This window comes from Vitis vinifera, chromosome 18, assembly GCF_030704535.1.
Source record: "Vitis vinifera cultivar Pinot Noir 40024 chromosome 18, ASM3070453v1".
Classification (NCBI taxonomy): Eukaryota; Viridiplantae; Streptophyta; class Magnoliopsida; order Vitales; family Vitaceae; genus Vitis; species Vitis vinifera.
The window spans coordinates 33,370,185-33,440,916 of record NC_081822.1 but is presented as its reverse complement, the minus strand read 5'-3'; the positions used below and the strand labels follow the sequence as shown (position 1 = coordinate 33,440,916).

The window sequence follows — 70,732 nt, the reverse complement described above, 5'->3', positions numbered from 1 at the left end:
GGGTGCTACTAACAGTGAGATATCCTGTAAGAGGGAGGATTGAAAATTTATGAATAAGGCTATATAGAATAGGCAATAACAGTCAAAATGTACAGAATAGACTATAAAAGAAAAAAATAAATATGAGAATACTACATGATATATAAAAGAAAGAAATCAAATCAATTTATGGAAATAAATTGACTAATTATATTAGAGAAAGAAACCATCAACAAATCAATGAATAATCCTATTTAACCTGCTCCTTTTGATACTTCTGACATACACAAAATCTAGAGGAACTGCTAGAGCAAGCACTTTGCTACTGCCATTGAACATGGACAAGGTTTGGAATCCAAGTTTCTGTTGAGAGTATTCCCACATGGTACTAACTATCAGTGAAGAATTGTACACTATCATTTGATACCACAAATCATGTGTTTGACCAAAGTTCATTCATACCTAAGTTGTTAGCTGAGTGAGGATTCATGGGAAAATAAATGTAACCTAGGACTATTAATCTAAACTTGTGAAAGTTTTGAGGCTTGAATCTGATTCAATGGCCATAATAATCTAAAATTTGCAGAAAAGAGGAAGTGGGCATTTAAAATAAGGTAATGATACACTATGAAATGCTACTACATACTTTTTTGTAGAATAGTAAACAAAGAGTATGTTTACGCTTGAAAACAAGAATAAATAAGATGAATCCATGAGTGTTGGAGAATTAAATGAATGAAGAGGAGTTTGGAAACCATACTTTATGTTGGAGAATAAAAGTTATGTGCTATGACTTTATGTTTTTTTTTTCTGTTAACTTATAGAAGTATTTTCATTGTTGTAAGGATTCTGCAAGAAGATATACATGAGCAATTTTAAATGTCTGTACTGCTCCTGGCAAAAGCCACATTGGGTACAAGTTTGCCACATCAGTTTGCTTGGTCAGTGCGTGAATCACCGTAAATGAATTTATGTAACTGGTTCAAAATACTGGTATATGAAGTGTCTAGAGAGCTATGCACCTTGCTTAAGTCAATTGTTTGAATCTTAGAGACAAAAAATAATACAGAATTTGCCACCCGAAAATAAGGTATGTCCAGAGTCCAAGGCACTGAGAAATTGGCAAGGCATGGCTCTCCACCTTCATATTTAAATCACTTAGAAAGTGAAGCAAAAAGAAGCCTAATGTCTCAATACCATTGAGGTCCCCATAAATAATTGTGATCATTTAACCCTGGAGACCTGGCTAAAGTGGCTACAGAGGTAAGGGTTACCTATAACTCAAGTGGCTAAAGAGTTAATCCCATCCCCATCACCATTCCTACCAGAACACCTCTCTTTATCCCTTCCTCTACCCTCCTCCCTCATCCTAGAGGACATGGTTTTTGCCTATCCCCACAGCTGTATAACGAAGACCATTAGATCCCTAAAGCATAATTGTATATGGTGTTAGTGAACCACATTTTCTATATTACCAAATTGAACACAAATATTACCCGACAACTTACAAAGCTGATATAATAGTATTTAATAAATAAACGTTGAATTGTTAAAACTTCAATATTAGAGAACTTTCCAACATAACTGATACATGGTAACTATAATAAGGGACATGAAGAAATCACTTAAATTTCATGCATAATATATATATATACTAACTTAAAAGGTATCTGAAAATGAAAATTTCATAAAAGGATTTCAGATTATATATAAACAAGGGAGTAATTTGTTCACACCAATTCAAATATGTAAAATATCATAAAATGAAATTTCACCCATTTTGAGACCAACATGCATTCTGATTTATGTTCTGACAATACATTAAAATTGCATGACTATAGATTATAAGTTCTTGTGGCACTGTACTACAGAAGCGAAAACCTCTCAAATAGTATGTTGGCAACGGAAGAATGCAAAAAACAACAAAGATAAGCAAGTATGATGAACCATACCGAGAGTGGGAGTGAACTGGCAGCAGAACCATCTAAGCCATTACCAACCATTGTTAATATTAGAACTGCATCATTGGGCATAGAAAAGTAGAATGTAATGCACAGATAAACTGACCAACTGAATAACTAGACAGCAAGTATAGTACAATACTATGAAAGTTCAGCTAAGTGATAAGAAAAATGCACGCATCCAATGATGTGAGTAGGACATACTTAAAATAGGGAAGTGAAAGTATACATCAAGTTAAAGGATACCACATTGAAAGTGCAATTTCAAATTAAATCAGTAATGAAAGCAACTCCAAATCATGAAAATTAAAAAGTAGTCTTATAAAAAATAAAATCAAAAGGTAGTGCATCGTGTCTATAATAAGGACAATACATAACATCCAAAAGCAACAACCTTATGACCATAAAGCAAATAATGGAACAATGAGGGATCGTACACAAAATGAAAACCTTACAAGCAAAGAAATGAACATGTCACGGCAATGGATTATTACATTTAGACCGATTGTGACCTATGCCATTGCATCGAGAGCAATGAATAGCTCTCTTATGGCTAAATTGTGACTCAATACGCCTTTGTCGGGGTCTTCCTGGAGGACGTCTCACTTGCGGGGGTTGGAGACTAGGAAATACGTTGCCTTGCCCATCTTGCAAAGTCCCAACCTCACAAACTTTAGGCATGTTGTGTGTTGGTAATGGTTGAAACTGACCCGAGTAAATCAACTGTTGGGTGGAGACTTTAAAACATGGGTCGATATAGTCATACACATCGTGTCTCAATGTACGGATCACAGCACATACATGTGGACATGGCAACCGGACATTTGCCATGTTAGACATGTACACTTATGTTGCTGCATATCCACAACCAAATAAACTTCTCTAGTAAAAACCTTGAACGTCCCACCCAAATAAGGCATCACAGTAATCGGAGCAGATCTCGTGATATTTGACATTAGGTTTTCCTCTGTTTTGGGTCCAACCACGCTCTTCCACTTATCTGTACCACGCATATGGGTGTCCAACATGGCTACAAGCTTATCCATGTGCATCATCAGCAACGTATAAATTGTTTGGTGGCGTTCCTCTCTTAACCACGCATTAAAGGACTCTGCAATATTAGTTGTCATTTTATCCCAACGTTTTTTAAGGAACTTTGACATCGCCCAATGCTCCAGACTATTCTCCACAACCCACCTTGCTAGGTCGCCATTAAAACACACAAGTTTTTCAAACGCCTCATTGTAGTCTATATCCAACCGAGCATATGCAATGTTGTCTAAAAGCAACAAAGCATCTTCTTTCCCTTTCTTTCCCCTAATGTTTTGCCTGTTGAAGAAGCTTGAAAAGTTCTCTTTCACATGTCGATAACAATAGGCGTGATTTTTTACCTGATTACTACCAAAAAGTGCTTTTTTGTAGACCTAATTATAATGGTTTTAAGCACCTTTGAGTAGTAATCATATTCATTTAACCCAATTAATTCATTAAGGTCCTTAGTGATTGGTTTTAACCTTTTTGTGGCAAGTTGACATGTTTTTATCAGCTTATGAATCGATTCAAGCATGCCAATTGATGGAGGAGCTATTTGGGCGAGTTAAGCAAGGATTTTGGACGATTACAGGCTTGAATTTCAAGTGGAAACACGAGCACAAGCAATGGAGAAGAGGAAAACAGAGTGAAGAAAACAGAATGAAGAAACACCTTGCGAAAATTTCGCAAGGTAGATTTAGGCACATTGCGAAATTCCTTTGAATCTCCTGTTTTGAGACGTTGTTGATGTTATTCCACTACCGGTTCTCCAAGATATTTTGCTTGATTTTTAGCTTTGTAAATACCTATTTTACCCTTGTAATCAACCAATGAATAGGTTGCTTTTGTAATAGCTCTTGTAATTTAGCTTGTTATTGTCTTTAAATAGAGGTGAAGAGCCTCAGACAATCATCATCTAATCTTGTAACCTGTAACTTTATAAGTTATAAGATCACTTTTGTTCATACGTTTCTTTTCTCTTTTCTTTCTCATTTTCTTAGTAGCCAAACATCCTTGGAGGATGAAATCCCCAAGGATGAGAGGCTAAAACCTTTTAGTTTCTTGAAGTAATGGATGCCATGTGAAGCTCCCGTGTTAGGATGGAGATTTCCAAGCCATGAATGTAAGTAGCTGAGCGTCATAAATGTTTTCATTCAAAGTAAAGCTTTTAATCCCTCTGACTTGCTTTGAATGGCCAATACTTGATAACCTTTTGGTCTCAGTGGATTCTTATTGTTAGATCCACTGACGTTCATTAGTTATCTCCTACGAGCCATTGTATTGCAAGTCGAGGAGATGACCTATATCATTAAAAGGGCATTTATGAGGTTCAGCTACCCTTTTTGTAAGTTTTCAAGGACTAAAACTCAGTTGTTAAACTCATACCGGTTCGGGAAGTAAGCATCACCTTAGTTGCTTCCCCAACTCGAGGTGAAAAGTCCCAAAATCTCCATTTTTACACAGTGAGTTAAGCATGGCTATCCAAAGCTTTGAGAAACTTCTTTTTCCATCTTTTAACCTATTTTCATGTTAGTTTAGTTTACAACACCTTCATCTTTTTATGTTTTCATCTTAACCTACTTTTTATTAAGAAAAGTTCACTCCATCCTCCGAACTTCACCAGTTAAAGTAAAAACCCTTCCCAGTGTTCGATCCTAGAGCCACTATGCTATAGTAGCTTTGCTACTTTAGTGTAAGGACCTTAGGTATAAATTTTGTTGATACCCTTACATGCCAAGCTACCAAGAGTCGGGTTATCAAATGGCGCCGCTGCCGGGGAGGGTGCTACTTCACTGTGAATAAATCAGCCGGAGGTAACTTGTGAGACTTCTCATGAGTAAGGTGAATTCTATCTCATTTTTCATTTACTAACTTTTTATTTTAGTTTTAGAACATTTTTAACTTAGTTTAGATAAGTTTCTTTTAGCTTTTAACTTTCATTTTTAGTTTATTTTTCATACTCTGTTTTTCCTTCCGCATGCTCTGTTTTTTTCTTCTTTTTCTTTGTTTTGTTTATTTGTTTTGTTCCAGCTGAATCCGTGCATGCCCTATTGGATTAGAGACCAAGAGGGAAGGTTAGTGTGGATAGAGACTCCACGAGCTACTGAATTAGAAATTATTTTGGAAGTCATGGAGAATCAGCCAGAGGATCAACATTCACAACACGGGCAGGGGAATGATCCGAACTTGTATAGGTCCATGAGGGACAGGATGCACCCTCCGAGGATGAGTGCACCATCTTGCATCATTCCTCCTACAGAGCAATTGATTATCAGGCCACACATCGTGCCTCTGCTTCCTACTTTCCATGGGATGGAAAGTGAAAATCCATATGCGCACATAAAGGAGTTCGAAGATGTGTGCAATACTTTTCAAGAAGGAGGAACAGCTATTGAGCTTATGAGGTTGAAGCTCTTTCCATTCACATTAAAGGACAAGGCCAAGATATGGCTCAATTCCTTGAGGCCGAGAAGCATAAGAACATGGACAGAACTTCAAGCTGATTTTTTGAAGAAGTTTTTCCCTACTCACAGAACAAATGGATTGAAGAGACAAATCTCCAACTTCTCAGCACGTGAGAATGAAAAATTTTATGAATGCTGGGAGAGGTATATGGAGGCCATCAATGCATGTCCTCACCACGGCTTTGATACATGGCTTTTGGTGAGCTATTTTTATGATGGCATGTCATCTTCAATGAAGCAGATATTGGAGACAATGTGTGGGGGCGATTTCATGAGCAAGAACCCTGAGGAGGCTATGGATTTCCTAAGTTATGTCTCAGAGGTTTCCCGTGGATGGGATGAGCCCACTAACAGAGAAATGGGGAAGAGGCCAGTTCAGCAAATGTCAAGAGTCGGGTTATCAAATGATGGAGGTTCCACCGAGATGTACAGTCTGAGTGAAGACATGGAGATGAAAGCCAAGGTAGCTGCCATGGCTAGAAAAATAGAGGAAATGGAGTTGAGAAAAGTTCACGAAGTCCAAGCTATTTCAGAACCTCAACAACCAGCCAATCCTTGCTCCATATGTCAGTCATTTGAACATATGGTGGAAGAATGTCCCACCATTCCGGCAGCAAGAGAAATGTTTGGGGAACAAGCTAACCTGATTGGCCAATGGAAGCCAAATTCAAATGCTCCCTATGGCAACACGTACAACTCTAACTGGAGGAATCACCCAAACTTTGCATGGAAGCCAAGGCCAAACTCATATCAGTCACCAGCCCAATCAAGCCAACAGAGTCAAGGTCAATCCTCAGTTGAGCAAGCACTCATAAGCCTTAGCAAGGTTATGGGTGACTTTGTGAGTGAGCAAAAATCCATCAACTCTCAACTAAATCAAAAGATTGACAACGTAGAGAGTACATTGAACAAGAAGATAGATGGGATGCATAATGAGTTGTCTCAGAAAATTGATAACATCCAATATTCCATCTCAAGGCTCACAAATTTGAACACTGTCAATGAGAAAGGGAAGTTTCCCTCTCAGCCTCACCAAAATCCTAAGGGGATACATGAAGTGGAATCCAAAGACGAGGATTCTTCAAAGGTGAGAGACGTGCAAGCTATTATCACTTTGAGAAGTGGTAAGGAAGTGCATCAGCCGGAGCATGATCAGAGGAAAGCCAAAGAAGACAAGGCTGATAGAAATGAAGAAAAGAAGAATGAACAAAAGGGAAAGGAAGTTCAGATGAAAGAAAGCATCATTCCTAGCATGGATGAGGAACCTCAAATTCTTTTAAAGGAAGGCATGATGAAGAAGCACATGCCTCCTCCATTTCCTCAAGCCTTGCGTGGGAAGAAACCGATCAAGAATGCTTCTGAGATTCTTGATGTGCTAAGACAAGTGAAGGTGAATATTCCTTTACTTGATATGATCAAGCAAGTACCCACATATGCAAAGTTTTTGAAGGACTTGTGCACTGTGAAAAGAGGACTCAATGTTACAAAGCAAGCCTTCCTAACTGAGCAAGTGAGTGCTATAATCCAATGCAAGTCTCCAATCAAATACAAAGATCCTGGGTGTCCTACAATCTCAGTCAATATTGGAGGAACCCAAGTGGAGAAGGCATTGCTTGATTTGGGGGCAAGTGTTAACTTGCTTCCATACTCTGTATACAAGGAGCTGGGGTTGGGAGAACTCAAGCCAACATCGATCACCCTATCCTTAGCTGACCGATCAGTGAAAATCCCCAGGGGGGTAATAAAGGATGTATTGGTTCAAGTTGACAAATTCTACTATCCAGTAGATTTTGTGGTGCTTGATACGGATCCCATTGTCAAAGGGATCAACTATGTTCCAATCATCCTTGGAAGACCATTCCTTGCAACATCCAATGCAATCATCAATTGTAGGAATGGGGTCATGCAACTCACTTTTGGGAATATGACATTGGAACTCAACATCTTCCATCTATGTCAAAAGCACATCCATCCTGAAGAAGATGAGGGCCCGGAAGAAGTGTGTATGATAGATACCCTGGTGGAGGAGCATTGTAATCAGAGTATCCTTGATCAGTTTGAAGAGAATTCAGATGAAAGCCATGAAGATCTTGATGATGGGTTAGCTGAACCCATGGGAATGAATGCCATTATGTCAAACTGGAGACAAAAGCCAGTGATCCTCCCTTTGTTCAAGGATGAGGAAGAGATGAAAGAAGCTAAGGATGCAATCTTTAAGCTTGAATTGAAGACCCTTCCTGCCGAGTTGAAGTATGCTTACTTGGAGGAAGGCAATAAAGCCCCGGTGGTAATTTCTTCTTCTTTAACCGTTTCACAAGAGGACAATCTTCTGAGAATCCTTAGAAAGCATAAGAAGGCCATCGGATGGCAAATTTCTGATTTGAAGGGGATAAGCCCATTGATTTGCACGCACCATATTTATATGGAGGAGGAAGCTAAGCCAACTCGTCAGCCACAGAGGAGATTGAATCCTCATATGCAAGAGGTAGTAAGGGCTGAAGTGTTGAAGCTTCTTCAAGCGGGCATCATTTACCCCATTTCGGATAGCACTTGGGTGAGTCCAACCCAAGTTGTTCCAAAGAAGTCCGGGATAACCGTAGTCAAGGGGGAAAATGGAGATGAAGTGTCCACACGCCTCACAACTGGTTGGAGGGTGTGCATTGACTATAGGAAGCTGAACGCAGTAACGAGAAAGGATCACTTCCCTTTACCTTTCATGGATCAAGTCCTTGAGAGAGTATCTGGGCATCCTTTTTATTGCTTCTTGGATGGGTATTCTGGGTATTTTCAAATAGAGATTGATGTGGAGGACCAGGAGAAGACTACCTTCACTTGTCCATTCGGCACCTATGCTTATAGGCGGATGCCTTTTGGATTATGCAACACTCCTGCTACCTTCCAAAGATGCATGCTTAGCATCTTCAGTGACATGGTTGAATGAATCATGGAAGTCTTCATGGATGACATAACTGTGTATGGGACTTCTTTTGAGGATTGTTTGTCACATCTTGAAGATGTTTTGAAAAGATGCATAGAGAAAGACCTCGTACTCAATTGGGAGAAGTGCCATTTTATGGTAAATCAAGGTATTGTTCTTGGGCACGTAATCTCAAAGAAGGGTATAGAGGTAGATAGAGCTAAGGTGGAACTAATTGTGAAGTTGCCACCTCCCACCAATGTAAAAGGAATAAGGCAATTCCTTGGGCATGTCGGGTTCTATAGGAGGTTTATAAAGGATTTTTCCAAGATTGCCAAACCTCTTTGTGAGTTATTGGTGAAGGATGCCAAGTTTGAGTGGGATGATAAATGTCAAAGGAGTTTTGAGCTTCTTAAGCAATTCTTGACATCAGCGCCCATTGTGAGAGCACCAAATTGGGAGTTGCCATTTGAAGTGATGTGTGACTCAAGTGATTATGCTATTGGGGCTGTTTTGGGACAAAAAGAAGATGGCAAACCTTATGTGATCTACTATGCAAGCAAGTCTTTGAATGATGCTCAAAAGAATTACACCACCACTGAGAAGGAATTACTTGTTGTGGTGTATGCTTTGGATAAGTTCAGAGCTTATTTGATAGGGTCTTCCATTGTGGTATTCACGGATCATTCAGCTTTGAAGTATTTGCTAACCAAGCAAGATGCCAAGGCTAGGTTGATTAGGTGGATACTTTTGCTTCAAGAGTTCAACCTCCAGATCAGAGATAAGAAAGGTGTTGAGAATGTGGTAGCTGACCACTTGTCAAGGCTCAACATTGCTCATGACACCCATGGACTTCCCATAAATGATGATTTCCCTGAGGAATCCTTGATGCTTGTGGAGGAAGTGCCATGGTTTGCACACATTGCCAATTACTTGGTCACAGGAGAAATACCAAGTGAATGGAGCTCTCAGGACAAGAAGAATTTCTTTGCCAAGGTCCATGCATATTATTGGGAGGAGCCTTTTCTCTTCAAGTATTGTGCGGACCAAATTATAAGGAAGTGTGTGCCTGAACAAGAGAAGCATGGGATCCTATCTCATTGCCATGGGAATGCATGTGGAGGCCACTTTGCCTCTCAAAAGACGGCAATGAGAGTTCTTCAATCGGGCTTTTGGTGGCCCTCACTTTTTAAGGATGCCCATGAGGTAAGTAAAGGATGTGATAAGTGCCAAAGACTAGGCAAGCTTTCAAGGAGAAACATGATGCCTTTGAACCCCATCTTGATAGTGGATCTTTTTTATGTTTGGGGCATAGACTTCATGGGACCTTTCCCTATGTCTTTTGGCCACTCCTACATCTTGGTAGGAGTTGATTATGTTTCAAAGTGGGTTGAAGCTATACCCTGTAGAACCAATGATCACAAAGTGGTTCTCAAATTCCTAAAAGAAAACATCTTCTCGAGGTTTGGAGTGCCTAAAGCAATCATCAGTGATGGAGGCACTCACTTTTGCAACAAGCCCTTTGAAGCTCTTTTGGCCAAGTACGGAGTTAAGCATAAGGTAGCTACACCTTATCATCCTCAGACGAGTGGCCAAGTAGAGCTAGCCAACCGGGAAATTAAGAACATCTTGATGAAGGTGGTGAACACCAATAGGAAAGATTGGTCTATTAGGCTCCTTGATTCCCTATGGGCGTATAGGACGGCTTATAAGACTATCCTTGGGATGTCACCATACCGTCTTGTTTATGGCAAAGCTTGCCATCTTCCCGTTGAGATCGAGTTCAAGGCATGGTGGGCCATTAAAAAACTCAACATGGATTTAACTAAGGCTGGGCTAAAGAGGAGTTTGGATTTAAATGAGCTTGAGGAATTGAGAAATGATGCCTATCTCAACTCAAAAATAGCTAAGGAAAAGCTAAAGAGATGGCATGATCAGTTGGTGACCAAGAAAGAATTTTTCAAGGGACAAAGAGTCTTGCTATATGACTCTAAGCTTCACCTATTTCCGGGAAAGCTCAAATCAAGGTGGGTAGGGCCTTTTGTCATCCACCAAGTACACTCACATGGAGTAATTGAGTTACTCAACTCAAATAGTGCAAAGACCTTCAAGGTAAATGGGCAAAGACTCAAGCCCTACATCGAGCCATTTTCCCGTGACAAGGAGGTACTCATCCTCCATGACCCATCACATCCTTGAGAAAGTGTGGTAAGTTGATGAGCTTAGCATGAAAAGCTAAGTGCTCATCTCTTTTTGTTTTAATTTTAGTAGTACATTCTTGTTTACTTTGCATTTTTAGTACTTTTGCACATATTTTGTTTAGGTTTCTTAGTTTTGATTTTGTTTTTTTTATGTTTTTAATGGAGCTTTGATGTCCAATAGCAGGTACGAAAGCTCACAAGCTCACAAATGTGGAGAGAAAGGTGAAATAAGGGAGAAATATATCTAAGTCCAAGCTTAAAAGCCCATTTCGCAACTCAAAAAGTGAGTTGCGAAATGCACATTTTGGCAAGATGCAAAATGCAACCTCTCGGGATTGCACTTTCGCAAGGAGTAACCAGTGCGAAAATTTTCGCAAGTCATTTTTCACCTTGCGAAATTGTTTTCAAAGCAAATATCAAAATGCAACCTCTCGGGATTGGTTTTTAAGGGGAGTAGCCAGTGCGAAAATTTGGCAAGGTGAATTTTCACCTTGCGAAATTTCCAGCACTCCGCCATGCTCTCTCAAATCCACCATCACCTGGACATATCACCTCCTCCACCTCAGGAGCCACATCCATGATTGGATATTTCTATCTCCATTTTGTATATGTTTTTCTGTATATGTACATGTTTTATATTCTGAGATTGTATGTACCTCATGCTTATATCTTGTACTCAACTCTCTCAGTTTATATAAGCATCATTTTTTGTATCTTATTTCCTCTCTCACGTTTCTTATGGTTTTTGAATCATGTGGATGCACTCACACGCTTTGAATACCACATCACCATAAGGTATATCATTCCTTCCTCGTATTTTTCGATAGAAACATTGGGGACAATGTTCATCTCGGTTGGGAGGAGAGTTGAGGAAGTAAGTATTTCCTATTCTAGTTAGTTATTTTGTTGATTTAGTAGTTTTTGCCCTTTTTCAAAATTTTTTGTTTCATTCTCTATGGTTGTTAAAGATAATTTCTCAAAATAAAATAGGATAAGTCGAGTTTTAACTTAATTACTTAAGTCTTAGAGTTTGTTTTATGCTTTCAAAGTTGATAATCTATTGAAGCCCTCTTTGATTTCGAACTTATTTCTTCCATTTCAAGCTTTACACACACCATGCACATTAGATCCCGGATTTATGATGTAAAACTTTCTCACCCTCTAAGCTTAGGAAAATTTTGACTTGGTTTATTACTTAACCTCTTTTTAATAGTGTTGGGACACCTCAAAAAGACCAATAAGTCTTAGAAAAAGAAAAAGAGAAAAAGAAAAAGGAAAAGAGAAAAAGAAAAAGAAAAAGAGAATAAGCTTCTATTCTTTCCTTGAAACCTAAGCATGATCCGAAGGGGTGGCGAAAGCCTTTAAAACCCGATGCCCTAAACCTTGATTGGTTGGGAGTCATCGATCCTCTGCTTGCTACATAGGTGAATTGGTTAAGTTTAGTGAGTAAAAAGAATTGTGAATAAGAAGGTGCGTTCCTAACCTATTAAGAGTTGGTTAATTTTGCCAATGTCCGAGAAAAGCTTAGGTTGGGGGGAGAGGATAGTTGTGCATACTATATCCGGAAGCTAATCTCATTAACACTTAGCTCATTATGGAAGAGTTTGATCCGGAACCTTGAGAGTAGAGATTCTTTTGATACTTAATTGCATAATCTCCACTCTTTGTACTTTTTGTTTAAGTTTTAGCTTTGACAACTCCTATTGCATTTTGAATCTTCGTATCTTTAGTTCACCATGTGAGATGTGTTTTGATTTCAGTCATCCCACTCAATTATTTTTTGGAGTGATTTTCATGATCCCTTTTATGTATATTATTATAGTTTACTTAGTTTTTATCTCCTCCATTGCTAAGGGACTAGCAATGAGTCGGTTGGGGGGTGTGATTACTACCAAAAAGTGCTTTTTTGTAGACCTAATTATAATGGTTTTAAGCACCTTTGAGTAGTAATCATATTCATTTAACCCAATTAATTCATTAAGGTCCTTAGTAATTGGTTTTAACCTTTTTGTGGCAAGTTGACATGTTTTTATCAGCTTATGAATCGATTCAAGCATGCCAATTGATGGAGGAGCTATTTGGGCGAGTTAAGCAAGGATTTTGGACGATTACAGGCTTGAATTTCAAGTGGAAACACGAGCACAAGCAATGGAGAAGAGGAAAACAGAGTGAAGAAAACAGAATGAAGAAACACCTTGCGAAAATTTCGCAAGGTAGATTTAGGCACATTGCGAAATTCCTTTGAATCTCCTGTTTTGAGACGTTGTTGATGTTATTCCACTACCGGTTCTCCAAGATATTTTGCTTGATTTTTAGCTTTGTAAATACCTATTTTACCCTTGTAATCAACCAATGAATAGGTTGCTTTTGTAATAGCTCTTGTAATTTAGCTTGTTATTGTCTTTAAATAGAGGTGAAGAGCCTCAGACAATCATCATCTAATCTTGTAACCTGTAACTTTATAAGTTATAAGATCACTTTTGTTCATACGTTTCTTTTCTCTTTTCTTTCTCATTTTCTTAGTAGCCAAACATCCTTGGAGGATGAAATCCCCAAGGATGAGAGGCTAAAACCTTTTAGTTTCTTGAAGTAATGGATGCCATGTGAAGCTCCCGTGTCAGGATGGAGATTTCCAAGCCATGAATGTAAGTAGTTGAGCGTCATAAATGTTTTCATTCAAAGTAAAGCTTTTAATCCCTCTAACTTGCTTTGAATGGCCAATACTTGATAACCTTTTGGTCTCAGTGGATTCTTATTGTTAGATCCACTGACGTTCATTAGTTATCCCCTACGAGCCATTGTATTGCAAGTCGAGGAGATGACCTATATCATTAAAAGGGCATTTATGAGGTTCAGCTACCCTTTTTGTAAGTTTTCAAGGACTAAAACTCAGTTGTTAAACTCATACCGGTTCGAGAAGTAAGCATCACCTTAGTTGCTTCCCCAACTCGAGGTGAAAAGTCCCAAAATCTCCATTTTTACACAGTGAGTTAAGCATGGCTATCCAAAGCTTTGAGAAACTTCTTTTTCCATCTTTTAACCTATTTTCATGTTAGTTTAGTTTACAACACCTTCATCTTTTTATGTTTTCATCTTAACCTACTTTTTATTAAGAAAAGTTCACTCCATCCTCCGAACTTCACCAGTTAAAGTAAAAACCCTTCCCAGTGTTCGATCCTAGAGCCACTATGCTATAGTAGCTTTGCTACTTTAGTGAAAGGACCTTAGGTATAAATTTTGTTGATACCCTTACATGCCAAGCTACCAAGAGTCGGGTTATCACTACCCCAAACAACTCCGAAACACTACGCAATATCCCTTGATGTCTATCTGATATAATAATTACTTCTTGACCATCTAGGATCCCCTTCAATTTCTCCAAGAACCAATACCAATCCTCATAATTTTCTGAACCAACCACACCCAAGGCTAGAGGGAACATTCCATCATCTGCATCATATGCAATGGCAGACAAAAGAGCTCCTTTGTATGGACCACTTAGGTGGCAAGAATCAATAGCCAATATCGGTCGACACCCCATGGTGAACCCTTGAATTGAAAATGCGTGGGCAATGAACAATTGCTTGAAGTGACCTTCATGAGAAGTGTACTCGGCAATAGTTCCAGGGTTAATTTCCCTTAGCCTATGGCATAACCAAGGCAAATACGCGTAGGACGCACGTGGAGATCCATATACACGCTCTTTTGCCTTCTCTTTAAGATGCCATGCTTGGTTATAAGTCAATTGAACTCCATGATCACGTTCAAAATCCTTGCAAATTTGTCGAGGAAGGTATTCTAGAGTTGTTCTAAACACGTCTTCAACAACAACAGCACCTCTCTTGGAAGAAACCCGTACCTTAGATGAACACTCATCTTGAGCTATATGATTATGATTAACTTGGTAAGTATAAACTCGCAATATTTCATTTCCTTCAACAGCATGAGTTGTTATCTTCCAAGGACAATCCTCAACCGAACACTTTACTGACATATGTGTAGGTGAATTTTTCTTGTACTTGTATTGAAACCTTCCAGCTAATGACATTTGGTATATTGCATTCCGAAACTCATCTGCATTCTTAAATGTATGTCCGGAACCTAATATTGCCTCACGAAACCGATTCGATTCCAAAAGGGTGTACTCAGTATCTGCACAACGCGATGCAAAACCTCTTAATAACATCATAGTATTAGGATTTGCATCGCATGATGCATTAGACGAAGGAAACGTAGGATGTGGACCTCTGCATTTACATTCATAACCAAAATTAGACTACATAATGCGTAAAATTGATATTCATCACATTTTAAATAGACATCCAAGTGAAAACGCATTACCCAAGTGCCAACTGTGTATTCGGTATATTTGCCTCTATGGCTTCCACACCGGGTGACTCGACTATGTACACATTTGCAAAGTCATCACTGTGGGAAACCACGTTATCCAAGTCATCCTCATCTTCTAAATCTTGGATGACTCTAGGGTTAAACTTGAGGGTGTAGTGCATCCTCATCACATGAAGGGAAATGTCGAATTTTTCTAAGACCTTCTGAGTGAATTCTTCAAATGTCATTCCTTTATAAATGTGAATACCTTTGCTTCTTCCACCAACATATTCCCAAAGGCCATCATTTTTTTGGACAAGTTTGCCTCCCACGAAAATATAACAGTATATTCTATTTGTGGCATCCATCAACCTATTGAAATAAAGCACAAATTTATATTGTTGAACAAACAATAATGCATATTCAATGTGATCTTAAAAGTTTTTTCATCTCACAATATACTATGTTCCCATACAAAAAAGTTATATTTTAAAAAATGTATATACAAAAAAATGTAACTTTAAAGTCTTAAAAAATAATTTTTGTTGCTCCTTTTGATTATTCTAACCATTGTCAACGGTAAGATTATTTTAAGATAGGCACTAATAAACAAACGGTGAGTTGAACTAAGATATGAAGACCGAGCTTCTCTCTTCTCTTGGACTGATAAATACTACATAACCTAAACAAAACTAAAAATAATAATAAAAATAAAAAACAAAAATGAGAAATGTAAAACTGAAATGGAAATTAAAAGATTCAAATTAATAGATTAAAAAAATCATTAAATTAAAAACTAAGAAAGGCTTTAAAAGGAAAAAAAAAAACGAATCTCTAACTTATTTTCCCTATCATTCCCCTTTACTTATATATTCATAGTTCACATTTTTATAAGCAAAAACCTCTCTTTCCAACTACTTTAGTGCTACCCAATTTGACACTACTACTTACCTATGCTAATAATCTAATCGTGTCAATACTTGGAACTTTAAGACAGAACATCACAACAATATCTAGTAAAGTAGGAGGATTTTGTGTCCGATTCGACATAATACTGCAGAACATATATATATATATATATATATATATATATATATATATATATACACCAAAAACATTAGAATTATGGAACTATAAGACATTCAATAGGAAATAATCCCCCACGTTTTATTAAGCTCTGACCTATACTTACACTAGGTAGAAAACAAATTCTCATTCTCACTCAAACCCTTAGACAATTTCTGTTGGTACTACTATATCAGACATGCCTACAAACTTATTCAAAGAGAATGGAGATATTTAAATATTAATTATAAAGCGTTGCTTTTCAAAATAATATGAAGAGATAATAGCCTAAAAAATGTAACAAATACAGAATTCTCTTCTAAACTATCATGTCCTACTTTAGATGATTCATACAAAACCATAAGCAATAGTTTAACACATTTAAGGTTTAAGGGTAAAAAAAACTAATAGATAAAAAGAGATAAATCTGTTACTTGTGCCTACATCTCAAGCCAATGCACCATAAGAAAACTTTAGGGTTTTTAGGTTATTCATTTCCCCTTTCCATTTTTCCTCTCCTGGTTTTCTAGCAACCAATTAAACAATTATAAATTATTTTCAAGTATATATGACAATTTTTCACAAATATTTTTTTGAATTTAAAATATACAAATACCATGAAAAAAAATCTAAAAAAAATTACAAAAATATAATCAGATCGATTAAGCCATGAATCATGAGTTGCAGGTAAAGTGCATTTTCTGTATTCTCAAGGATTAAAGAAAAAATTATGGTTCAAAATTTTTCCTTTCTTTTTCTCATTACTTTCTCAGCATCCGAATAATAGTACCAAACCAAGATGTCAATTATTGAATGGGAACACTAACTTGAACTCCGGAGATCAAGTTGAACACAGTTTAGAGATTTGGACTAAGAAAATTTAGGTCGAGATTTAGGCAATCTACTAACCTCAAATATGCAACAAGAGAGACCCAACTGAAATCCATACCTTATTCAAATTCTCGAGAGAGACGGATGCGAGAAAAAATGAAAGAGTCGCAGAGATTGAGATGCAAGCGATGGAGGTGCTCGGGAGGAAGAGAAGAAAACGGCTTCTAGGCTTGAAATGCTGAAGAGACCAAAATTTAGGCAATCTACTAACCTCAAATATGCAACAAGAGATACCCAACTGAAATCCATACCTTATTCAAATTTTCGAGACAGCCGAATGTGAGAAAAAATGAAAGAGCCGCAGAGATTGAGATGCAAGCGATGGAAGTGCTCGAGAGGAAGAGAAGACAACGGCTTCTAGGCTTGAAATTGCTGAAGAGAGACCAAAATTAGGGCAAAATTCCAAAAAGCCACAGAGATTGAGATGCAAGCGATGGAGAAACTCGGGAGGAACAGAAAAAACGGCTTCTAAGCAGAGAAGAAAACGACTTCTAGGTAGAGAAGAAAACGGCTTCTAGGCAAAGAAGAAATCGGTTTCTAGACAGAGAAGAAAACGACTTCTAGGCAGAGAAGAAAACGACTTCTAGGCAGAGAAGAAAATGGCTTATAGGCTTGAAATGCTGAAGAGAGCAAAATTAGGGCAAAATTCCCAAGAGCCGCAGACAAAGAGAAGAAAACGGAGGCTTGAAATCTGAAGAGACATAGGGCAAAATTCCAACCTGGCTTTTTTTGTTTATTATATTTTTTTTTTTCATAATCAGCAAAGGTTATTTTTGGAATTAATAAAAGTGCATATCCTTCTTTTTAATTTTGACACTTCCTATGGGTTTTCAGCTTAAATGGGTCGGTTAGATGGACCATTTCTTAATTTTTGGGCCCAGCTGGGCCCAAAACACAATTCTCCCTTCATCAATTAGCGTCAAGTCACTCACATCAAAGCTTCATTCAGAATAACCACCTTGATGGGCCTTAATGTAATTAAGGAATGTGGAATTGGTCCAGTGTATGTTAATGAAGAGATGAATTACTCTATCTTCACTCCTAATGAGTCATCTGTTGTCCTTCAAGAAATCCATGAGGAGGGACCTAGTGCAAGCGGGTGCTCTAATATTGAACTCTGATTACTATTCTGCTGATGAGGGGGAACCCACTGCACCCCTACTGTAAGGATCACTCTGAATCAGAGATGTGGCTAGAGAAACACTTGCAATGCAGCCATTATCAGAGCATCCCTTGGCGAGGAGGAACCGGGCAGGCAAATGCTTGATATGCACCCAAATCTTCCGATATCAACTATTGGTGAGTTGTGTGCTTCCTTTGTTTCTTATCCTGAAACTGACTTTGAGTTATTTAGCAAAATACTTTAATTTCTAATATTTTTGATACATGCTGGGTGGTTGTTGCTGGTTTTTGCTTTAAATTTGCCTTGATACATGTTGAGTTGTTTAGCAAACTCACTCTTGACCGATTTTGGTTATTCTTTCCCACATGCTAATGTGATGTATCCTTAAGGGCATATGTTCTCTTCTAATGTTAGAACGAATATGATAGAGCTGTTAACAGTTCATGGTTACTTCGTAAGAATTGTAAATTCTTTGGTTGATTTTTATACCATATTTTGTAGTTTCATTTTGATGGATTCTAAGGTCATCCATGACTCATTTTTCTTCATTTTGTTTGTAATGATGTATAAGATACTCGCAGCCAATGTTTTGAGAATCGAACTGAACCATTATCGGCCATCTCTCAGGTCCAGTTTACCCTAGGGAACCATTTTCATATTAAACCGATGTTGAACTGCTCAAGCCGGACTGGTTTGCCCCAGGGAACTGTTTTCATATTAAATCGGTGTTGAACGCTTGAGCCGTGGTTGGATCGTTGAACCGGATGGACCATCCGGCTTCCTAAGAAGCAGTCAAGCCCAAAACTCAGTCAAACTTCCACTTGTTGTAGAAGCCCAATAGGCGCTACAGCCAATCATCTATTAAAAGCCCAAACCGGTTGAGCCCAAGAGGGTTTAAACGAGCCAAAGCCCAACCCAATCCGATGTGGGATTGATTCCAGGTGGTAAGGAAAAAAAGTTGTGCATGCTGCAGGTGGATTTGAGGTCAGCTTTAAAATCAAGGGCGAGGCCATTGAGCTATTTGCCATCCATGTACAATAGTGCTGTAAAACTAAATATATAGAAAGATTAATGGTGTTTTTTTAAATTATTTTCATGTAAATATTTACATGCATGTCTATTTTTATAATAATTATTATGAAAATAATTAATATAATAATTTTAAAGTAATAAAATACAACAACAAGGAGATAAAATTAAATACTATGATTTTATTTTCATCTTAAACACTTTATATTTAAATATTATACATATTCTACTTAATAAGGTTTAAAATATTAATATATTTATATTTATCTGTATAATTTAATTTGACCTATCTAATATAAAATCGAAATATTATTTAAAAATTTTAATTATATATTCTAAAAATTTTATAATTATTACTTCACTATTTCCATTGTGGTTCAACTATTGATCCGGCATAAACCATAAATCGATAACTTTCTCAATCCAATAATCAAATTGGTTTTTAAAGTATTGCTCGTTTCTTATTAAGTTGGGTTGTTTCTTCATTTTATACCAAGGATGTTGTCTTTTATTGTAAACAATCTATCACCAATGGAGAAAGCATAGAGAAAAGAAGATTTTCTTTTCAGAATTGACATTTGGGTTTTGATATTTTATGTATTCTCTAACATTTGATATTTTATGTTTTCTTAGAATATAGTAAGAAATTATTGAAAAAAAAAAAAAGGAAAAATCCAGTTAAGAAAACTTCTTAGAAGAAGCCTAAAATCCAAACAAAGAAGGTTTTCAAGAAAAATGATAAATAAAAAGTTACAAATACCATAGGAGAAGGGGTTGAAGGGAAATCTCTCTTCACTCGTTCCTAGTGTACAAATGGAAGTAATTTATTGCTTTGATAAGATTAAGGAAGGGAAGATAGAATAAGGCCTCCTCTATCGAAGGCCCCTTCAGGTAACAAAACCTAAGCTATCCCTTGTATATTTCATGACATAATTTTAAGCAAAGAGGTATATTTAGCAAATAATCATTCTCTTCCCCTTACTTTCATCCTGCTCACTGTCCTAAGAAAAATTTAGCATCGTCAACCTTGTACCACGTGTGCTCTCGGGTCCTATGGCTTTGTATCTAATCCCCGTTTGCAAAACGTTCAGAGTGTGAAGCCCAAGGGTCTTAACAAAAAATCATGGTATAAAATGTGAACCAACCAAAAGACTTTATCCAATTCTTGTGGCCATGCAAAGCCCTTGTCTTTCTCTGCCCCACTTTCCACCCACACCTCTCACTCCACCCCCTCACCTCTCCTCTCTCTCACCTCCCACTTCTCCACGGCCACAGCCGCTGCCGACAAGCACACGCCCCATCTCCTTTCTCTCTCCTCCCCCCTCCGTCGCCGGAAACCCCTGCTGCACCACCTCCCTCCGCCGCTGCCCCGGAATGACCGTTCTGCTGCCTTAACACTGGGACTCTCTAGCCGGAGAATTACTTGCAAGGCGACGGAAGTGTCGGTGGCGGAGGAGCCGTCGGCTGCGGGCGATGGCGAGAACTGGGTGCCAGTGGTGCCGCTGTCGGCATTGCCCAAGGGGGAGCGGCGCGTGATTATACAGGACGGAGAGACGATTCTGTTGTTGTGATTATACACGAAATTTATGTGAAGAATGAAAGGCTCTTTTGAGGCTCATGCAAGCCATGTAAGAATTTTATGTGGCCTTGGTGTATATTATTATGTGATATTCCTTTAAATATTATGGTCTAATAAATAATAAAACTAAAATTTTATTTCCTAAATTAAAGGTACTTTGATGAAAAGCATACTCCTCATTCTATATGGAAATTGATCTTCTCTCCATCCTATAAAATAAATGTTCAGAAAACCTAAGGATAAAAGGGTTTAGGGAGAACAACACAATTTCTACTTGGCTTATTGTTTGGTCTCTTCAAGACTTCTATATAGTTTAAAGGTATGTCTTTTCTCAATAATGGAATTGTGAAAATCATATTATTCTATAATTCTTGACTATTTTGATTTAAGTAAAATTAGGATTTGATTTACATAATTAAATAATTACTTATGAGTTTCATTGGTGAGCATATAATACCATTGACATATGTTGATTAAGTGACATGTATACCTTTGATGCTACTGTAATGAAGTTTATGATAATAAAAGTTTATTTTATCAATTTTCGATATGTTATATACAATGTATGTTTATGGCTAATATATAAAGTGAATGACTTTCTTGATTTATGAAATTTAGTGAATCGATTTATGCATCAACCGCTTTTGATTGAACCAAAAGTATGATTTTGTTCATGGTATTGCATCTTCATCATCAAAATAGATATCTATATGTATGTGAAATAAATTATGCTATATATATATGTCAATAGTGAATTTTGTGTCTTCAATGGTAATGTTTTAACGATATACATATACTATATATAAAAAACCAAGAAAATTCTATAAGAGTAAACACATTGAGAGGAAGTACCACATAATCTATAGATAGTACAAAAAGGTGATATGGTAGTTTAGAAGATATCTTTCGGAAAGAGCCTAATAGATTCATATACTAAGACATTGACTGGAAAAGTCTTTGATTGTAACCGGGACAACATAGGTGTCAGATATGCACCTAATTTACTTTTATTGCATTATGTTTTGAGGGCTTATGGAAGATTGTTATGATATCATCCTACAAAGCTTTACATGATATAAGACATTTGGATTTATCATTTATTTAATTATATTCTAATTGCTCTTTTATCTATGCTTGTAATAGAGAGTTCCCTACGCTCAGATCCCAACACTTATATCATATAAAATAAAGTTTCATGCTAGTAGAATATCTAAATATATTCTTGGTAGTTTTTGGTCATGCATGCATTCGCATAACTTTGGGCTATGCACAATAATTTTCCATATAATTGGCTTTTAGGTATAAATTTAATTTCTATATGAAATCGTTCAATATATAACTTTCTGCTACATGAGTCTAAAAGTTATTAACTTCCATGCATGGTGCGACTGGTGGGGTTTCCAGTCACTTGGAAACCATGTCCAGATACATATGAAGAGATCAATAAAACCAACCTTCCACTTCCTACAATAATCGTTTACCAAGTGTATCTTCAATCCTAAGCCAGTCTGGTATTCGTTGTTGCAGCTCCTGTAAACTGGCCTCTGCTTGGTCCAGCTCCAGATATAGCTGCTCTACTTCAGCTATCTTCTCATTCAAGCGCCTACGAATCACGTCCCTCTTGCCCTCTGCTTGTGCATACTCAACTAAAGGTTGCACTCCAACAAATGGGCTTCTTAACCAATCAACCTTAACCTGAGCCCTCTCCAAATCACTCAATGTTCTATCAATGAAGTAGGTGTCTGCACCAGACAGGCTACGGGCAGTATTCTTCTGCATCAGCTCCACAATCTGCAGTATGGAACCTTTGATTATCTCTACAAACTGGGGTGCTGTAAAGGAGCAATTGGCAGTTACGTCTCCATATTTGGTCAATATTTGCTGCCAAATCGACTCCCTGGTATTGGAAGTTACACCAGATCCCTCAACCATCTCAAGAAGCCCTGCAGCGGCTGTGTTAGGATCTGTGAGAGTTTTGTCTGTGTCCTCAGCTTCAGTTGGAGCGAAGGTAGTTTGGATCTCCTAAAGCCCAAAAAAGAGAAGGAAAAGTATAGAACTTGTGCTTGGAATTAACCAACAAAAAAGATTAATTTTGATGTAAAAGTGCCCAAGGAAAAATATTTTGGTAGTTTCAGTTGAAAATTTTGACAAACCTTGTCAGCTCCCGAAGCACCTTCCACTTCATCTGAAGGCCAATTAAGTGTATCTAGGCATTGCAACCTGTGATTATGCTCAAGATGAAGTTTTGTGATCACCCATTGTCCATTGTCAAGTTTGACTTGGATCTGGACATTGCAACCTGTTCTTGTTTCTGATCTCTTATACTTTGTTCCCTGGTTGGGATGCTTCTTGGTCCGGAAGCCTTCACATGAACAAAGAAAGCATCGCCCTTTCAGTGTACCATTTGCTTTCCTTTGTACCTTTCCTTTTCTTACTGTAAAACCAATTCTCTTGGCATACTTTTTACAAAATTCTTCAGCTTCTAACTCAGAAGAAAACGCCATCCCTCTCCGTGGTATCTGATCATCGTCTTCAGGATTTTTCTCATTTACATTAACCAATGTTCCAATCTCATCACCATTTACATTAATAGCCATTTCAGTCTCACCACTATAGAACGAACTCCACCAAGAATCAAAATTAAGCTCATCCTGTACAAAGTGAGATAGAGAGAGAAGTTTTCTATGAGAAAAATGAGAAGCAAAAAGCGGTACAATGCATAACAACAATTTTCTTCTGTTACACCAACTATTGATTCAAACTACATCTTATCCTGTAACTCTTGTAGAACAATGAATTAATATAAGAAGAGTGACACTGTAAGACGGCTTATAGACAAGTAGATGGAGCAACAAATTCTTGATTTGCTGGTTGCAGCTTTATTTGGGCAGAAAAGTTCATGAATTATTTATCTTTAAAATTAACCGTTGTTCTAGAAAATGGATCGAGCTTACCTGGATAGTGAGGCCCCTGAAGGAACCGCCAACTCTGTGGTGGTTTACTAAATCATCAGATTCCTGTATGGCACCCCAAACATCTGGGCGTGAACCGATGGAACTATACCTGCCAAGATGATAGGGTTCGATAGACATTCTGGTGCAGTTGATGGGTGTGGATCCAGAGGATCGGTGCTTGATTGCTTTGCTTCCGGCTGGACCTTGGGATCTCGCCTTCTCAAGACAGGACTCGTTTTATAGCTCTCGCAGCCTGCTGTGTGGGACAGCGTCCCTTTTTCCTTGTTTGCTTTGCTTCCATTTCCAAATTCCAACCCACTGCGCTTTGACCAAATGGTCCAAATCTCCATTTCTCGGCGACGTCGGTGCGTTCGGTTCTCTTTTCCCTTGTTTTATTTCCTTCAGTGCCTCTTTCCTCCCAAGAGGCTACTACTCGCCCTCTCAAAAAGTCAAAACTTTAGAAACATTAAATATATATATTTTTTTTTAAATAGAGAACTATCAAAACGGTGGGCGGAAAGTGATAATCCTTTTTAAAAGTCATCATGTTGACCAATTCTACTCTTCGAGTAATCATTTGAAAGCTTAACCATTCGAAATTTTCAATTATATCCTATTTAAACTTTATTTTTTTATTTTTTTTCTTTTGTATTATTATTATTATTAAATATTAATATTACTCTTAATATTATTATTTATGATATTAGTATTTTAAATTATTCATATTATTATTAATATCATTCTTATTAATATTATTTATTATTTTTTTATTATTATTCATATTTTTAATATTATATTAAAAATAATATTATTATATTTTTATTACTACTACTACAAAGAAACCTTAGGAGATAATTTATATTTTTTAGTTCTTAAAACTTGTAAACTTTATTAAAAAATTATTCTTTTTTTTCAATTTATACTTTATATGTTATATTAAGATTAATTAAATTATTATTATTCTTCTTATTATTACTATTAATATTTATGATATTAGTTTTATATTATTAATATTTTAATAAAATAATATTATATCCAAGTTATAGATATAATAAAAATGCATTGATGTTAATGATATAGTAGAATAAAACAATGTTTCTAATATAGATAAATACAACATTTATCTATTGAATTTATAACATAAATACATTAAAAATACAATATATTACAACATTTTTAATAGTTTTCATGTAAAAATAAAATAAAATTTTATCATTCAATGCGCTTTTTCTATTTGAGTCGTAACACCCGACTTTTTCTTTTCCTCTTTATCATTCAACGCGCTTTTTCTTTTCTTTGTTGCGTAAAATATTTGAAGTTTTGTTGTGAGACTTGCTTCGATCACAGTTGTATTCTCAATTTTGCAATTAAGCAAATTTAGCTTTATTAGTCAGTTGTGGTTGATATAAATGAACTTTTTCTACTGCAATTAAGTCAGGACTCATATCTCAGACTTGGTGTCTCTACTGCTCAGTAATGGCTGCTGCTGCTGCTTCTTCTGCGTCTTCTCAGGGGCGCTATGATGTGTTCCTGAGCTTTAGAGGGGAAGACACCCGCAATAACTTCACTGCCCATCTCTGTGAGGAGTTGCACACCAAAGGAATCAACACTTTCATAGACGAGGAGAAGCTCGAGAGAGGGCAAGCCGTATCTGCTGCACTTGTTTCTGCTATTGAAAACTCCATGTTTTCTATCATTGTTTTATCAGAAAATTATGCATCTTCTAGATGGTGTTTAGAGGAGCTGGTGAAGATAATACAGTGCATGAAAAACAGGGGGCACAGGGTTCTCCCAATTTTCTATAATGTGGCTCCCTCGGATGTGAGAAATCACAAGGGAAAATTTGGAGAAGCCTTGGCTAAACATGAAGAGAATTCCAAGGAGGGTATGGAGAGGGTGCAGATTTGGAAGGATGCTCTCACTCAAGTCACCAATTTCTCTGGTTGGGATTCAAGGAATAAGTAATTATTTAAAGCTTTTTTTCACTCTTACTTTTATTTTTTATTTTTAATATTGCCATTTTAAATGCTCTTGCTAATTCAACTATTAGTTATTACAACACAAAGGGTATGATAATATATACCATGTTAACATTATCTGATTAAAGGACTGGGTTCATAGGATTTAGAAATATTTTACTGGACTTTTTTAAATTAGATATAAGATACCAACCATATCTTGACACATATTCTCATATTCTCTTTATTTTTATTATCTTTTTGTAGATAGCTGGACTTATTATGTGTTTATGCTTTAAATATGACAGGAATGAGTCTCTACTAATCAAGCAAATTGTTAAAGATATTTTGAATAAATTGTTATCTTCATCCGGTAGTGATACCAAGAATCAAGTTGGAATAGATGCTCACATACAAGAAATGGAAACCTTATTATGCTTGGCGTCAGATGATGTTCGAATGGTAGGAATATGGGGCATGGGTGGAATAGGGAAAACAACCCTTGTCAGAGCTGTTTATAGTCGAATCTCCTATCAATTTGAAGGTTGCTCCTTTCTTGAAAATGTTGCAGAGGGTTTAAAAAAGAAGGGCTTAATTGGGTTGCAAGAGAAACTTCTTTCTCATCTATTAGAGGAAGAAAATCTAAATATGAAAGAACTCACATCTATAAAGGCAAGGCTCCACTCAAAAAAGGTCCTTATTGTTCTCGATAACGTGAATGATCCAACAATATTGGAATGCTTAATTGGAAATCGGGATTGGTTTGGTCAAGGAAGTAGAATTATTATAACGACTAGGGATAAACGTTTATTACTTTCACATAAAGTCAATCTTTATAAGGTTCATAAATTCAATGATGATGAAGCTCTTGAGTTTCTTGCACGTTATTCATTAAAACACGAACTCCTTCGAGAAGATTTCCTAGAGCTTTCAAGAGCTGTGATATGTTATGCTCAAGGCCTTCCATTGGCTCTTACGGTTTTGGGTTCTTTTTTATTTAGCATGAGCAAAGAAGAATGGAGAGATCAATTAGACAAATTAAAAAGTATTCCTAATATGAAAATTCATGAAGTTCTTAAAATAAGTTATGATGGGCTAGATTTTGAGGAGAAGAATATATTTTTGGATATTGCATGTTTCCTTAAAAGAGAGGATAAAAATTACATTAAGGAAATACTAGACTATTGTGGCTTCTTCTCAGTTAGTGGTATACGAGCTCTCGTTGATAAGTCACTCAGTAAGTTTTTTTCACAATAGGATAATGATGCATGACTTAATACAAGAAATGGGTATGGAAATTGTTCGCCAAGAATCTCATACTCCCGGCCAGCGTAGTAGATTGTGGCTCCATAAAGATATCAACGATGCATTGAAAAAAAACATGGTAAGAGCAAAAAAATGAAATTTATTTTATGCAACACAAGTTAAGATTTGAAATTATTTTGGCTTAAGTAGTTATATGCTAATAAAATTGTAGCAGACATATATTTATTCACTATGCATGTTTTTAACTTAGTCTCCTTCTTGGTATGCAGGAAAATGAAAAAATTGAAGGCATATTCCTCGACTTGTCTCATTCACAAGAGATAATAGACTTTAGCACTCAAGCCTTCCCAAGGATGTATAAACTAAGATTGCTCAAAGTCTATGAATCTAACAAAATTTCAAGAAACTTTGGAGATACCTTAAATAAGGAGAATTGTAAAGTGCATTTTTCTCCGAACTTAAGATTTTGTTACGACGAATTGAGGTACTTATATTTGTATGGATACTCTTTGAAATCATTGGACAATGATTTCAATGCAAAGAATCTTGTTCACCTCAGCATGCATTATAGTCACATTAAACGACTTTGGAAAGGAATCAAGGTATGATTATGATGTATTGATATTATTTTCTTTAAAAAGCGTTTAATGTGCATGAAAGCTAATTTTTAAGTCAACTTTCTTTCATGGTAGGTTCTTGAAAAGTTAAAAGTCATGGATCTCAGTCACTCCAAGTCCTTAATAGAAACCCTAGATTTCTCAAGAGTCCCCAATCTTGAACGATTAGTTCTCGAAGGTTGTATATCTTTGCATAAGGTACATCCGTCTCTTGGAGTTTTGAATAAACTCAATTTCTTGAGTTTGAAAAATTGTGAAAAGCTCAAAAGTCTTCCAAGCAGCATGTGTGATTTGAAATCCCTCGAAACATTTATTCTTTCTGGTTGTTCGAGACTCGAAGATTTTCCTGAGAACTTTGGGAACTTAGAAATGTTAAAGGAACTTCACGCAGATGGTATTCCTGTAAGAGTACTACCCTCCTCTTTTTCGCTCTTGAGAAACCTTGAAATATTATCCTTTAAGGGATGTAGAGGACCCCCATCTACCTCATGGTTGTTGCCAAGAAGAAGTTCAAGTTCTACTGGTTCCATACTGCATCATTTGTCTGATGTAGGACAACCCTAGGATGGTTGCCTACACTCAAGGGTAGGTGGGCTAGGGTTTTATTTTTAGGGTGTAAGGAGGGGAACAAGGAATAAACTTTATGGTAGAGAAAATTATAAGATAAGAAAAAGAGAGAAAGAAGAAACAATGAAGAAAAGATGGAAAACCTTAGAGTCTCACTAAGGCCTTCTAGGAGTCTCACCTAGAAGAAAATCAATGGAGTCTCACCATTGAGGGTTGCAACCTTGCAATGAAAGAAAGTATAATATTATTCATCAAAAATTCATTCCTTTGATTTACATTGATTAGCCTATTTATAGGCTTCTCTAAGAAATCCAAAGTCTACTAGGACTCTAATAACCTATTCTACTAGGACTCTAATAGGACTCTAATAACCTATTCTACTAGGACTCTAATAACCTATCATGACTCAAATTCTAATTATATTAATCCTACTTAAAGTTTACTTAGGTCTTCCCTTTCTTCCTTGAATAAACTTTAAAAGGCTTTCCCCCATCATTGTCAGGTCTATATTCTTTAACAAGGCTAAACCTAGGTTATTGTAATTTATCAGATGAAACAAACCTTAGCAGTCTTTGCCTCTTATCTTCATTGGAAGTGTTAGATCTATCTGGGAACAACTTTGTTACTTTGCCAAACATCAGGGGACTTTCTAGCCTAGAAGGTCTGTTGTTGGAGAAGTGTAAAAGACTGCAAGTACTGCCAGAACTTCCATCAAGCATATATAGTTTAATTGCGCAAGATTGCATATCATTGGAAAATGCCTCAAATCAAGTACTCAAGTCACTCTTTCCAACTACAAAGTCCCCGAAGAAAACTTTCAAGGTGGGTTCTATTTGTATACGATGTATCATAATTTTAATTATATATGCATATATATAATTATTTCGATTCTATCTCTCTAACATCCTAATAATTTTGATTCTACAGCGTAATTCGGGTGCACACTTGATATATGTGATGGTTTATGGGAGTAGAATACCAGATTGGATAAGGTATCAGAGCTCAGGGTGTGAAGTAGAAGCAGATCTACCTCCAAATTGGTATAATTCCAACTTGCTGGGTCTTGCTTTGAGCTTTGTCACTTATGTTTTCGCATCTAATGTGATTATTCCAGTATCGTATACCTTGCGCTATTCAACATCCAGTTACATTGCTAACCGCATTAGTATCAGATTTGATAAGGAAGGTGTAGGGTTAGATCACGTGTGGCTACTTTATATAAAACTCCCCCTCTTCAGCAATTGGCATAATGGAACTCCCATAAATTGGCATGAAGTGACTCACATCAGTGTATCATTTGGGACTCAGGTCATGGGGTGGTATCCTCCGATTAAGAGGAGTGGGTTTGATCTAGTGTACAGTAATGATCAAGACGTGAATCCCCCAGTGATCCAATTCAGTTCTATCTCCTCTCCTCCTCTTCCGAACAAGTCAACAGTAGTCCTTAAAGAAATCCATAAGAAGGAGGAACCCAGTGGAAGTGAGTTGTCGAATGTTGATGGCTCAGAATCAGACAGCTCTGATTACCATACTGCTGATGAGGAAGAACCCACAACTGCAAAAGAAACTGACCGCTCAGAGGATCACTCTGAATCAGAGATGCGGCCGCAGAAACGTTTGAAGTGCAGGCATTATGAGGGCATCCCTTGATGATCGGAGAAACAGACCTAAAACTCTTCCCATAACATCATCTCTTGGTAATGGTAGGTTGTGTGTTTCTTTTCTTTCTGCCTTTCTTTCTTAATCTGATTTTCAACATTTTTGCTTGGGTAGATGTCTTAAGATCATTTAGAACTGTTTAAAGCGGGAACTAAAAAATCCCATAACACTGTTTGAAATTAGAGTACTCTCACATATCGTCGATTTCATGCTTAATCATCCCGGGATACACATGGTTCCATATCATTAGAATCATTTGTATTAATAATGCATTCTCAGTTTACTAATTGTGGCAACTAAACAGAGTCCCAAAATCTCTCTCGGGGTTGATCATCTTCAATAGATACGCATTGTTTTAGCAGTGATAATGTATTTTGTGAATTGCAGTCGCATGATCTCCATTCCTGTGAGCATTGCAATTAACTAGGGAGATTATTTTAGTGGGGGTGATGCTACAGCACCAGCGAAGGAGCAGAAGCAGAAGCAGAAGAGAGAAAAGATCTTGTAACGGAACCCAATCTTCCATAAACTAACTATTTTTGGATTGTTTTTCATTTCTAGAAATGGAACGACTATGTAAATTAAAGGATTACTGGATTCTTCAATTCAAAGAGTCATCACAAATTTGAGTCACTACTCACCTACATTTGATTTCATTCCTTCTACTATCTCCACCTTGCTCCTTAATTCTTATAATGATAAATGTGTTATATAAAATTTTGATTATATTTCATTTAACCATTTTTGCATTAGGGTCACATCTCTTAGTCGTATAGATATTGTTTACTTTAATCCAAAGGACTCCCACGATTTTAAAACGCACCTATAAGGTTAAAAGGAATCCATGCATATATAGATATATCACATCCAATAGGGTGAAAAAGCTTTTACTCTCTTACGCCATCCCTTCCCATGAAACCCTCTATTTTGTGCCCACCTATACCTATCCTTTCCCTCTTTCTCTCATGGGCATATCCTTTGCATGATACACATTTTAATCAACAAATTATAATTAATTTGTTCACTAAAATATTTCTTTAGGTTGTATTTGGTTCCAAAAATTACTAAGAAAAAAAAAGAAAAATATAAAGAAATATTATTTTTTCATATTTGGTTATCGTATGAAAAATATATAAAAAATCAAATATAATTAAAATTAAGTAAAATTTTTTGTATGTTTAAATTATTTAATTTTTATATCGATGAGTTAAAATAAATAAAGTCAGTTTAAAGTAACAAATAAAAATAAAATTTCAAATTTTAATCTATTTTTTTATTTTTCTTTATTGTTTTTTTCTTTTACTTTTTCTTTCTATTTTCTTCCTCCCATATTTTCCCCTAATTTTCCACCTTAAAATTGTATTTTTGTGATAACTTTCGAATATATTTGACATAGTGGTTGCCTAGGGTTCATTCTAAACCATTTGTTTGGATTTCGAATATATTTGACAATTTTTTAAATCCTTCCTCCCACCTATACCTATCCTTTCCCTCTCTCTCACACACACAACCATCCCGTTCGGGCCATTCCCATGAAACCCATTTTTTCTCTCTTTTCTCATCCCTCTCACAAATCACAACCACTTTTTTCTTCCTTTCTTCTCATCATTTCATGTTCTTTATTTTTTTTCTCTCTCTCTCCCTCTCTTTCTTTTTTCCATAGCCATTTTCATCTGCCCATCACCGACGCCACCATCCATTGTCCGCCGCGACGTGCCACTACCGACGCTGGCGTCACTCTTTCATGGCTTCCTCCTCTCTCATCTCATCATTTCTCTCTTCTTCTCTCCCTCTAAAATACCAAGAGCATGGCATGGAGGGAAAATGGGAAGTTCGGGTGAGCTAAACACCAAGGCAACTTGTAGAGTCATTGCTATGGCTACTTTCATCTTGTTTTCAAGACATGCATGGGTATACTCTTTGATCTCTACACAGTAGATGTTAGTAATTTGTGGGTTTTGTTTTCATTTGATGTTTTGTTTATTGATTTATATTTTTGATGTTGGGTTTGGACTTGTTGGATTTTGTTTAATTCTTTTAGGCGTCAATTATTAATGTTAGGCTTGGTTATTCCATGCAGACTTGGGCCTGTGCGTATTGAATATTTAGGTTGGGCCTCATTCCTTGATTTGAGCCTGGTAGGGAGGTTTTGGACTTGACCTTGGGTTAATTTTATCCTTTATAGTTCATTTATGATTCATTGTCGTGTTTAGATCATTCAAAAAATTTGTTTTCAACTATGTTCTTGAAAATAATTTCACTAAAAGTATCAGAAATCAGAAGGTGTCCAATTAGTCGAGTTTTAAAAATATTGTTGACAAATTTACCAATAAATTCTTAACAGCCCAACCACCCAAAATATAATTGCCTACTTGAATGAAATAAATAATAAACTTTAATTTATACAAAATATTTATTATTATAATTAATATTTTAATATCCTTCATTTAAAAATAAAATGAATAAATAAATAAATAATCAACACAGACTCTTCTTCAATGATCGCATTTAATTTACTGCAAATTTTGCTAAGAGTATATTATTCCCAATTCTCATTTTCATACATATTCTATTATTTTTCTTTTGCAAATAATCAAATATAGTTATCTGTTTGTTTGATTTGTTCATCAATTTGGAATTATATGTATCTTTTTGTTTCCCACTGGATAATTTAGGATTCACAACTCAAAATTTCTGAATCCATCTTCTCCACTCCTCATAATGGCTGATCCTTCTTCTTCTCCCTTTCTTTACAACAGGGCTATAACGTGCTCTTGAGCTTTGGAAGAGAAGAGAAGACACCCACAATAGCTTCACTGCTCATCTCTATAATGAGCTTGAAAAGGTGTTTATACTTATGATATCTTAATCTAATTTCTAGATTTGGACTCAATTTTTCGTAATCATGTTTTTTTTATTAAAAAATGAGTTACATTAGAATTTTATTTCTTATATTATTTTTCTTTAAAAACAAATAAAAATAAGTAATGGCTCTAATTTTTAAAAATTAATATGTTTTTTAATAAAAATGAGTTTCACCATTAAATGGAAATACAAGTAAAACATACAAATCATAGTTTCATTGTTGTTTTCCTCTTATGATCTTTTATGTTTATAAAGAGAAATATGAAAAAAGTAATACAAAAGGTAAAATTAAGTCCTTATACAAATTCTAAAAACTGATGACCCCATAGACTACTTATCCTTGCCAATTCACACTGTTCCACAATTTTGCATGTTCACATTGCTCAAAATAAAACTATTATAGATCAAAAGATGCGTCTAGGTTCAAAGAGTTTAGCAGATTTTTAGGAATGCTAGTTGAAGGGTGAGATGAAGAAATCTACTTGTTGCTGAGTAAGTTGAGGAAAATGGTCGAAAGCAGGACATCTTGCAAAGGAAGGAAGAAGAAATCGGTGTCCGTTTCTCACTTTGAAATGGAGCTTAGAAGGTTGGATTGTTCGATTAGTTATGGAGATTTTGTGTTCACTTCCAAAAAGGGTGGCAAAAACTATTGGGAGCTAATTTTGGTGGATTGATGAAGATCAAATCCTCTCTTGGAATGTTAGAGGGCTCAATGACAGGGAGAAATAAAAACTGCTTAAGTCAGTGATTAGGTCTCAGAAGAAAGATTTGGTTTGTCTTATTGAGATGAACATGCAGGAGATGTTGTTAAAGGTGGTGAAAAGTCTGGATGTTGGTAGGTTTTTGGACTAGGGTGTAGTTGATGCTAGGGGAGTGTCCGGAGACATCTTGATTTTTTGGGACAATAGAGTTTTGGATCTTCTAGAGCTAAAATGTGGAGGTTTCACCATCTCGAGTAGTTTTAGGAATGTGGAAGATGGTTTTGTTTGGGTATTCACAGGTGTCTATGGTCTAGTCCTCTCAAGGAAGAGAAAAAAAAAAAGACTTTTGGGATGAGTTGGGTGTAATTAAAGGTATGTAGAACGATCCCTGGTGTGTAAGAGGGGATTTCAACTCTGTTAGATTTCCAAGGGAAATGAGGAAAGAGGTCAGTTTAACGGCAAAGATGAGAAGATTCTATTAAGTCAATGAGGAACTAAGACTAAAAGATTTACCCCTTTCTGATGGTCAGTTCACGTGATGTGGTGGCTCAAACTCTCAAGCAGCGTCAAGGTTGTATCATTTTTTAGTTTTTAATGAATGGGAGGACCACTTTTCAAGTGCCTTCCAATGCGCTCTTCCTAAGATCGTCTCTGATCACTATCCTATTACACTAGAGGGTGGAGGGGTTAAAAGAGGTAAGACTGTGGACCCACATTTTTCACGTGCGTCCCCACTCGATCGGCGAGACTCGCTTTTTATTACTAGTGAAAAAATAATTTTGGAAAAAGTCGGAATCGCCACTTATTTTATTTTTATTTTAAAGGGAAAATAAAACAAAAAAGAAAAACCTTAAAATGTGACTCCATAATTTTTGGAAAAAACATGTCTTTGAAAAACCTGAGTTTAGGTCCAGGGATCAAGTTACTTATTGGGAAGGTACCTCTAGGAGGTAGCACCCCTCTAAGCCTAAAAGAGGTCTCTACTTACTAAGTTGGGGGAAGTGTGGCAATTAATTAATTAATTGAGGATACCTAGATAGGCTAAGGTGATTTCAAAAATAACATGCCAAACATGATCAAATTACAATAAATGAGAGTTAGGGTGCATACCTGGACTGCTTCTTAAGCGCCATCTAAAGACATCAATGATTAGTTTGGAAAATAAAACGCACAACATATATTTTATCCTAGTCTCTTAATCAAACATGGCAAGCTAAACAAACAATAAAAAAGATATGTTGAAAAATTTGAGAATCGCATACGAAGCAATACATAACGATCATATATAAAGCAATACATAATTTATGGAATTAAGATACGAAGGTAAGAAGCATACCTGAATAGCATGGGTAACTCATAATGCTCTTCCACAAGACATGAGGGGTTAGATAATAAATAATGAGATAAATTCTAGCATGCTTGTTATCTAATTAGCATAGCAAAAATTATCAGAGTATACTAATTCATCAATTATCACATAGTCTTGTATATAATTCCTAAAAAAATTGATATGATTGTAACAACCAACAAAGGTGGTAGCAAAAATAAGTTTTGAATATATTTTTTTGTGTAGGGGTTTCACCAATTCCCCAATTGATATACACAAATCTAACCTAGAATTATCCCATTTATGTGGGACCACAAGCTTGGATTCGTGTTTGATTTAAAACCAAAATTTTCATTAAAAAAACCGAGAAAGATGCAAACCAATAAAAAAAAATGGTTGCATATTATTTTAAGAAAATGGGGTTTTTGATTCTAAGGACTCTAAATGAATTTTTAAAATAGGTTTTTATAAGGAACATTTTGGGAAAAGTATTTTATTTTAAAGGGAAAGACATTATTCACAAACAAACGATTCGCAAAGGTCAAATATAGGCAACCCAAAATAAAACAAAATCACAAAGTAAAATTTTCTCAATAATCAACAAAACTAATAAAGGTGAGGGTAGAGGCCAATCTTCATGATTTGCCAATGGCCTCTAAAAATTAATCTTCACAAAAAAATATCAAAGCAATAAACTAAATGATTTTAGATCAGATAAGATTAGAAGATATTAATCAGGAGTTAAAAATGGGGAATCAAACACAGAAGAATAATAAAAAAACTAACATAAGATCAATTAAGCTAATTAACTAAAATTTTAGAGAAACATATGAACTAAATTATGATTAATCCAAGAATGAAAATTTATACATTTAAGATGAAAATAATACAACTTAAGATCAATTAAAACAGTTATCTAAAGCTTTGAAAAAACATACAAACTAAAAGTGGACCAACCAAGAAATAAAATTAACAAGTTCAGAATATGAAAATGACATGGAACCAATCAACTTAAACAACCCCAAGTCTTAAAAACTCACGTACTAAAAGATGAAATAAAAAAATAAGATTAATATTGGAAAACATAAATTCAATTGCATAGGATCAATTAAACTAATAAACTAGAATTCTAAAACCACTTAAACTAGATAACATGAATCAAAACAAGGATAAACAATTTTAAAAGACATGAGATTAATTACATGGATCAGCCAAATTGATAAACTAAAATTAAAAAAAAAAAAAAAGAACCTAAACTAAATAGATAAATCAAAACAAAACTAAAGCAAGGCTAAAAACATGAACTTTATCAATAGAATTGGTTAAATTAATGAACTAAGATTATATAAAAAAAAAAATGCAAACCAAACAAATAAATTGCAATTAAACTAAAACAAGATCAGAAGCATAAATTTTATCAATAAAATTAATTAATCTAATAAACTAAACCAAGATTATAAAAATACATCAACTAAAAAGATGGGACAAAACAAAATCAAAACTCGTTTTAAAAAACATAAACCTTATCTAATAAAATTATTTAACTAATGAATTAAAATTACTATTACATTCAAACTAAAACTAAACTAATGTGGAATTAAAAAAATAAACTTTACTTTACAAATTACTTAAACTAAGGAATTAAAGTCACTAACACACTCGAATTAAATCATAAGCTAAAATTAAGTTAATCCGGAATTTTAAAAAATAAACTTTACTTCACAAATTACTTAAACTAAGGAATAAAAATCACTAACTCATTTAAATTAAATCATAAGCTAAAATTAAGTTAATCCGAAATTTAAAAAAATAAACTTTACTTCACAAATTATTTAAACTAAGGAATTAAAGTCACTAACACATTCAAATTAAATCATAAACTAAAATTAAGTTAATCCAGAATTTTTAAAAACAAATTTTATCTCTCAAATTATTTAAACTAAGGAATTAAAGTCACTAACACATTCAAATTAAATCATAAACTAAAATTAAGTTAATCCGGAATTTAAAAAAATAAACTTTACCTCTCAAATTATTTAAACTAAGGAATTAAAGTCACTAACACATTCAAATTAAATCATAAACCAAAATTAAGTTGATCCGGAATTTAAAAAAATAAACTTTACTTCACAAATTACTTAAACTGAGGAATAAAAATCACTAACTCATTTAAATTAAATCATAAACTAAAATTAAGTTTAAAAAATAAACTTTACCTCTCGAATTATTTAAACTAAGGAATAAAAATCATTAACACATTCAAATTAAATCGTAAACTAAAACTAAAAGGTGGATTAGAACTAAACTAATTGAGAATTTAAAAAACAAAATAAACTTTAACACAAAGAATTAATCAAAAACTGAAATTTGTTTTAAAAGAAATCTAGACTAAATAAGAATATTATATGGAAAACTAACCTGTGAAGTGAAAGAGAAAATCCCTTCTTGGTGACTAAGGTGATAGCCCGGTCTCTGCCTGAAGTCCCTTGCTCTCCTCTAAAGTTCCGCGTGAAAATTCTTTCTGTCTCTTCCCCTCTGAAAAAAAGTTCCTTATGCTTGGATTCTCTCCTTTATTTATAAGGCAACCCACTCCTTATGGAATATCTTATTTCCATTTTTTCTACATGCCCGTGGATATGGGAAGTCCATTATGTGTGGCTCACTTGGACATTTCCCCAAGGATGCAGCCGTATCTTGTTTGGTAAGTGATCAGATCCCTTTTAATCTTCTTTCCATATGCTCCCGGATTCCTTCTTAAAGCAAATCATATGCAGCCCGGATTGTTCTTAAAGCCGTGATCTGCCCACTTTCTATATGCAGCCCGGATTCCTTCCAAGTTTCCCTATTTGGCCGTGATCTCCTCTCCTTGATGTCTTCAATTGTTTCCTTATCTCCTAGAGCCACCTTTCCTTAAACTCTCCCAAAACGTATCTTCCAATCTCAATATGGTATCCATTCCATCTCCAATGATCAAGCATCCAAGGAAATCCCACATTCCAAATATCAATACCGTGCACATCTTCCATACATTTCCTATAAAATTTCAAATAAATAAGGACAAGTAATAAAATAATAATAATAATAATAATAACAATAACAATAATAATAATACTAAAAAAAATAAAAATAAAAATAAATAAAAATATTTACACAAAATTATTAAATTAAAATAGATAAGTAAGGACAAGCATTATGGAAAAAGTGACAAAATAATAAGGAAATAAAATAGATTAAGAAATAGACAAGATAATAAATAAAATAAATAAGAATTAAATAATAAAAAGTCAAGTCATGCAACTTTAAAATAAACAAGTCATGCAAGTCATGCAAGCCATACAAAAAATGCAATCATGCAAACATGCAAAAAATTGCCTGAAAGGTGACCTAAGTGGGCCTAAATGAGCCTAAGTAGGCCAAGTGTATCTAAATGGGCTTAGGGTGTCTAAATGGGCCTAGGGTGCCTAAATGGGCCTAGGGTGCCTAAGTGGGCCTAGGGTGCCTAAGTGGGCCTAGGGTGCCTAAGTGGGCCTAGGGTGCCTAAATGGGCCTAGGGTGCCTAAATGGGCTTAAAGTGCCTAGGTGGGTCTAGGGTGCCTAAATGGGCCTAGGGTGCCTAAATGGGCCTAAGGTGTCTAAATGGGCCAAGAGTGCCTAAACGGGCCTAGAGTGTCTAAGTGGGCCTAGAGTGCCTAAGTGGGCCTAGAGTGCCTAAGTGGGCTTAAGGTGCCTAAGTGGGCCTAGGGTGTCTAAGTGGGCCTAGGGTGCCTAAATGGGCGTAGGGTGTCTAAATAGGCCTAGGGTGCCTAAATGAGCCTCGGGTACCTAAATGGGCCTCAGGTGCTTAAATGGGCCTTATGTGCCTAAATGGGCCTAGGGTGTCTAAATGAGCCTAAGGTGCCTAAATGGGCCAAGAGTGCCTAAACGGGCCTAGAGTGCCTAAGTGGGCCTAGAGTGCCTAAGTGGACTTAGGGTGCCTAAATGGGCCAAGGGTGTCTAAGTGTGCCTAGGGTGTACTAAGTGGGCCTAGGGTGGTGCCTAATGGGCCAAGTGTATCTAAAAACTATCCTAAAAATGAATGAAAAGCCTAAGTCTAAATTAGGGCTGCCAAGGGTCACAATAAGGGGTCAGATAATCCCTAAACCAAAGTCTCCGAGGTGGCTAAAAAAAGGTAAGTAGTGTGAGTAGCTATGGGCCACCAAGGAACTACTGTAAAGTATCGAATAAGTATCTAATAGGACATGTGCTAGGAGGACAAAATTGAGGGTCTACAAAGACCCATTTCCGTTTTGAGAATATGTGGCTATTATCGAATGGTTTCAAAGTGTTAGTGAGGAAGTGGTGGACCGAGTACTTGATTACAAGGAGTAGTAGTCATTGTCTTGATGAGACATTGAAGGGCTCTTAAAAAGGATCTCATAGTGTGGAATAAATAAATTTTTGGCAACCTCTTCTTTAAAAAATCAGAAGCCTTTTCTCGAGCTCATTTTTAGGATTCCAAGAGAGAGTTAATCCCCTCTCTATTAAGGAGGCAAAGGCTAGAAAAGAGGTTGTCAAGGAGTATAAGAAATGGTTTTTATTGGAAGAAGCTTCTTGGAGACAGAAATCTAGGGAAATCTGGTTAAAGAAGGGCAACAAAAACACCAGGTTTTTTCACAAGGTGGCCAATGCTCGGGCAAGAAGGAATCTATTATCCAAGGTGAAAATTAATGGGGTTATTTTAACTAACAATGAGGATATCAAGGCTAAGGTGTGCAGGGCTTACCAAACTCTACTGACTGAAAATGGGGACTGGAGACCAAGCCTTGGGAATCTTCAATTTAGAGTGTTGGAAAAAGATAGGTCCAGAAGTTTAGAGGAGCCTTTTTGGAAGAAAAGGTGTTTAAAGCCCTTTCCAACCTTTGTGGTGATAAAAAGTCAAGTCCAGACAACTTCACCATGGCGTTCTGGCACTTCTGTTAGGATTTCACAAAAGTTGAGATTATAACCCTCTTTGAATATTTCTTCTACCTTGGCACATTCCAAAGGAGTTTAAACTCCACTTTCCTAGTTCAGAAAAATGGGTGCAGAAGAGTTGAAAGACTTCAGACCGATTAACCTGGTTGGTGGACTATACAAGTTGTTTGCCAAAGTCCTGACAAACAAGTTAAAGTCAACCATGGGGAAGTTGGTTTTAGACAGTCAACAGGCCATTATGTGGACCCGCATTTTTCACGTGCGCCCCCACTCGATCTGCGAGACTCGCTTTTTATTTGTGAAAAATTAATTTTTGGAAAAAAAGTTGGAGTCGCCACTTTTTTTATTTTTATTTTAAAGGGAAAATAAAACAAGAAAGAAAAACCCTAAATGTGACTCCATAATTTTTGGAAAAAGCATGTCTTCGAAAAACCCGAGTCTAAGTCCGGGGATCAGGTTACCTATTGGGAAGGTACCTTTAAAAGGTAGCACCCCTCTAAGCCCTAAAAAGGTCTCTATTGACAAAGTTAAGGGGAGTGTGGCAATTAATCAGTTAATTATAGATACCTAAGTAGGCTAGGTGATTCCAAAAATAGCATGCCAAACAAGATCAAATCACAATAAAGGAAGGTTAGGGTACGTACCCGGACCGCTTCTCAAGCGCTATCATAAAACATAAGAGATTAGTTTGGAAATATAACACATAATATGTATTTTATCAAAGATGATCAAACATCAAGACAATCAATTATGGCATTAGACATGGTCATGATTCATGATAACATATAGAATTTTAGAGTTGAAGGGTAGAAGGAGCGTACCCGTTTAGCGAGCATCCACACGTCTATGGGAACAAGGGTATCTCAACAATAGATATAAAGTGAATTCAAGTATTGCATCAAGAAGAAAAAAAATCAACATATCAAGCAAACAGTATTGAAGTGAGTGTTATGAATGTTGGGCCCCCACCAAAGCCCTAATTAATTTCGCATGAGTTGATCCCATAAATTCCATGACTTGAAATTATGGAGTTTGTTCGTGCTTAAGAAAATCGAGAAAAATCAAGAAGATCGGTTGAAAATCAAATAAAATAGTGAAAGCGCATGCCAGAAGAAAAATGGCAGCAAGAGTATGTTAGAATATGGATTTTATACCTAGAAAGGATCTAAGATGAATTTTTCAAAGCCAGGAATGTTTAGTTGAACAATGATTAAAAAATTCAATTTAAAAAAATAAGTTCCCAATCAAGGAAGCAAATAGAGGAGAAGATGTGTATAGCAAGGTTGCCATGAAGTGAAGCCAGGGAAATTTTGGATAGAAGGGACCAATTCACTGCAAGAGCGTTCAACTGTCAAATGCTTCAACGAGCCAAGCTATCCAGGTGGAGTGTTAATCGTTGGCCACAAATGCTATCCGAATAAGCGTTATCGAAGGATCCGGACATGTCTGTCCAGGGGAAGTTGAATCGTCCTCATCTCCCATCTGGTGGCAGGCGCCGGATGTGAAATATCTGGAGAAGGTGGAACGTCGGTCGGATAGAATTGCGGCGGTGAGATATCCGGAGAAAGCGGGGTGTCGGCCGGATAGAATGGCGGCTATGAGACATCCGGGTGGAATTGGGATGTTGGCCGGATAGAATGGCGGCTGTGAGACATCCGAAGAAAGTGGGATGTCAGCCGAATATAATGGCGGCTGTGAGATATCCGGAGAAAGTGGGATGTCTGCCGGATAGAATTGCGGCTGTGAAACATCCGGACAAGGTAGAACGTTGGCTGGGCAGAATTCCGGATGTGAGACATCCGGGTGGAATTGGGATGTCGGTCGGATAGAATTGTGGTTGTGAGATATCCGGAGAAAGTGGGATGTCGGCCAGATAGAATTGTGGCTGTGAGATATCCGGAGAAAGTGGGATGTCGGCCGGATAGAATTGTGGCTGTGAAACATCCGGACAAGGTAGAACGTTGGCCGGGCAGAATTCCGGATGTGAGACATCTGGGTGGAATTGGGATGTCTGTCGGATAGAATTGCGGCTGTGAGATATCCGGAGAAAGTGGGATGTCGGCCGGATAGAATTGCGGCTGTGAAACATCCGGACAAGGTAGAACGTTGGCCAGGCAGAATTCCGGATGTGAGACATCCGGGTGGAACTAGTGAGAATTTCCGTCCGGGTGGAATGAGCGATGCCACAAACCAAGAACCCTCAAGAACTATGGTAACCTCTGCATCTGTTTAACCCCAAGAAAAACCCGTTTTACACAGCCTTTATCAAGTTCCCATCTTTCTTGGAATGCTCATGGTCTCCATATCCAAGAATACCAAGGTAAAGAGAGGAAAGAAACGTAGATACAGAAGCACACAAAAAGACCAAGAAAGAAAAGAAAAGAAAAAACAGGGGAAAAGAAGACCACCAGTGGGTATTTTGAAGCCAGATTGGGACATAAATGGGGGCAAGACCCATAACATCAAATTCAAAGGTAAACCTATATTCAGATTACTTTCAGAGGAAACCAAAGACATTAAAAGGAATATTAAAATAGCATAAACATGCAAGTAAACCAGTCTCAACTAATCAAATTGTGGCCCTTGCGTCCACACCAAACGACGAGAATGAATCTTCAGAAAACTAAGAAGTCAGGAAAGATTGAAACCAAATGGTGATATAGCAAAAATCTGGAAACATACCTGCACGTTCTCCTCTCCAATTGCTTGGTTCCAGGCTGCTGCACCTTTTCCCGACTGAAAAATCTGCTCCCCAAACCTTTTTCCATCCACCAATCTTCTCCCTCTCTATACATGTTCCAAGTCCCTCTCTTCTATGCTTCCTCTTCCAAACCCCTCTCCTGCCCCCCAAACCTTTTTTCGTCCGCCAATCTTCTCCCTCTCTACACGCGTTCCAAGTCCCTCTCTTCTATGCTTCCTCTTCCAGACCCCTCTCCTGCTTTCTTTTCTCGCTAATGCCCCACTTGTTCTTTTTCTTTTCTCCTTATATTCGTATCAGCCTCTCAAACTCAATCTGCTCAAGAGAATCCACTTTCCTTTCTTCTATTTCCCTTCATTTTTTCAAAAATCAAAATGCTTCTCTCTTCTCATGCAGGATCTTCTCTTTCCATATGTATGCAGCCACATTAATTCCTTTTTCCTCACAAAATATTTCTCTTACCTTTTTGAGTGCACATACCTTAGTGAGAGTTGAATAGCAACCCCTATTCTCTTATCAAGTCATACAAAAAAGTGGGTCTAAAAGTGCCTACTGGGCCAAGTGTGTCTAAGTGGGCCTAGAGCGATGCCTAATGGGCCAAGTGTACCTAAAAGCTATCCTAAAAATAAACGAGAAAGCTTAAGTCTAAATTAGGGCTGCCAAGAGTCACAATAAGGGGTTAGATAATCCCTCAACCAAAATCTCCGAGGTGACTCAGAAAAAGGTAAGTTGTACGAGTAGTAATAGGCCACCAAGGAACTACCGTGGAGCACTGGAAGTGAATTTAAAGACATGTGCTAAAGGGACAAAATTGAGGGTCTACACATTATTCAAGGTAGGCATATTTTCGATGTTGCCCTTATAGCAAATGAGGTTGTGGATTCTAAGTTAAAGGTCAACATTCCTGGCCTTCTCCTAAAATTGGACATTGAAAAGGTGTTTGACCATGTCAATTGGGACTATCTTCTTTTTATTATGGCTAAAATGGGGTTTGGGGAAAGATGGATTAGCTAGATTAGTTAGTGTATTTCCATTGCTAGCTTCAGTTTTAATCAACAGAACTCCATTCGGCTTTTTCCATAACACTAGAGGCTTGAGACAAGGGGACCCGTTATCTCCCTATTTTTTCATTTTGGTCATGGAGACTCTCAATCAATTGCTATCTAGAGCCAGTTGTGGGGACTTCATTAAGGGGTTTAAGGTGGGAAGAAGTAGTGGGAAGGGAGAGACTTGCTTCATTTCCCATTTGCTAATGACACTCTAATTTTTTGTAATGTCAATAGCAACCATCTGAGATACTTGAGTTGGGTGTTTTTGTAGTTTTAGGCAATCTCGGATTTAAAAGTGAATAGAGATAAAAGTGAGGTTATTACCATAAGAAGGTTAGAGTCTTGGGAGGATGTTGCTTCGGTGATGGGGTGTAGAGTTGGGAAGCTTCCCACTTCTTATTTGGGACTCTTTTTGGGTGCCTTTTTCAAGTCTTCAAGGGTATAGGATGCAATGGATGAGAGATTTAGAAAAAAATTGTCTCTATGGAAGAGGCACTATCTCTCTAAGGGGGGAAGGCTCACCTTGATAAAAAGCACTCTATGAGGTCTTCAAATTTATTTCCTTTCTCTCTTTGTTATTCTGCGGAAGGCGTGTGTAAGACTTGAAAAGATTCAAAGGGACTTTTTGTGGGGCGGTGGTGTCTTAGAGAAAAAACCCCACTTGGTGAATTGGAGCTTGGTTTGTACTTATAAAAGGAGGGGGGCTTGGGAATTTGTAGACTTGTGGTTCTAAACAAAGCCTTACTTGGGAAGCGGAGTTAGAGATTTGCAGTAAAGAGTGATACCTTTTGGAAACAAGTCATAATCAACAAATTTGGGTTAGAGGAAAGAGAGTGGTGTTCGAGAGTAGCAGGGAGAGGCTACGGTGTGGGGGTGTGGAAAGCCATTAGAAAAGAATGGAAGAGTATTTGTTGCAGATATCGCTTTATTGTTGAGAATGGGAAGAAGGTCAAATTTTGGAAGGACTTGTGATGTGAGGACTAAACATTGAAAGAAGTTTTCCTTAACTTATACTGGTTGGCTGTTAATAAAGATGAGTGGGTGTCAAATGTTTGGGAAGGGAGTGAGGAGTTGGGTTGTTGGAATCCTCACTTCCCCAGGCATTTTAATGATTGGGAATTGGAGAAAGTGGAGGGTTTGTTCCTGAAACGGCATCCTTTGGTAGTGAGAAGAGAAGTGGGGGATGTATTGAGTTGGAAAGAAAGTAGGGATGACATTTTCTCTGTTAGATCCCTCTACCATTCCTTCACAAGGGCCTCTAGTGATCCTTTTCCTTAGGATATTATTTGGAGGTCTTGGACTCCAATGAGAGTACACTTTTTTTCTTAGGAAGCATCTTGGAACAAAATTTTAACCCCTTGATCAGTTCAAAAGAAGGGGATAGAATATGCCGAATAGGTGCTACTTGTGTAACGAGAAAGAGGACACTAACAATAATTTAATCTTATTTTGTGAAAAAATTACAATGCTTTGGAGTTTGATTTTCTCCATTTTTGGTGTGTAGTGGGTTTTGCATTCTTCAATTAAAAGGAATTTGCTTAATTTGCATGATGTCTTTGTGGGTAAGAAGAGGGAGAAGGCTTGGAAGGCTGCCCCTTTATGTTTAATGTGCACCTTATGAAAGGAAAGAAATGAAAGAGCGTTCAATGATATCGAACAATCAAACCAAGCTATAAAACATTCATTTTTGTATACTCTTGTAAATTAGGTTAGGGTATTTATAGAGGATCATACTTTGTCTATGATTGATTTTATAAATTGACTATGTCTAGTTAGGAGAAGGTTTTTTGGCTTCTTTGCCTAATTTCTTGGGCGTTCTGATTGTATACTTCATTTGTACTTTTTTTTTGCCACTTCTAGGCGTTTCTAATACAAGCTTTATTTACCTATATATATAAAAAAAAATGCTTCCACTCCTTTGCCTTGCTTTTGAAGTAAACTAGTTTTATTTTGACCAATTAATGTCACACGGCTTTTATCTTACCTTCTATCCTTCAAGCTTTTGAAGCAAATAGTTTGACCAATGTCACACGACTTTGACCATCTCTTCCAGCCTTCATTGTGCTCTCGTCCACCTAAAAATGGGAGCATTTTCTTTACCTGTTGTAGAAGCAACTTATTCCCCTCGTTTACTGCAAGTTTTGTAGTAAAAAAGCATCATCACCAAACACTTGTCACTGTTTTTAGTTATTACTATTGGTCATGATTCTCTTGTGTTTAGATTTCTTAGTCGTATTCTTCAGTTATTATTATTATTATCTGTTTGTTCATGAAATATTCATCTGTAATATCTAATATTATTTTAATAGATTGATCAAAGCACCTTTTTTCTGCAAGTTAATTATTTGAAGTTACAGTTGAAGTCTTTATAACTTACATCTCTTCGTCTCTCTGCTTCTCGATAATGACTTCTTCTGTTTTTTTTCCTTCTCCTTCTTCCTCATCTCTCTACTTATTGACAATGGCTATATAGCTCACATCTCTTCATCCCTCCACTTTTCCACGATGGTTTTTTCTTAACTCAACTCCCTTCATCTCTCTTTCTCAACAATGGCTTCTTCTTCTTCTCGACAATAACTTTATAACTCGTATCTCTCTACTTCTCAATAATGGCTTCTTCTTCTTTACTCAAATCTCTTCATCTCTCTCCTTCTTGACGATGGCTTTTTCTTCTCAATAATGGCTTTATAATTCAAATCTCTTCATTTCTCTACTAAATTCCTGATAATGGTTTTTTCTTAACTTAAAGCTTTTCATTTCTCTCCTTATCGACAATGTCTTCTTCTTCTTAACTCAAATCTCTTCATCTCTCTACTTCTCGTAATGACGTTTTCTTAACTCAAATTATCTTCATCTCTCTCTTTCTCCTAACTCAAATCTCTTCATCTCTTTCCATCTCGACAATGGCTTCTTCTTCTTCTTCTTCTTCTTCTTCTTCTTCTTCTTCTTCTTCTTCCCACTATGATGTCTTTCTCAGTTTTAGAGGTGAAGACACTCGTAATTCCTTCACTGCTCATCTCTATAGGCAGTTGTGCCAGAAGGGAATCAACGTTTTTATAGATGATGAGAAGCTTAAGGGAGGGCAAGCCATAACCCCTGCACTTGTTACAGCTATCGAGAACTCCACTGCTTATGTCGTTCTTTTATCAGAAAATTATGCGTCATCTAGCTGGTGTCTAGAGGAGCTTGTGAATGAGTGCAGGAGAACAAAGGGACAGAGGGTTCTTCCAATTTTCTATAAGATCGATCCATCAGATGTGGGGAATCAAAGGGGGAAATTTGGAGAAGCCTTGGCTAAACATGAAAAGAATTTGGAGGGTAGGGAGATAGTGCGGATTTGGAGGGATGCTCTTACTAAAGTTGCCAATTTATTTGGTTGGGATTCAAGGAATTGGTAAGTTTTTAAACCCTGCATGTATTTTTAATATGTTTCTATTATTATTATTATTATTATCATCATTATTATTAAAATGAAAATTGGTTAAGGAAATATTATGAATGTATTATGATTGTCCACTTAGACTTAAATATAGACTTTCATAATTATAGAATTACATCTATTATGTGAAACCTTTTATCTTTAAGTCCAATCTAAAATTTAAAATAGAATATGAAGATTTAGATACTTAGGTGGTGTTTGTTTTTTTACTCTAACTCTAAATAGAACTTTAATGCTTAGAGTGCATTTTGTAGTGATTTTAGGAAGTGTTTTTACTTTTTTCAACACTCAAAATTTTTTATCTTTCAAATATCAAAAATACTAAAAACATTTCTTAAAATCACGGTCAAATGCACTCTTAATAATGTTAAGTATTAGACTATTTATTTTTGTAATATTTTATATCTATTAAATATTAAAAAGTAAAGAAAAATCAATATGATACTTTTTCTATTTTTAAAAAATTAAATATATTGGTTTTTGTACCTAACAAAATGTTTATAATAAGTTATAAAAAGTAAAAAAAAAAAAAACAATTTAAAATTAGAAAGAAAATTATTTTTAGCAAAAAATTAAAAAACCAAACACTCTCTTAGAGTTGGCATAAGTCAAACTCCTTTTTGAATGTTTTATTTAAACAGTGATTAGTAAATTTCTAAACTTGTTTCCTTCCCGAAAAATAAGGAAAAGAAAAAATTACTAAAGAAAATTGCAATACTAGCGGTCACCATTTAAACCAACGGATCATGCCTATTATTCTTTGTTCTGCAATCATGGCAGGAATGAGGCTAAGCTTATTGAGAAAATTGTCCAGAGCATTTTGGAAGGCATGGACGAGCCTTTGAGAAAATCAATTGATGATGGTAGGGACCCAGTGGTACGATTTTTTTAAGAAAATGAGCGAATTTATTCTGAGAACTTTGATACAATCGACTAGTAGAATAACGGCTCGTACTCAATTAACTAGTCGCCATGGTAGTGATATCGTGAGAAATTTGATACAGTAGCTAATTCAATAAGGGCTTCTATACAATCAGCTAATCCCAATGATATCATGAAAGATTTGATAAAATTAACTGCTGAAATAAGGGCTCTTATAGAATTAATTGGTCCTGATGATGATGCTATCGTGAGAGATTTGACACAATTAGCTAGTGAAGTAAGTGCTCTTATGAAATTAATTGGTCCCCTCGATGATGCTGTCGTGAGAGATTTGATGCGATTAGCTAGTGAAGCGGAGGCTCGTATACTATCAATTATTCCCAATGATAATGGTATCATGAGACGTTTTGTAGGTGAAACTCATCAGGTACCTTCGCGAGCAGACAAAAGGCTTCAAAGGCGCATGGAGCAAGTGCGTTCCATCTCTTCTGACCATGTTGGAGAAGATTTGAAGAGACAAGGAAAACTTCTTTCAAAAGTATCAGGGTGTAAAAATCTAGGTTTGAAATTCCTATAAGGGCAAGTTTTCTGGGTTTAACACGGAGCACTACGATAAAGGCAAGACTTCGTGCCAAACAAGTCCTTATTGTTCTTCACTACGTGAATGATTCAGTAGTCAGCAACTATGCCAATGCCTCCATATTGATTTTAATACTAGATTCTTGGAATCTCCTGTATGTGCTGCTTTTGCAGTCCTGTGATGATGTGTTTCATGGCAGCCCTGCTACAATATTTTGTGAATCGAAGTTGAGTGATCTTCGTTCCTGTGAGGTGGCCGCATTGGCAATCCACTGAACTGGGGTGATGGAGGTCGTTCTAGCGGAAGTGGTAGGAGAAGAAGCAGGAAAGGGAAAAACCCTAAGAATGGAAGATTTTGAAGATAGGAGGTGATAGATAAGGACTGACTCCCACTGCTTGCCAAGGAGCTGAAGCTTTTGAATTAAAAGGCATTTTCTTGTAATATAATAGTATGTTCTTGGACTGATTTACATGCTCTATTTTGACTTCATCTGCACGGTTCTAATCAATATTAAAAACTTGAATATTGTTTTATTCTATAATTAGCTTCTTTTATTTATGATCATATTCACTTAAGTACTACTTTATTCTCTTATTCATGTTCACATATTAGTATTCATAAGATTGAAAGGATCCACTTGATAGTTTTATTAGTATAAGGAAAGTCGCATTGTTCTCCCATGTCTTGAAAAATCATTTGTATTACTTCCTAAAAAAGCACTTGATAGACGATTCTCTGAAAAATACTTTCATTAAAAGCACTTTAGATAAAAATACTATTAATTAATCGCACTTTACATGAATTTGTGGTTCTATGGAAAAATATATCCATGTATATTAGAACAAGCATAATTATGATGCATATTAAAAGAAAGGCATGTTTCCACAGTAGTGGAGAAGAAAGGAAAAGTAGTTTGTATTTTCTTAAAGGATTCGTGTGAGCAAGTTGTCCACCAAACCTTATAAAAAAATGGTTAAAATAAAAGTCATTTAAGAAAAATAGTTTATTTCTAAATATGCTTTCATGAGTAAAAGTAGTTTGTATTTTCCTAAAAGATGCATATGTGAGCAAGTTGTCCACTCAACCTTATAAAAAACGGTTAACATAAAAGTACCTTATATCAAAAGATGCCTTCACGAGGAAAAGTAGTTTGTTTTTACCTAAAAGATCCTCTCCTATTGTTAGAAGATTCTTAAAATAAAAAAATCCTCCACGAAGTTGCTTCTCACTACCGGGCAACCTCCTCTCATCTTGTTTTAGTTGTTTCAAGCTCTTGTTAGAAGATTATTAAAATTATCTTTCTTTAATATTGCTGCTCATGAATGGAACCTACCAAAAGACTTGTGTGTGGACAATATATTTGTTGTTTTAGGATTTCTTTTTAATGATGAAGCATTTTCTCAAACCTTGGAATCAATCGAGCTAGCCTAGTATGAAGTCTAAAAAAATTTGAACAAGCATAAATTCTACTTTAACCTAAGGTTGGTTAGGGAATGCTTGGGTCCTTGTTTTAACCATCTACAACCTTCAAAAAACAAATTTGATATCATTCATTTCAATTCCTAATGTCCTCATGTTTACTCACTTTTTTTTACCAATCCTACTATATATATACCCAAGTTGAAAAAGTCCAAACTAACTTGCTATTGACCTAGGTACCTTTTCAAAATATTGGTCCTTATTTCTCATTCTATAATTATTAAGGAAAATAATTAAAAATATGTACAAAATCAAAATCAATCATGACATAATAGAAATTATAAAGAACATGTACACAATCAAATGCATAATGAAAAAAAAAACTCACTCCAATTTGCATTTTAAAAAATAAGTTAATTTCATTCACCTCATCCAAAGTTTTCACTAAATACACCTAACCTCTATCGATTTGAAATTTCATCAAGTTTTCATAAATCAACACCCTCTCCATGTTCCTCAAGTTTTCTTCATGTTTAGTCAATGCTTCTCCAAAATTTCCATTTGTGATATCTTACATGTGAGGGATCCACATTGTAGAAAATAGGGAGAACCCTCTGTCCCTTGGTTCTCATGCACTCTAGAATCTTCACCAGCTCCTCCAAACACCACCTGGAAGAAGCATAATTTTCTGACAAAATGATGACAGAAAACTTGGAGTTTTCAACATGGTTTTGAAAACCGAATCGGACTGGCCGGTCATGGTTTCGGTCCAATCAGGTCATGAATTAGACCGGAAATAGGTTGAACTAGGATCGAACCTATTGAACTGGTGGTCCGACCAGTTCACCGGACAAACCGGTCTGTTCGATTAAAATTTTTTTTTTTTTCAGCATCAAAACGATGTCGTTTTGATGTTTCTGGAGTCAAAACGATGTCATTTTGGAGGACCTTCTTCCAAACCCTCCATCTCCGACAATTGCCGCCCACCCCCAACGCGCTGCAACAGGCTCCCACCATCAGCCATTTCACCTCAATGGCAACCAAAGCTCTACTTCCTCCTCCAACAATGGCAGCAAGAGCATCAAGTTCCTCAAGAAGACTCTCTCCTGCACAGACACTAGTTCAATGCTTTCTACTGAGGTCGTCCCAAAAGGGTTTCTGGCCGTGTGTGTTGGGAAGGAGCTGAAGAGGTTCATCATCCTGACAGAGTATCTGGGTCACCAAGCATTTGGGGTTCTGCTGAGGGAAGCCGAAGGAGAATTCGGGTTTCAGCAGGAGGGTGTGCTCAAGATCCCATGTGAAGTGGCTGTGTTTGAGAGGATCTTGAAGGTGGTGGAAGAGAAGAGAGATGTGTCCTTCTTGTATGAGTTTGGATTGAATGCGGAGAAGGAGATGATTGGTTGTTGTTCATCCTCAGATTGTGAGCTCACACCTTCTCACCATCCTCAAATGAGTAGGTGATCAGAAGATGAGAAGATCAGATCATATCAGATTTCCTCAAATTGTTGCTTGTCCCACCCAATTAGTGATTTAAATTTCAATTTGTAATAATAAATTGGCCGAGAAGAAAAGAAATAGGCACCGGTTGTAGATCGCACAACCCCCCTCCCCGACTAGTGGTAGTAGCTGCTCCAACGATTTATTTTTATATAATTTTTTTTTTATGTTTTATTACTTTTATATTTATTATTTAATGTGTTATTTTTATTTATTGATCATAATTTTGATAGATATCATAAAAATTTAGATAGAATTTATTTTTTTATTTTTTTTATTTTAATAATATATAAAATGATAAAATATAAATTTATGACGTCACCGATTCGACCGTCGGTCCAATCAGTGAACTGTGAACCGGGAACTTTTCCGGTTCAATGACCGGTCCGATTATAAAAACATTGATTTTCAATAGCCACAACAAGCGCAGAAGCTATGACATCACCCCTCTCAAGCTTGTCATTGTCGATGAAAGTGTCGACTCCTTTGGTGCATAGCTCCTTATAGAGATGGGCAGTGAAGCTATTGCAGGTGTCTTATCCTCTAAAGCTCCGGAAACATATCATAACTATTAGAATTTTTGGGTTGTGTATTAATGGTGTTACTGACAAGTTTTTGAAGAGTGATGGATGTTGGGTTATTGTTGCTGGTTTATGCTTCTAATTTGCTATGAATATCTATACCTACATACTTACATTCAGTTCATAAATGCAGTTTCTTCTTTTATTCTACAGAAAGGTTGCAGTCTTATATGTAGTTCTAAGTGTGGTTGTGAGTTTAAACCAGCCATGATTCAAATTATTTGATACTTTCTTTTCAGGGAACACACTATCCAAACTATTTTCGTAACTTCAAAAATATGAGTAAAATTGGGCTACAGCCAATAAAACTGAATGAATTTCTCAAATTAAATCAGAAGTAAACAAGCTTATAAAGTCATCTTCATAGAGAGTAGATGACAATTGGAGACTCTTCATTCTCAAAGTTTTTGAACATCATGAAAAATTATTCTTGGAAAATCACTAGTGGAATGCGATGACCAGGTCAAATGCTCACTACCAATCAAATAAAAAATTCAGGAACCAAAAATACAAATTCTACTTTGCCTTATTCTAAAACCTAATTCATTAGGTACGTTATAATTATCAAAGGCATTAAAATCAATACCAGCAGGGTTCGAATCATATACTCAGAAAAATGGTGACAAATAGTTTAATGATATATGCATTGTATAAAAGTTTTAATAAGTTTCTACCCAATTTATCACATAAAAGAAACCAACTAGGTTCATAAATAACATCAGACAAGTATATAAAATAATTCATAAGAAAGCAAGATTCCAAGCTCCTGGAATCGCTGCATTTGCAAAGGAGTTGCTCTGCAGAAAGCAAGAAAATTAACTCCCTCCATGGAAATTCTGATTCTGGCCTCTGCAAAAGAGGAACAGCTTGTCACATGGTGTAACTCAAGATTCTTATCATTTCCACCCAAAGAAAGTTTTGAATGTTACAATTTGCCATGATTGTCAAACTCGTGTTAAACAAAATGTAGAAGAACCGGATTTTATGACTCAAACATCATAAATGTTAGCAAATGTTCCTGCAGTTTTTATCCTAGTACTCAACATCATAAGTTTCTAATGCTTATAACACAAGCAAAACTACTACTATTAAAATTGAATCATTCACAGTCAGAAAAGAAGTATGCTGGGTGATTCATCAGGCAACTTGCATTCATCACCCAACACCAACTTTGCTTCATTTTCTTAATCAAACTCCCCATATTCGCCACCAAGTGCTAAATAAAACTCAACACTGTCAACAACTAATTTTGAAGGCTTAATAACAAATTTCAGCATAATCAAAGGTCAGATTCAAACAAAAATATCTGCCTAAAATATCAAAGAATACAAGAAAAAATGACAAAGAGAATTTCAGTTGCTTCAATCAATATATCTCAATAAGAGAAAAGTTGATGACTCACCGAAAAGTCAGACAGAGATATAATATATAGACATGATTGGAGGAGTTCGCTGAGAATTATTGACGAAAAATATCATCACTGATTTTGAGAATGCATGACCAAATCAACAGAAAAGAGAATTTTATTGGAAAAAAGACCTGGATGATGGTAGTCATTCTTGAGGACGTTTGCGCTTGAGCTTGAGCGTGGGATCATTGGTGGGTCCATCACTGCAGCCACTAGAACTAGAGTCCATTCCACTTCGATTGAGTCCTGCTCTGTCACTGCTTCTCTCAACTACATTACACCCCCTACTCTTAAGCTGTTTTCTATTTTGTGGATGGATTCCTTCAAGATCTTCTGCATATATAAGACATACGCCACACTTCTTCACCACATTGGATGCACTTGAGTTGAATCTGTGGGCTGCTTCAAAAGAAATCTCAATGTGATTCCACTCATTGGGGTCATTGAATTGAAACAACCTCAACTGGGAACACGGTTGATAACCCAGCCAGACATGTTCTGACCCAACAATGTTGCCTGTCCAATGGAAATCATGGCCGAAGTCTTTCAAGTCCCCATAATTAAAAACATCAGAATTCAAATGGCATATAATTCTCTCAGGAAGATGTTCAAGAACAGAGCAGAGAGCAAATCCCAAGAAGTCATCACTATACCAATTTGTAGGTAGCTGAATTTTTATAGAAGATCCCACATTCTGATGCCAGATCCACTCAGGAATCCCAGTGCCAGGAAAAACAATACTAAATGCAATATTTTCAAGCAATTTCTGCATCATAACAGGTGAAGTAGTCACAGAGGAATCAGAAGCAGTGGAAGACACATAAATATGTGGAAATATTTGTAATTCTGTCCTCTTATCATCACTGGATTGGTCCTCAACTGGTTTGGAGCAATTATAGAATAGGAACTGTAGCCCTTGCAATGTGCTTACACTTGATGAGCCTGGCAAAAGAGACGTGCAATTGTGTGCATCTATGTCTCGGACACTTGGTGGAAGCTCCGGAATTCCTGTGAGACTCTGGCACTGCGCCAATCGAAGGTCTTTTAGGTTTGTAAGTTCACTGATGCCAGCAGGTATGCTTAGAAAATTGTTCCGGCTTAGATCTAATTTCTTCAATGAGATTAAGGAGCAAATACCGTTGGGGATTGCTCCTTCTATTAGTTTGCAGTCACTTATGTCTAAATTTGATAAGGACCTGAAACTAGAAAAACTAGAAGGCAAGCGCAAACCAATCCCATTTGAACTGTTTCCATGCAATAACCAGAATGAAAAGAGCGAACCCAATGAGGTAGGTGCTAATATTTTACATCCAGGATAGATCAATACTTGCAGGTTTCTCAAAAGAACAATTGAGTCAGGAGGTTGTGCTATAGCAGTTCCATCTGCATGGAGCTGTGCTAGACGTTGCAGGCTCCCGAGGTTCCTCGGCAAATTGTTTAATTATGAACAACCAGAGACAATGAGTGTTTCAAGAGATGTCAAATTACACATGCCGTTTGAAAGACTCAGAAGGTTTTTGCATTTCCTCAGATTCAATAGAACGAGGCCTTTGAGACGTTCAATTGATGAGGGTAGCACTTCGATAGGTGTCCCATCTAAAAGAAGCTCTTTCAAATTGTCCATATTCTCCGTCACTTCTGGAAAACTTTCAAGTTGTGAACATCCAGAAAGAGAGAGATTTTCAAGGGATTTCAACTTACAAATACTTGTCGGAAGACTCTTAAGATTTTTGCACCATTTCAGATCCAATAAAACAAGTCCAGTGAGATGCCCAATTGAGGAGGGAAGTTCCTCAATAGCAGTTGAAGCTAAATAAAGCTCCAATAAATTTTCCATGTTACCTTGAATATTTGGAAACTTCTTGAGCCCTGAGCAGCCAGAGAAATTGAGAATTTCAAGCGCTTTCATGTCGATGATGCTTGGAAAACAAATAAGCTTTTTGCAATTTTTCAAATTCAATAAAATAAGCTTGTTCAGCTTTCCAATAGATGGGTGAACCTCAAGCAAACTTGAACAACCATCAAGAATTAGTTTCTCCAGATTGGGCGCACTCACTGTGATGTCTGGAATTTCAATGAGGTGTTGAGAGCAACTAACTCTTATAGTATTTAACTTTTCAAGAAGCTGTAACAGGAAAAAAAAAAAAAATTACTTTGATATATTTGCTTTCATGGACTTTAGAGTTTAACCAAAGAAGAAATATGAATAAATAATCAATCATCATACCAAGTCACCTTCCCAAAGTCGTTTTAAGCTGCTATAACACATGTCAAGTTCAACAAGGTCCTCTGCATAAAATCCTAATGGCAAAGATTCCAAAGGATAACCATGCCAATGGAGATATCTTAGCTCATGAGAAGGGAATTCAAAGTCTTTAGATAGCTTTACTTTATTATCCTCCCTCGTAGAAGCAGATTCTAGATCCCAATGGATTTTGAGTAGTCTAAGATTCTTCATCATTGCAAAAGCTTCAGTAGTAATATGTATCCGCGTCAATCTAGACAAGTTCAGAAGTATGCCTTCAATTGCCTTTGTTCCCTGGTAAACAAGAGTAGATGATGAGTAGAGCAAAATACATAGAAGTTAAATAAGACATGTAACTTAAACAAAAATGATATTGTTGAAGCTTAGGTATTTTGAATAACCTTAAACATGAAAGTATATTCATTTGCATTTTCTCTTACCATTTTTCTTGTCAATACACGATTTACAACCTCAGGATAGCACAATCTGCTCCATTTTCCAGGGTCTCTAGGACATTCTTGTCGAACAATTTCTCGTCCCATTTGTTGTAACAAATCATGCATCCATATCTTGTTGTCTAAAATAGTTACAAAGCACTTATCACCAAGGACTCCTATTCCACTCTCCGCATAGAAGTTGCAAGCATCTAGGATTCTAGTAACAAAATCTTTCTCCTCTCCATTAAAGAAGCAAGCAATATCTAAGAATATCTGTTGTTGTGTGTCATCTAATTCATCATAACTTCTCTTAAGCACACGTTGGATTTCTTGGTTAGGTTCCCTCTGCAGTTTTTGCAATTCACTTTCCCATTGACGTACTGTCTTGCCATATAGGAAACAACCCAAAATCTTAAGACCTAGCGGAAGACCATTAACATAATGTACAACAGAGTTTGAAAGTGTTTCATAGTCTTCTTTGGGATGGTTCTGTTTAAATGCATTCCAACAAAAGAGTTCAATAGCTTCCTTGTGATCTAATTTCTTAGCCTCATATAATGCATCCATTCCATGCAGCTCCAACAAATGCTTATCTCTAGTTGTTACAATAATTCTACTTCCTGGACCAAACCAACTATGGTCACCAGCTAAGGCTTCCAATTGGTTCAAATCGTCAACGTCATCAAGAACAAGAAGAACCTTTTTAAAGCATAGTCTGTCTTTTATCATATGGACCCCTTCATCAACATTCCTTATAAAGTTCTTCCTTCTTGGCAAGATATCATGAAGAAGTTGTTTTTGTAAATAAAGTAGACCTCGACTTTTAGAATCCTCTCTAACATTAGCAATAAAGCTAGCAATCATGAACTGGGCACCAATTCGGTTGTATAAAACTTTGGCCATGGTTGTCTTACCAATTCCTCCAAATCCATAGATCCCAACCATGCGAACATCATTTGATAATGGATCTATTATTTGTGGAAAAATTTCTTCCATTTCTTCCAAACGATAATCCATCCCGATGAGGTTCTTGTCAACCTGTAAGAGTTTCTGACTAAATTTCATCAAAATAACGCAAGTGATATCCTCAATAAAATCTGCCTCAGACTTGCTGCCAGAAAGCACATACATAGGTGAGCTAACAGAGCAACAAATGGTAGAAAACATGAAGTAAACTTGATTATGCTTGGTTTAGTACAAAACATGAATTATGGGCAATTAGAATTTGTTAAGGGGATAAGGATGAATTAATTAGATGTTTCAAGCACCATTAGAACACTATAAGAAGAAGAAAGAAAAAAACCTTCTAAATGTTGCCCTTTATTTCATCTTTGCTAACCTCTACCTATACTGGAAGATTACTCAACTCCCTTCTTAGATGATGTTGGCCTTTATTTTAAACTTTACACTCTTCCTTTCATAAGCTTTTTTTTCATTAGGTCTATCCTAAGTTAGCATTTGTATGTATCAGAAAACACTAAAAAATCAAGAATAGTTGTTTGCCCATACTAACATATTAACCTTATAAAAGAATGGAAAGAAATAGGAAATCAATTAAATTTTAGATGGGCTTTGATAGATCAATTTAATGACTTGATAACTTAATTTAAGTCATTAATAGATTAAGTATGTTTAGCAAAATAACTTAATATTATAATTTAAAGTAAAAAATAATTTTAAATATTAAGTCAAATTAGGTTCTTTATAATCTGCAATCCCTTTTACCTCATGTCCTCATGTTTAGTGAGAGTACTACACAATCATAACTCCACATTCACAACCCATCTTTTATAGTAAATATTTTTTAACCATTCTAGATATCTACAATATATGTTTAACAAATAAATTTATTATTTAAGATTAGTCAAAGTAAATAGGAGTTAAAATTAGTGAGAGTAAATATGAGTTAATTTGATGATTTAGAATAAATTTTAAATTAACTTTATCAAACAACCTTAATACTTAAAGTGAAAATTAAGTAATATATTTTAAGTTAACAACTTAAGAATAATTTAATACTAATTCCGTCTAATCTACTCTATCTATCGGAATTCTCCATATTATAAATTCACTTTATTTTTTAGGATAAGATGCATGTGCTGATTATAAATTCTAGTAGATTTCTGATTTATCATTATGTATAGAAAGATAAAAGGATACTTGCAAAAGATTATGCGGATCGAACAAGCTATATTTACCCATTCTGTATATGCCATCCAGAAAGATTGCCCACTTCCCTCAAAGCTGCTCTCAACTTCTGTGTATACTCCAGAGGAATTTTTCTTTCATGATTGGCCAACGCTTCTCCATAACTCTCCCCCTGATTTCGCACATCGGAAGGATTCACATGATAGAAAACTGGAAAAACTATTTTTCCCATTTGTCGCCTCGACTCCATGATCTCCTTCAACTCGTCCAAACACCACTTGGAATGAGCATAGTTTTTCGAGAGAATTACGAGAAAGCACCTTGACATCTCAATAGCTCTCAAAGTAGTTGGCAAAATCATTTCTCCCCTGATATAATCCACTCTAAAGGTTCGAAACCCTTTCTGATACAAAGCTGCATAGAGATGATCTGTGAAATTTTGTCTGGTATCTTGACCCCGAAAACTCAAGAAAACTTCATATTCCCATGGACCAATACAAGTAGAAGTAGAAGAAGAAGACGCCCTTCGAAGATCCATCCCAACAAGCTTCTTCTCAACCTGTAAGAGTTCCCGGTTTAAACTCTTCCAAATAGTGGAAGTAATCATCTCAATAACATGTGACTCGGGTCTGCAAGTGGCAAAGCATGACACATGGGGTGAGTCAATGGTTGCAAACACCAGCAAAACATGAATTAAGTGCCCTGGATCATATATGCTTTTAGCTTTACTTAGAAAACACGATTTATCATGCAAAGAAAAGAAGTTATAGTTACCCATTCCTTAAACACCATCCGCTAATCTTCGCCACATTCCACAACGCTTCCCTCCACCTCTTTATCTTCGACATTCCTTCCTCGTCTGCCGTTCTTTCATGATCGGCTAATGCTTCTCCATAACTCCCCATCTGTTTTCGCACATTGGAGGGGTCCACCTGGTAGAAAATCGGAAACACTAATTGTCCCATACACTGCTTCCACTCCATGATCTTTACCAGTTCATCCAAACACCACCTAGAACGGGCATAGTTTTTGGACAGAATTACGACACAAATCCTTGACTCTTCAATAGCTTTTAAAAGTTCTGCTGCAATCTCTTCTCCTCTTCGTAGCTCCTCATCATCTCTAAAGGTACGAATCCCTTTCTGATCCAAAGCTCTGTAGAGATGATCTGTAAAATTATGGCGAGTATCTTCACCCATAAAGCTCAAGAAAACATCGTAATTCCATACACGAGTAGAAATAGAAGAAGAAGAAGAAGAAGCTCTTTGACTTTGAGGGTCTGCAAAAGCCATCCACTCTTTACTGTGAGAACTCACTCAACTTAACTTAAATGGCAGGCAATTTCTTCATAAAAGGCGGAAAGAAATGGCAGGAAAACACTGGTAGGTAGAAAGACAGCGATGAACTCTGCCTTGGAAGGTCGGGATGCTGTGTGCTAAAATTGTTGTGAAGGTCTCCACTGTATCCCGAATCTTTTCTATTGTTTACAAATTATTGTCCATGTATATATCAAATATAAAAATGGATTACAATATTTTTAATTATTATTTTATTTTAAATGCAAGAAAGAAGTTTGATTCCAGCTACCATCCATCCACATACGATGCCTAAAAAAAAAATTGATTGGGTTTAGCTTGACACATGGGTCTGAACAAACCGGCTTTAGCATTCAGGTTCTCATGCCATATATCCATCATCGTCTCCGAGGAAGAAAGAAAGCCATGAAATCTAGTTTAAATGAAATTAACCTTAAAGTAAGTGTTTAGTTTAGATGTTTGCTAAAAAATTAATTTAAAACTTCATCCGGTGATATGAAATTTAAATTTTAGAGTTTATTTACAAATTATAATTTAAAACCAATTTATTTTTAAATAATTCAGTTCTCTTGGGTTTTGTTTTATAAATTCAATTTATATGACATTAATTTAATTTATATTATTATTGATTCAATCATGGCAGGTGGGGATGGAGGACGAAATTTCCTTCCATTGACCTAAGAAAGATTCAAGTCTTTTCCTCCCAATATTTAAAGACTCATTGGGATATGTAGATGACAATGAGAAGGGAATTAATTGACTCATTTTCTAAAAGGAGACACCACAAAAGCCCAAAGTTTAAAATAAAGTAGCCTTTATGCTGCCCAAACAATTCACTACGTATGACTAGCTCTTTCAACTACTACCACTATATGTTTTTATCATAAATTAATTTGTGGTTGAAAAAGTATTTTATGGTGAAATAATTTTTTTATTAAAAATTATTATGGTTAAAAAAATATTTTGGGGTAAAAAAGTCTTTTTCATTAAAAATTATTTGTGGGGATGCTTGATATAAGTTGGTGAGTAATTATTCTTAGGGTTTTGCTTTGAAAAAACTTGTGTATAAAATGATTATCTAGGAATTATATTAAGTGATTATCTATATTTGTCACTTTTAAACTTTAATAAAAATTTAGTAAAAGAATAGTTATAATTTATTTAATGTTACTAAAGTTATAACTCTAAGACTGTAAAAAAATATTTTTGAAATACATTTGTGAAAGTGTTCATTGGTAAATTAGAATATAGAATCTACTCTTAATTTAAAATAGTATTATTAATTTCTTTGATTGTAATTATATTGTTAGTTTTTAATTTATAGTTGAACTTGTATATGCAAAGGATTGGGTTAAACATTGATAGTATTTTTTTAATTCATAAATTATTACAATGTTAAAATAAATTTAAAAATAAATAAATAATGTAAATTTTGAGGAGGGTACGAAAAATGTGATGAAAGTACAAAGAATATAAAAATAGTATAGGAAATGTGAAGAAAGTACGAAGAATTTAAGGAACGTACAATGAATGTAACGAGTGTAAGAAGAATATGAAGAATATACAAAAAAAATGTGAGAAAAGAACGAAAAATGTGAGGAATGGATAAAAAATGTGAGGAATTGATAAAATAATGTGAAGATAGTATGAAGAATGTGAGGAATGTATAAAAAAAATGTAAGAATGGTATAAAAAAATGTGAAAATGGTAGGAAAGAATATGAAGTGAGTACGAAAAATGGGAGAAATATACAAAAAATGTGAGGAGTGTAAAGATAATATGAGAAGGTATAGAGAATGTGAAAATGACACAAAAATGTGAGAAGAGTACTAAAAATATATGGTATGAAAAAACAAAGAGATATATGTTCTTTTCTTAAATGCGATGTTGGAGTTATATTTTTTTTTAATTAAAATGTTTAAAAATCTTATATTTGTTCTTATCTTTTTAAAAAATATTTTAATAAGAAAAATGATATGGTTCAAAGCAAGCTTGAAAATGACATGTACAAATTTCAAGTCTCCGAATCAACTAATTCTCATTCAAATTGTCATTCTCATGAGCCTTTTAATCATCCTAATGTAGCAACTAATAATGCTATTATAGTACCTATGCTACCAACTCTCCTAAAAGCAATTGTTGTTAGGAAAGGTGTACCCTAACCTTATAGTGCATTCACCCAAGCGCCACACAAGGGGAATTGATGGATGCAGCCAACCCTCCGAACTACTAACAATCCCCCTCCCACCCCCAGCGACACCCCTGGGGTTCAAACCCATGACCTCGGCTCTGATACCACTTATAGGACCTCAGACGCTACCAACTCTCCTAAAAGCAATTGCTGTTAGGAAAGACGCATACCCTAGCCTTATAGTGCATTCACCCAAGCGCCCACGGCGAACACAAGAGGAGTTGATGGACGCGACCAACCCTTCACTCTGCCAACAACTATCTCTAAGATTTTTTATATTTGACATTCTTGTTTAGGTCACCCTTCTATTGAGATTGTAAAGAAGGTGTTCTCACTCTCTATTTTCTTAGTTGTATCGTTTGCGTACAAAGGGTCAAGCTTTGTGATTACTACTCAAAAAGTGCTATTTCATAGCTTGTAATTAACTCTTTTAAACACTTTTGAGTAGTAGTTATCACCTTTTAACCCAATTAACATATTAAGGACCCTTGCAATCAATTCTAATCAAATTGTGTTAAGTTTTGGTGTTTTGATAGCTTTTTGATCACCAAAGCAATCCGAGATTGAGAAGAGTTCTTTGGAATCCATGGCAAAAGATGTCCGGACAGGGCGTCCGGACACACCATCGGAGGGCGGCGGAACGTGGGTTGTGGCAGGCTATTGGAATGACGTAGCAAGGCTTGTGCGCTTTAGCAATGATCCTGACAACATATCCGGAATTCTGCTCCGTCGATATTACACCCGGATGTCTCACATCCGGAATTCTGCTCCACCGACATTCCACCCGGATGTATCACATCCGGAATTCTTCTCCGCCGACATTCCATCCGGATGTCTCACATCCGGAATTCTGACGCCGGATGGGAAAGGAGGGCGTTTCAACTTCCCCGGTCAGACATATCCGGATCTTTTGATAGCGCTTACCTGGAGAGTTTCGCAGCCATTTTGCATAGTGCCGCGGTGTTCTCCTGAAGCTTCCAAATATTTGCAACCGACATTTTGAGATATTTTGCTTTAGATATTTGATGTCTAAATCCCCAAACTCTTCTTATAACCCACCAATTATAGGATTCCTTAGTTCTTAAGTTTGGAAAAAGGGTGAATAACCCCTTATATATAGTTTGTAATCTTCTTTAGAAAATATCCATCTCTCGGGAGCTTGTTCTCAGAGACGGATCCTTTGTACAGTTTTGCAAGGAAGTAAAATACAGAGCCTTTGCTCTGCCTTACCTTCTCGTTTTAATTGTTTTGTATATTATTTACTTTTTATTTCTAGCCAATCAAACTCTGAGGATTTTTCCTCAGAGGATGAGAGGCTAGGCTCTTCGTCTCTTGGAGTGAAGAAAGCCGGGTAAGTTTCCATATGCATAAATTGGAAGTTTTGTTGTTTTAGTTTTTAATGAAGAAAAAGTGTGACCCGTTAATGGTTTTTATCTTTTTAGTTAACTTAAAACGCCTTTAAATCACCTGGGCCAACACTTGATAAGGCAAGTGATCTCCATCCATTGAGATGCACTAGTTTATCTCTTGCGAGCCTTTGGGAAGTGGTTTAAAGGTAGGATTTTCTAGAATAGCCAACACTTGGTAAGCTTTTGGACTCCAAGGAGACATCCATTAGTTATCTCTTGCGAGCTTTTGACGGGTAATCCAAGGTTAAAGATCACCTTGAATGGTAAATGCTAGGTGAGAGGCATGAGCCATTGCAAGGTGCATCAGTGAGAGGGATTTAATGTTTGAACCCATTAAAAGGAAGCATCTGTACCACACCGGTTAGAGAATTAACTATATGTTAATTCTCTAAAGCGAGGAAAAGAAACAAGTGACCGGAACTCCCTTTTTGTACAAGGAATCTAAGCCCAGTGATCTAAACTCCAAGAAACACTTTTCTTTGTAATTAAAATCAGTTACTATTATTTTTGGTTAGCTTAAAACCAATCCTTTTTCAAACATCTTTATGTTTTCTTTTAAAGCTAACCTTGAAATGAAAAGGCACCAATTCATCTTTGAATTAATATCAATTGTGAAATGAAAACCCATCCTAGTGAACGATCCTAGAGCCACTATGCTATAGTAGCTTTGTCTTTGCTACCCTAGTTCATGGTGTAATAGGTTATAAATTTTGTTGATTACTCCCTGAGAACTACAATCAAGGGATACCAGCTGGACACGAATCAGCTAAGACACCAATTGGGAACGAATCACTTTGTCAATCAATATTTGTTCACTTCAAAAATCTTGTAGAAAACCACTTTAACATTAAGATAAAATTATACCCAATTGATGGTAGGGATGAGTTTAAACCTTCTCATTCTTAGTTAATCATGACATTAAACATTGATTGTCTTGTCCCAAAACTCCATAGTAGAAGGCTCAGGTAGTATGTAAGAATCATTATGTTGTAGGTTAGCCTTGTTTGCTCAAGCATTTATGCCTTTCAAATTTTGGGTGTATGCATTTCATGTTGCTATTTTTCTCATAAGAAAAATGGCTTCTTATATGTTAAACTTTCAATCTCCCTATCAGGTTCTTTTTAGATCAATTCTTGATTATTCTTCCTTTAAATCCTTTGGGTGTCTTTGTAATCGCTTTATTCATCTTTTTAATAAATAGAAACTACAATATTGGTCTACTAAATGTCTTTTTGTCAGTTATCACACTCCTCACAAAATGTATCTTTGTCTTTATTAAACCTTTGATAAAGTTTACATCACTCATCATGTTGTTTTTGATGAATCTTGTTTTCTTGTGGTTGTAGGCACTCTCCCTAGTGTTTCTACTAACTCATCTCCTTTCCTTATTTTTCCACTTGCTTTTATTCATGTCTTTTTCTTCTCCTTCTCATGGTTCCTTCAATACTTTACATTCTACTCATCATTCTTCTTTTGTTTCCCCTATGTCATCCCCTATTCAACTTGTGGTTTTGGACTCTAAGATGCATCCATTACCTCCAACTATTAATACTCATCCTACGCTCACTCATGTCAAAGCTGGTGTTTTTAAACCTAAGACCTAACAAGCTAATGCTTCCATTGAGTTATCTAATTTTTAGCAATTTATCAAGGATCTTCATTGGTAAAAAGCTATGGAAACTAATTATGATGCCTTAATGGAGAATGATACCCATACACTAGTTTTTCTACATTCAAAAGCTAATATTGTTGGTTGCAAGTAGGTTTATAAGTTCAAGTACAATCCTAATGGCAACATTGAACATTTTAAGTCATGCTTGATTGCCAAGGGATTTCATCAAACACCTGCCATTGACTGGTTTTAGTCCAGTGGTCAAAGTGGCTACTATTTGAATTTTTCTCATGATTACTCTCTCATTTGGTTGGATGATTTGCCAATTAGATGTGCATAATGCCTTTTTATATGGTGATTTACATGAGCAAGTATTTATATCCTAGCCATAAGGATTTTTTCATCCCAGTATCTTGACTATGTTTGCAAGCTTAACAAAGCTCTCTATGACCTCAAATAGGCTCCTCATGCCTGGTTCACCAAATTAAGATTGGCCTTAAGCAGCTTGGGTTTTAGATGTGTAAGGGATGATAATTTAATGTTTGTTTATTATTTAGCCTCATATCTTATCATTATCTTGGTCTATGTTAATGGTATATTAGTTATTGGTAGTAGCTCTACTCAAGACCCTCAATTGATTGTTTTCTTTATTGCTTCCTTTCTTTATATGATCTTGGTGTTATCAATTATTTTTTTGGTGTTGAGGTCACTCATACATTTGGAGCCCTTCTTCTTACTCAACATAAGTACATTAAGGACTTGCTTAATTGCACAAAGATTCTCACTTGTAAACCAACTGCTACTCCTAGTTGTGTTAGTCCAACCTTGCCTCAATTTGATACTTGATAAGTCCATTTAGAGCAACTTATTATCTATGATTTAACTTGATATTTCATTAGTTTAAGAGTAATTTTATCTCAACAATCATTATTTTTATTGTTTTAGGTCTCAAATAGCCAAGAGTATGAAAAGTGAGCAATATGAGGCAAAATTGGAAGAAAAAATGAAGTTTGACGGCCTCTTACGTGACAATTTGCGTAACTCACCCGAGAAGAAAGCGCCATTGCGGGAAGGACTTAAGCGCCACGGCGTACGCATGTGGAAAATCATAGTTGGGGACTCGAGACAAAACCGTCGCAATTGGAGAAGCTTGTCCGTAGCGGCGCCCAAAGGAATTTCAGAAATCCTAAGAACCCGAGACTAAAGCGCCACGGCGGGAGACACTGAGCGCCACGACCTGATATTTAAAATTTGAAAATTATTCGTCCTTATCTCATTCTGTTCAGATCAGAATTAGGTGGGACATCAGTTTACGATATTGGGGCTATAAATAGACGAAAGTAGGGTTTATTTGGGGATTTTGGAGACTTGGAAGAATGAGGATCTTGAAGACCTAGGAGAAGAGAGAGCTTGGAGAACAAGAAGGAAATTTGTAGATTTTCTTCTATTTGTCTGGTTTATTCTTCCATTTTCTTTATGATTGTAATTCAAGATGTTTGTTCTTCATCTTAAGATGAACTAATTTCCTTTGTCTAGGGCTGAGATGTAGCTCAATCACGATTTTTGTTTTTGATTGGTTTAAATTAATTCTCTGTTTTGCATCAATTTATTTGTGTATCTATTCTGCGCTTAATGCTCTCAATTCTTAAGGGCCCAAGTTTTGATTGATTTTATGATTTAGGTTGATAACGAGAGTTAGAATCTAAATTAAATCCATAGAATAGATTACGTTAGAATGAATGAATAGTAGAGATACATTACCATGTTTTAAGAGATTAATAGTTAAATCTATAATAATTCCATAGATCGTAATTACTCCTTTAGACTTAAATTCACATAAAGATATGTTAGGTTAGTAATTTAAGGAGCAATCTGATACATTTTGAGAGAAAATATTGGTTGGCTTAGGGAAATAAATCTCCAAATAAAGCATAACAGGAATTAGGTCAAGCAATCAATTGCATGAAAAGTGTTTGTAGTGAAATCAAAAGCCCTAGATCGTTTAAATCATAAGAGTTTGAATTTATTTTCTTTAATTGTTTAAGTTGTTTTCTTTTACAACTTTAAATATTTGGTTGATCAAATAGTAATAGAAATAATAAATTTTAGTAATTAGTAGCATAGTCCTTGTGGGTTCGATATCCGTACTTAGGTACAATTATATCACTTGAACAATTCGTTTACTTACGAACCAACACATCAAGTTTTTGGCGCCGTTGTCGGGGACTATTTGTTACTAATATTAATTCCAGTTATTTATGTGCTAATTTGATTTATTTTCTTTTTATTCTCACTCAATTGTTTTTCTTTTTTTAGGTTTTCTTAATGTGTGAGACGTACAAGGAGTCTGAACTTAGTACCAATCGACCTTGATATCAACAAAACACTACGAAAACTAAATCGAAAACGCAAGCAACAAGTAATTCAAGAGGTTCCTGCAATGGGGGATGAGAATCATGTTGATAATGGAGTCCCAAACAGGGTACTCAAGGATTATTATGTTCCTAATGTGGGTGTCTCAAGCATTCGAAGGCCACCCATCCAAGCTAACAATTTTGAGATCAAACCGGTAATTATTCAAATGATTCAATCTTCGATTCAATTTGGAGGATTGGCCAATGATGATCCTAATCTACATATTGCAAATTTCTTAGAAATTTGTGATACCTTCAAGCATAATGGTGTGACCGATGATGCAATAAGACTTCGATTGTTTCCATTCTCTCTAAATAACAAGGCTAAGGCATGGTTAATTTCATTACCTCCGGGGACAATCACTACATGGGATGGACTAGTTAACGCTTTTCTTACTAAATCCTTCCCACCAGAAAAATCTGCAAAAATGAGGAATGATATAACTAACTTTTTACAGCAAAATCAAGAGTCTCTTTATGAAGCTTGGGAAAGGTTCAAAGATCTTTTAAGAAAGTGCCCACACCATGGCTTACCAATGTGGATGCAAGTGCAAACGTTCTACAATAGTTTGCACCCTAATACTCAAACCATGGTGGATGCAGCAAGCGGAGGAGCTTTTATTAATAAGACATCGGATGAGGGATATCAACTTATAGAAGTGATGGCTAGCAACAATTTCTTGAAGTCTACGGATAGAAATGCACAAAAGAGGACAGTCGGGGTTCATGATATCGATGCTTTTAATAATTTGGCTGCTCAAGTTGCAATTTTAAATAATAATTTTAAGAAACTGAATGTTGCTACTGTTTCTAATCTAGTTTGTGAAAATTGTGCAGGTAATCATCATAACTTAGAGTGTCAAGTTGGAGGCCCATATGAAGCAAATCCATCCAAACAAGTGAACTATGTGACCAATAATCAACGTCAATACAATCCCAACTCCAATTATTTCAACCAAGGGTGGAGGAATCATCCGAACTTCTCATGGAGTAACAACACTCATGTGCAAAAACCACCTTCCGGTTTCCAATCTCAAGATAATAAGCCAAACTTGGAAGAAGTTTTCACCCAATTTATACAAAAGACTAACGATTTTATTGATGATACTAAAGCAAATTTCAGGAACCAAGGTGCAAGTATTCGCAACCTTGAGCATCAAGTGAGGGAGATTTCTAAGTTATTGACGGAGATAACACAAAGAGCACTTCCTAGTATCACAAAGACGAATCCTAAGGAGCATGTAAAGGTCATAACTCTTAGAAGTGGGAAGTAGTTAGAACAATCAAAGGAAGCCGAGTAGCAAGCAAATAAGGAGAATACTTCAGTTCCCAAGGAACAAGATGCTTCCACTTCTATATAGCCATCTATTCCAAAACCATCATCTAATGCCATTCTTTTTCCTCAAAGGCTGAAAAAACAAAATTTAGATAAGCAATTTTCTAAATTTATTGCTATTTTTAAGATCTTACATATCAATCTTCCTTTTGTAGATATGCTGGAGCAAATGCCGAAATATGCTAAATTCTTAAAGGAGGTGTTATCAAATAAGAGGAAATTGATGGACAATGAGAATGTGATGCTCACTGAAGAGTGCAACACCATTCTTCAAAGGAAGCTTCCTCCTAAGCTAAAAGATCCAGGGAGTTTCACTATACCTTGCACTATTGGTGATTTTTATTTTGATAAAGTTTTATGTGATCTAGGTGCAAGTGTTAATTCGATGCCTCTTTCTATTTTCAAGAAACTTGGACTAAGGGAAGTAAACCCTACTACGGTATGTTTGCAGCTTGCGGATAGATCTATCAAACATCCAAGAGGCATTATTGAGGATGTTTTGTTAAAAGTGGATAAGTTTATATTTTTGGCTGATTTTATTGTATTAGATATGGAAGAAGACCGGGATGTTCCACTTATATTAGGAAGACCTTTTCTTGCTACAGATAGAACTCTTATAGATTTTCATCAAGGTAAGTTGATTTTAAGGGTTCAAGATGAAAAAGTTACGTTTAATGTTTTTGAGGCTATGAAATTTCCATCTGATATTGATGCATGCTTTGCAATCAGTGTTTTTGATAGGGTGGTAGCTAAAACATTTCATGAAACTTTTCCCACTTCACCTTTAGAAAATTGTATAATGAATGGTAGAAATTTAGGAACTCTTTGTGATGATGATGATGATATAATTGAATGTGTTAATAATCTTGATGCATTGCTAACTTATGAGTTTCCAAGAAAGTTAAAATTTGAGGAATTAGAGGCCATTCATGTTAACAATCATACATTAAAGAAGAAGCTTCCTAAACTTGAACTTAAATTGTTGCCATCTCACCTCAGGTATGCTTTCTTAAAAGATTCTAGTTAATATCCTTTTATTATTAACTCTTCTTTGAATGATTTGGAGGAATAAAAACTATTAAGAGTTTTGAGGGAGCATAAGAAAGCTATTGGATGGACTATTGATGACATTAATGGAATAAGCCCATCGATTTGTATGCATAAGATCCTATTTGAAGAAAGCTACAAGCCAACAGTTCAACCACAACGAAAATTAAATCCATCTATGCAAGAAATGGTTAAGAAAGAGGTTGTGAAGCTTTTGGATGCAGGTATAATTTACCCAATCTCGGATAGTACATGGGTAAGTCCAATTCAAGTAGTTCCTAAGAAGGGAGGTATAACTGTAGTGAAGAATGATAATAACGAACTTATCCCCACAAGAATGATAACCGGAAGCTTAATGATGCCACAAGAAATGATCACTTTCCTTTACCCTTCATTAACCAAATGGTGGAGAGACTTTCCGGTCATGATTATTATTGTTTTCTAGATGGATATTCAGGATACAATCAAATCCCCATAGCACCGGAAGATCAAGAGAAGACCACTTTTACATGCTCATATGGCACTTTTGCTTACTGACGAATGCCATTCGATTTATGCAACACTCCGGCCACTTTTCAACGTTGCATGATGTCCATTTTCTCTGATATGATTGAAAAATGCATTGAAGTGTTTATGGATGATTTTTATGTTTTTGGTTCTTTTTTTTATGATTGCCTTTCTAATCTTTCTTTGGTTTTGTAGCGATGTGTTGACACAAACTTGGTTTTAAATTGGGAAAAATGCCATTTTATGGTAAGAGAAGGTATTGTGTTAGGACATCGAATTTCTGTAAAAGGAATTGAGGTGGATCGTGCTAAGATAGATTTGATTGAGAAGTTGACACCACCTACAAATGTAAAGGGAGTTAGAAGTTTTCTTGGTCATGCAGGATTTTATAGAAGATTCATTAAGGACTTTTCAAAAAATTTCTAAACCTCTTTGTGATTTATTGGCTAAGGATGCAGTTTTTGATTTTTCTAAAGAATGTTTAAATGCTTTTGAAACTCTTAAGTCTAAACTGATATCTTCTCCTATTATTGTTGCACCTGATTGGGAATTGTCTTTACATTGATGTGTGATGCTAGTGACTTTGCTATAGGTGCTATTTTAGGGCAACGGAAAAGTAAAATTTTTCACGTGATTTATTTTGCTAGCAAGGTTTTAACAGAGGGTCAAGTAAATTATGCAACCACTGATAAAGAACTTTTAGCAATTGTTTATGCTTTTGACAAATTTCGATCTTATTTGATAGGGTCTAAGGTGATTGTCTATACTGACCATTCAACTTTGAGGTATTTATTTGCTAAGAAAAAGGCAAAGCCAAGGCTACTTTGTTGGATCTTGCTAATACAAGAATTTGACTTGGAAATCAAAGACAAGAAAGGAACTGAGAATTTAGTTGCAGATCATCTTTCTCGGATGAATCATGTGGAGCCTAATGAAGAAGTTGATGATGATATTAATGAAAGATTTCCTGATGAGCAACTTTTTGCAGTTGAAAAAGCGTCATGGTATGCAGACATTGTTAACTATTTGGCTAAGAAGATTTTGCCTCCCAAGCTTACTTATCAAAGGAGGAAGAAGTT

The 70,732-nt window shown here is 36.0% G+C and overlaps 6 protein-coding genes, 2 long non-coding RNA genes and 1 other non-coding gene across 10 annotated transcripts; 4 read left to right on the top strand and 5 right to left on the bottom strand.

Moving 5' to 3' along the window:
- Positions 1-11,041: 11,041 nt before the first annotated feature.
- On the bottom strand, positions 11,042-15,132 carry LOC104877993 (uncharacterized). The gene is made up of 3 exons (XM_010647647.3): positions 14,897-15,132; positions 13,902-14,802; positions 11,042-11,146 (listed from the first exon to the last, which is right to left on the bottom strand). The coding sequence occupies exons 1-3, from the start codon at positions 15,130-15,132 to the stop codon at positions 11,042-11,044; spliced, it is 1,242 nt and encodes a 413-aa protein (XP_010645949.3).
- Positions 15,133-19,889: 4,757 nt separating this feature from the next.
- On the top strand, positions 19,890-23,069 carry LOC132253203 (uncharacterized). Its single transcript, XR_009464995.1, has 2 exons — positions 19,890-20,620; positions 22,099-23,069. It is a non-coding gene; the product is annotated as an uncharacterized LOC132253203 (long non-coding RNA).
- On the bottom strand, positions 21,904-23,956 carry LOC104877994 (uncharacterized). Its single transcript, XM_019217878.1, has 3 exons — positions 23,526-23,956; positions 22,725-23,222; positions 21,904-22,593 (listed from the first exon to the last, which is right to left on the bottom strand). The coding sequence occupies exons 1-3, from the start codon at positions 23,661-23,663 to the stop codon at positions 22,036-22,038; spliced, it is 1,194 nt and encodes a 397-aa protein (XP_019073423.1). The 5' UTR covers positions 23,664-23,956; the 3' UTR covers positions 21,904-22,035.
- Positions 23,957-24,940: 984 nt separating this feature from the next.
- Positions 24,941-27,905, top strand: LOC100260188 (TMV resistance protein N). Of its 2 annotated transcripts, none has more exons than XM_059734759.1 (3): positions 24,941-25,486; positions 27,019-27,351; positions 27,442-27,905. In XM_059734759.1, the coding sequence occupies exons 1-2, from the start codon at positions 25,002-25,004 to the stop codon at positions 27,071-27,073; spliced, it is 540 nt and encodes a 179-aa protein (XP_059590742.1). In that variant the 5' UTR covers positions 24,941-25,001; the 3' UTR covers positions 27,074-27,351; positions 27,442-27,905. The 2 variants fall into 2 exon arrangements, with proteins under 2 accessions (XP_059590742.1, XP_059590741.1); XM_059734758.1 differs by having other exon boundaries at positions 24,941-26,867.
- Positions 27,906-28,195: 290 nt separating this feature from the next.
- On the bottom strand, positions 28,196-28,426 carry LOC132253204 (uncharacterized). Its single transcript, XR_009464996.1, has 2 exons — positions 28,306-28,426; positions 28,196-28,270 (listed from the first exon to the last, which is right to left on the bottom strand). It is a non-coding gene; the product is annotated as an uncharacterized LOC132253204 (long non-coding RNA).
- Positions 28,427-28,434: 8 nt separating this feature from the next.
- LOC104877320 (disease resistance protein RPS4-like) lies at positions 28,435-30,219 on the top strand. The gene is made up of 2 exons (XM_019217885.2): positions 28,435-28,755; positions 28,861-30,219. The coding sequence occupies exon 2, from the start codon at positions 28,891-28,893 to the stop codon at positions 29,581-29,583; it is 693 nt and encodes a 230-aa protein (XP_019073430.1). The 5' UTR covers positions 28,435-28,755; positions 28,861-28,890; the 3' UTR covers positions 29,584-30,219.
- Positions 30,220-48,370: 18,151 nt separating this feature from the next.
- Positions 48,371-50,966, top strand: LOC104877995 (uncharacterized). The gene is made up of 2 exons (XM_010647650.2): positions 48,371-48,453; positions 50,429-50,966. The coding sequence occupies exons 1-2, from the start codon at positions 48,371-48,373 to the stop codon at positions 50,964-50,966; spliced, it is 621 nt and encodes a 206-aa protein (XP_010645952.1).
- A 2,170-nt stretch (positions 50,967-53,136) lies between these two features.
- LOC100249950 (disease resistance protein RUN1-like) lies at positions 53,137-59,113 on the bottom strand. Its single transcript, XM_059734593.1, has 6 exons — positions 58,596-59,113; positions 57,872-58,450; positions 55,677-56,784; positions 55,381-55,530; positions 54,728-55,116; positions 53,137-54,235 (listed from the first exon to the last, which is right to left on the bottom strand). The coding sequence occupies exons 1-6, from the start codon at positions 59,111-59,113 to the stop codon at positions 53,137-53,139; spliced, it is 3,843 nt and encodes a 1,280-aa protein (XP_059590576.1).
- An 8,075-nt stretch (positions 59,114-67,188) lies between these two features.
- LOC132253286 (small nucleolar RNA R71) lies at positions 67,189-67,295 on the bottom strand. Its single transcript, XR_009465161.1, has one exon. It is a non-coding gene; the product is annotated as a small nucleolar RNA R71 (small nucleolar RNA).
- Between the last annotated feature and the right edge of the window lie 3,437 nt (positions 67,296-70,732).

What these genes read in the sequence shown, in the direction of transcription:
- LOC104877993 (XM_010647647.3), bottom strand. Translation starts at nt 15,132, where the DNA reads ATGACATTTGAAGAATTCACTCAGAAGGTCTTAGAAAAATTCGACATT. An exon ending in AATACACAGTTGGCACTTGG is followed by an intron (nt 14,803 to 14,896) that starts GTAATGCGTTTT and finishes ATGTAAATGCAG; the next exon opens with AGGTCCACATCCTACGTTTC. An exon ending in GGATCCTAGATGGTCAAGAA is followed by an intron (nt 11,147 to 13,901) that starts GTAATTATTATA and finishes AAATGGAGATAG; the next exon opens with AAATATCCAATCATGGATGT.
- LOC104877994 (XM_019217878.1), bottom strand. Translation starts at nt 23,663, where the DNA reads ATGTCTATCGAACCCTATCATCTTGGCAGGTATAGTTCCATCGGTTCA. An exon ending in TCAGGGGCCTCACTATCCAG is followed by an intron (nt 23,223 to 23,525) that starts GTAAGCTCGATC and finishes CACTTTGTACAG; the next exon opens with GATGAGCTTAATTTTGATTC. An exon ending in GTGCTTCGGGAGCTGACAAG is followed by an intron (nt 22,594 to 22,724) that starts GTTTGTCAAAAT and finishes TTTGGGCTTTAG; the next exon opens with GAGATCCAAACTACCTTCGC.
- LOC100260188 (XM_059734758.1), top strand. Translation starts at nt 25,766, where the DNA reads ATGTGTTTATGCTTTAAATATGACAGGAATGAGTCTCTACTAATCAAG.
- LOC104877320 (XM_019217885.2), top strand. Translation starts at nt 28,891, where the DNA reads ATGGTTTATGGGAGTAGAATACCAGATTGGATAAGGTATCAGAGCTCA.
- LOC104877995 (XM_010647650.2), top strand. Translation starts at nt 48,371, where the DNA reads ATGGAGGTCGTTCTAGCGGAAGTGGTAGGAGAAGAAGCAGGAAAGGGA. An exon ending in GAAGATTTTGAAGATAGGAG is followed by an intron (nt 48,454 to 50,428) that starts GTGATAGATAAG and finishes ATGTTTCTGGAG; the next exon opens with TCAAAACGATGTCATTTTGG.
- LOC100249950 (XM_059734593.1), bottom strand. Translation starts at nt 59,113, where the DNA reads ATGGCTTTTGCAGACCCTCAAAGTCAAAGAGCTTCTTCTTCTTCTTCT. An exon ending in GGATGGCATATACAGAATGG is followed by an intron (nt 56,785 to 57,871) that starts GTAAATATAGCT and finishes GCTTTCTGGCAG; the next exon opens with CAAGTCTGAGGCAGATTTTA. An exon ending in GTGTATTGACAAGAAAAATG is followed by an intron (nt 55,531 to 55,676) that starts GTAAGAGAAAAT and finishes CTTGTTTACCAG; the next exon opens with GGAACAAAGGCAATTGAAGG.